The following is a 70,513-nucleotide window of genomic DNA, read 5'->3' as shown; positions in this document are numbered from 1 at the left end:
TCATTTTTTTTTCTACCTTTGCCCCTAATATATATATATATATCAAGTTCTTAATTGATATTGATTTCATGTTCGATTATTGAACAAAATTTGAATACACCTCAAGACTCAAAATTTACTTTTACTTCATTGTTTTGATTGAGCTGAAATCCCATCCACAATGATAATAGTAGTCAAATTTGACAATAATACCTTTAGTGCTTTTTTGCAACAAACATATATAGCATTACATTATCACTTTATTACTCCCTACAATCTACACTTCAAAAATTGAGGACAGTAATACTTTTCTCCTTACAAAAATTGGTCACATCAATCAATAACAAAATCTGTCAGCGTACCTGCTTAAGTCCTAAAATATTTTCAGTGCCATTGCGCGACTAACATAACATACACTACATCAACTCGAGATCTGAAAATTCACTGGCGGGTCCCGACACCCGCGCCGACAGCAAGCTTTAAAGCACTCAACAAAAATTAATACCATCTAACTATTTATATCATGGATGCAATGATAGATGAGGAATGATAACTTAGAGGAAAGTCAAATCCACAATAACCATAAACACAGATTTTGTCAAACTTGTTCATAATGCCATATGATTCTCCAGCACCTTTAACAAACATTCTTAAATCTATTTTCAAGTTTGGTTATGATTACAAAAAAATGCATCAATAAAATGCTCCTTCATTCTTGTAAGATAATCAAAGCATGCAGCATATGTCACTACCTATACATAAGATGAGAGACCATGTTCTGATCTACCTTCTACTAGCATGGCTCCTGCTTATACATTATCAACTCCAGGGATCCGATATCAGTGTTCGAGCTATTGACTCAGGCAATCTTCACCCCCTATCCCCCCCTCCCCCTTCTTGGTTTTAGCATTCAATGCATCGCATACAACTACATGAAAAAGGCTTTACTTGTAGCTTCTAAATTCTAATGCATTTGTGTTTTTTTTTTCTATAGTGCCAGCAGTTCACTTCAAGTTCAGCACACCTAGAAGCCTAATGCCAAGGGCACGTGTTAGAAATGCATTACCTACCTGGGTAACCTCTATGTAATCTCTTTCTATCGTAGCTAGTATAACAAAATCCATTCACTAAACAACTACTTGCTACTGTAAAATCATGAAAAAACAGGTTGAAATGAAGAAGATTCATAAATCCCCATCCAGCCCCAACCCAGTCAAAAATCGCCGGTCACCATCTAAACACTAAGGTGATACAAAACAGAGTGGAAGTCAGATGTCTCTATGTAGGTTTTTGTGCTTGTACAAAAATGAATTTTACTTTGAAGGTTCATGTGAGAAAGCAAGTATTGATGTATTCGTATATGCTTCTATTATGTATTAAACGTTCTACACGAGTTTGTTCTGGTTCTCTCACCTAGTAAAGGGTAGTTTTGTTTGTGATGGTATGTTCGGTTTTCTTCAGTCAGAAGGTAATCCTATCTCGATTCAATATTCTACAATATAATGCTTCTAGTCATTGCAGCTACCCAAAATGCAAGTTAGACTATCCAATGTTTGCAGAAATAAACACTCATCTTTCACACATGAAAGGAAATGCGGGATTGTTTCGAACCTTGACTGTGACTGTAAGTAAATATGTCAACAAGTGGCTCCTCAGGTGACTGAAACAATTTTAAACAAAGAACTGCTGACAAATCTTCATGAGTGAGGAAATCAATTATTAGAAGAAAAATCATGCTACAGAGGTTCAGATCAGATAAGAGGAAGCGATGAAGGTGTAACTATTAGCACTGCAAGACCAGATCCCTATCACAAAACCTTCCAGGAATGAGGCTTGACATGCTTAACAGCTAGCTCAACATGCCACAAGATAAAAATATCAGGTTAGTAGTTACTCAGTTTAATCAAATTTTCTCAACCAAGCAATTACCATTCGAAAAATATGGGCCTTTTGGAGCAAGGATGTGGAGTATTTCATGATTTTGCAATATATCTTGAATGGGCCAGCATAAAAAATGCCACTATATTAAAAATAATACAATTCCTTTAAATATATAAGACTCACCATTAACTAAAATAATTCAATGTAAAATCTTCTTATACAGCATGCTTCCGCTTAGATCTCTTGCTTCGTCTTGGTTGAGAAATATTAGGAACTTGTTTGCTTGCACTTAAAGAATATGCTTCTTCGAGAGACTCATCACCCTGTTGCAATCTTGAAATTAGTCATTGCTTTTGAAAATTAACAGGGTAAAATTAATAATTTGCTTTAATTCACCAGCTGTAGTTGGCACAATTTCAAACGGTAACATACTAGGATCATCAGTCCTGTTTTAAAGTTAACAACAGTCATCTGCAGTAAAACTCAGTTATGCATATAAGAAGTCATGTCTGTTAGCTAATGTCCCCTCATGTTACCAATTAAGCCTTCCCCATGTTAATAGCATACCATGTTTGCACTCACGCACCACATGAACTGTTTGATTTCATTACATGGTTCAAACAATATTGGATCTTGCAGCAGTCGAACCCACCTACAGATACCATAAAATCAAAACTTAGTGCATGTAATCATGCTGCCATAACATGCAGAGGCAGATTAATTTCATCTCTGCCTAAAGATGACTAGCTTTTAATGTCATTATTTGCTTCTTTTTCACTGTCCTAAATGACTATTTTAGAAGATCCTTACTTGACAGTTAAAAGTAGTACTATCATCACAAATGACTTCATAGAATTCAACTTGCAAGGGAAACTAAAACCTAGCAAAGGGTACACCTGAGAATTGGTACACCTCAAAAACAACAAACTATACCACTTAATGCTAAGCTGAGTTTTTAACAGCAAGTTTGGGTGTACCACTACTTAGACTAAGGGGGAAAAATACCTAGTGCTCAAGTAACCAATTTCATCTAGAAGGCTAGAACAAGCAACATGTTTATACTACATTCAACAGGGAAGACAAAGAACAGAGATTCATGCATATTTTGCAGCATAGTATGCAAACAAATGAAGATAAAAGTTATATGTGGAGATATTAGGGTGGGTGCTCAAAATTAAGATCCAGAAGGAATCAAATGCTCTGAAGCTGGGTCAATTATTCTCACGTATGCAAGTTCAGTTATGTATTTTATGCTAATATATGCAAATTCCAATCGGATATCTACATCCAACCTTAAAAGCATTATTAACAGCAGAAAATAGACAAAAATGAAGTTTGGAAGTTCTAGTCCCGCTGGCACATACAGCATCATAAATTAATGATAGCACAAGAATATGAAGTGCTCCATTCATGCTTCAGAATTATGACCATTTAAAAACCACTGCATGTATATATATTAGTAACACAACCAGAAACTAAACTAGAAGCAAAGTGCAATTTGCTAAATCTATAGGTTTCAATAAAATTGCTAAAAGAGACCAACCAGTAAATCGGTAATCCTGACAGAACGGATAATGAAAAGTAACCAATCAAGTGTGTTCTTTTGGGCTGGATCATCTGTCTGTCAAAAAAAAAAATTGAAAGATTCAAACTACTTAACAAACTAATATGCAAAATAGGAATGAAATGGAAGTAATGAGACGAGTTCTTCTGACCTGGGGCGGGTTCATCAGCTCTGCTGAAACATATTGACCGACAACAAGAAGCACAGGTAAAACAAGGTATGACGCAGTGTCATGCCAACCTAATGGCGGTGGCTACTCTGCACGACCATTGCTCCTCATATTAGATAACAAAATTAGATATATGAATCAAAGACAACATGGTCTCCATGCCTGGTTAACAGAAGCTACATCTGAAATCTCTAATTTGCTGTTCTTAATTTAATTTCAGCTACATTTTTTCAATCCTTCTCATCAAAGGTGAAGATGCTACAAAGTATGAGGGTAATTATAAAGGTTAAACCAAAACTATCAATCTTCAAAAAATAGCAGTCGCCCCTCTCACAACTGCTAATAAATATATCAATGCCAAAGAGGCTAAAATAAGTAATAACAGAAAGTCTCTTTAACAACTCCGTACAATCTTGAAAAAAGAAGGAAAGTTGTCACAGACAAGTAAAAGATACAAGAAAAAGGCCAGGTAATCTTAAAACATTGGGATATACAAAAATAACAAAGAGATTTATTAACCTTATAAGTTTAGGGGGTAAGTTTATTACCACAAATGAATTAAGCCAAGAAATTCCAGACCCGCTTTGTCGAGCAGCAATTGTAGTTGGTCCACCCAAAGAAGGGATCCAAAAGAAACCTTCTGTCAACAGAACCTTTGAGTAAAAATTGCATCAATCAGTGATGAAAGTTATTTAACATGTGAAAGAGTTTCCCAACATCATCCAGAAATCAGAATGCAATGCAAAGTCAACCACTTTATTACTTCATTAGTCACAGTTGAAAGAGCTTGATACAGGCCTATCCAGACTGGAACAGTGGCAAAGTAGGGAAGCAACCTGCAGAGAAGAAGACTTGAGATACTGATGAGCATTGTCCCGTTAAGGTAACAACTATAAGACCTAACATTTCAGTATAAAAGAAGAGAGGCAAAAGGCCTGAAGTGAAAGAATGGCACAAGAAACCTTTGCGGCATAAGGTCATTTTTCATTCTATTTTATAAAATAATTCTAACATTTAAGTTCAAGTAAATTGATTTGAACCTGAAAATGACCCAAAAATTTTAAAACTCTATTTTACCCGACCAAATAGGCCCAACCCTCCGAATTGACAGGTCTACATAAAATCTATGGAACGTCTCAGAGACTTCAACCCAAGATGCTTGGATGTGCTTCCCAGAAGCTCTGCTCAATTATACTACAATGTTCTGTAATTATTTTAGCTTCCCTTTTCTTAACAGAAGAAGCATCATTCTCTAAGATTGAGGTGTTCTCTGTCTGCACAAAAGCCAAATAACTCAGTATGACGTATGCAGTAAGCATTTGGAATAACGCTCCAAATGGGGGAGAAGCAACCTTAACCTGGAAAACGGAAGAACCCAGCCGGAACATGACTGGCAACGTATTGTAGTCGATACCAAACTCTTTAAGCAACAATTGGTTTTTCTCGCGTGCTTGAGTGCCCTGCAATTGCAGAACAGATGTGGCTGAGATACCAAGGACATGACATTATTCACCATACCCTACAATAATTTTATGTATGACAAACAGCATTGTAACTGTAGGATAACACAAACATAAATATATGAACAGTCTTGCAGCAAACAAAATGCAATAGAGACTGTCAATAAATTGAAGAATAATCTTTAGCAAAATAAGACGGAATTTAAATAAGTGGAAAGCTACTATGCAAGATTGTCAAACAAGTGAGCTAGAACTGAATGACATATTGTGACCAGAAAGAGACCTTCAGGTAATTTTGAGCTTCGCTTTTGCTTTTTCCCAACTTTATACAGAATTTCAGACAAAAGAATTAGCAATACTGTAAGGTTTTGTTTTAAGAGGTATAATGTCTCAAGCTAACAGCTTCCTGTTGTTGATCGATATCTCAAAATGCTATTGAAAAACAGTCACATATCAACAATTATTTTTTAACGTATTTATTTATTTTGGTTTAAATATTTTTTTAACCAAGAAATCAATATCTCATTCTAAGGATTCTTATGGTTTCAAGCTCCTCCAACTCCACCCTAGACGCTGACAGCGATCTCATAGCTCCTAACAACAATTTAGGATCTATTTCGCATAGGGATCAGATGGTAAAAATGGGAGTGCCAAAGTGTCGTAACCAGGCTTTGGGGCGGACACCCATCTCGCAACGCTTGCGAGTAATGACCACTCATCATATCCCGTTTGCTGCCTGAAGGATCATGCTTTTCTCCCTGGGGGGCGCTTCTATTTTATACTAGATGTCAACTATCTGCTTTCCGTCTCTAGGCAATGTGGGTTTACACAAACTTTATAAAGTAAGAAGACTTTCTCATATTTACTACGACAATATTCATTTTTAAAACAAACAATAGAGGATATAACTCAAAAATCTTTATCAGCCGATTAGAAATTAGACTCTGAGTTCATATAATACCAATTTAATTAAAAATGACAAATTCCACCTATCATACCATTCGATTTCAATTATCATTTTTTTAAACTTCTAATAGGAATGAGAGTCGCCTTTTAAAAATTTATAAAATAAATCAATAAAATCAATAAAATCACATGTAACACATCTAATTTGAAACTAATATATATTCCACTTACATTAGTAGTGCAAAATTAAAAAAAATTCACATTTTTTTACCCTAAAATAAATGATATTTTTAAATTGAAGTCATTTTTTACCCTTCATTTATTTTTTATCTAAGGGTCAAGAAAAAATGTAAAATCCTTTAATTTTACACCGTAATTTATTTTCATATATATAACATTTTTTAATTTCTTGATAGCCTAAAAACAAAAAATATAAACCATTTAAGTTATTAATACTTGTTAGATTGTGGTATGGAATTCAATGATCGTTAAGTAAAGTCTCGCGTTTGAAACTTGTGAATGAAAAACCATCATTATAAAAACTTTACCTCACTTGATTTAATTTTAATGTAAGTATAAAATACCGATATTTCTTTTTTAAAAAAAACCTTTAAAAGTCCAACAAAATGATGCCTGTATTAGAAAAAGCTACAGTAGTGGTAGCATTGAGCTCAAGAAGTGTGACAGATAAATAAGAGGATAATGCGCTTTAGCATACTTAAACTCACCTCCTCCTGCATTGACAATAATATCCATACCAATCGAACTAACACTTAACCAACACTCTTACCTTTTTATTTATACACTTCAATTCAACTATAACATTCTATTTCATATTATATGATATGATATAATAGTTTCGTTAATTTATTTATTTAAATTGATTTTTTTAAACTCCAAATTTACATTCTATTTCATATTGTATGATATGATAAAATAGCTTCATTAATTTGTTTATTTTTTTAAAGAGAAAGGTTATATAAAAAGATGGATTTTTGCATATCATGTACTAACATTTGTTAGATCAAGTTATACGTAACTCGATATTAAAAGTAAAATTTCAAATTTAAATATTATGGATGAAAAAATATTGAAAGAATTAATTTTGATTTAAGGAAACAATCCCTTAGACTATGAATTTAATTGTATCACATATTAATATAACTTGATTCTACACTAGTAATAATCACTACTAAACCATTGTATAGTTCTTTTATTTCTATATTTTTGTATAAAAAAAATCACTAAACCATTTTAAACAGAACTATTAGGATCTAAATCAGAATAGTTTGACTTGACTTGGGCTAGTTGAATTTATACTATTTTGTGTCTTGAAGCATCATCCGGTTAATCTGTTATCAATGTCTATCAACTACGTTTTAAAGTCATAAAGCTGCAAAGTCATACGTTTTTAATCCAAATTAATCCGATCAGCTTGTAATGTACTTATATACCTTTGAGAGTAAGATTAACATATTTTTGTCTCTTGTTTAATATATTCAGCCTATGGTTATAGCTGGACAGCCCGATGTCCCTATGATGTCGAGAAGGAGAAGAAGGGTTATATTGCATATATAAGCTCCTTCATTTTATTACTTTTTTTGGGTTGAAAAAGTTGGTTTTTGAATAAAAATGGCAGCTTGCAGGATTAGTAGCATACCTGCTGTTGGCTTTGGCAGTTAAAAACAAGGGTTTTAAGGCCAAAGCCAGCTTTTTTATGCATGGAAACTAATCAGGTGAGCATCTTTGATGTGCTATAAAACATTATTTTACATTTGTTTAGTATATAAATTGTTCATTTTTTTTTCTTTCTCATGAAATTTAATATCTATCTATGTATTTTGTTTGTAGCATTTGGTGTTAGTAAAATGCTTGATCAAGGCCTAAGCTGAGTAATGCCACTGTAAAAAGCCTGCATTTTATGTTGGGTCAAGGTCGAATTTCACTTCACTCTAGCTTTTTGCAATTGACTATGCTTATGACAATCATCCATCACCTACAAATGGAAAGTTCAACATATTTTTTAGAAACCAAGAATTTGGGTTAAAAAAACATATTATTCAAAGGTCAATTGTTGCAGATTCCTCTTACATGCCTTGTCAGGCAAACCACTGTCGACTACAAGACAAAGTAACAGTTTACCTAATATGTATGTGACAATAATATTTGTTGTTTACATTCAGATGCCTTGCTAATTGGGTTCAAGAAGATATCAGCCTCATTAATATTACTGGTATTTTGTGGGAGATCTCCTGGGCCAAAATAATAATAAAAAGTCAACCAATGAATTGAATACAATAATATTTTCTTATACTATCTACAGAAAACTTTTCTTATGGCATCTAAGAGCAGCAAACTGTTGAAATACTACATAAAACATATATTCAAAGGTCAAAATTTGCAGATTTCTCTCCCATGCCTGGTAAGGCAAGTCACTGTTCTTGTCTCAGTTAACTATCATACCCCTGCAGCAAGACAAAATAATATCATTATCGTACCCTGCAAGAAGATACCAGCTTCATTTATATTACTGGTATTTTGTGGTACATCTCCAGGACCAAAATAGTAGCCTATTTGTTGTGATTAAATATCCCAGATTCATAAGCAAACAAAGCATTTCTTTATTTTTAATCTCCCTATGCCTTCAAACCTTTGTATTCTGCATTCAAACGCCTATATATTAACCTTTTTACGAGAGTAATCCTTCAACTCCAAGCCTACATCACAGCAGCAATGGACTCTTCTAAGCTTCTCATTGCCCTTTTCGTTTTCCAGGTTTTTTTCCCTTACCATATGTCAATCCAAGCAGCTCCCGAGAACTCGGACCTTTTCCGAGAATACATAGGAGCTGAATTCAACAACGTGAAATTCACTGATGTTCCCATTGATTCAAACGTTGAATTCCACTTCATTCTTTCATTTGCCATAGACTATGACAGCACCTCAGGTTCTCCTTCTCCAACAAATGGGAAGTTCAATGTCTTTTGGGACTCTGATAACCTCAGTCCTTCCCAAGTTTCTTCCATCAAGAGCACCCATTCAAATGTTAAAGTAGCTTTGAGCTTAGGAGGGGACAGTGTGGGAGATAGCTATGCTTACTTCGACCCTTCCTCTGTAGATTCTTGGGTTTCTAACGCAGTTTCTTCACTCACAGATATCATCCAAGAGTACCACTTGGATGGGATTGATATTGACTATGAGCACTTCAATGCTAATCCTGACACTTTCGCTGAGTGCATTGGGAAACTTGTAAAAACCCTCAAGAATAATGGCGTGATCTCTTTCGCTTCCATAGCTCCATTTGACGATGATGATGTTCAAAGTCATTACAAGGCCTTGTGGCAAAGCTATGGTGACCTCATAGACTATGTCAACTTCCAGTTTTATGCCTACGATCAAGGAACAACAGTCTCTCAGTTCATCAATTACTTCAACACCCAAAGCTCTAACTATAATGGTGGTAAGGTTTTAGCCAGCTTTATAAGCGACGGCAGCGGTGGCTTGACACCGGAAAACGGCTTCTTTACTGCCTGCAGTAGGCTGAAGAGTGAGAACAAACTCCATGGGATATTTGTTTGGTCTGCAGATGATTCTAAGAGAAATGGTTTCCGCTATGAGAAGCAATCACAAGCTCTACTCGCAATTTCCCACTAGTATTTCTCTGTTATCTAACGCACTGAATATGAGTTAAACATTCACATTAGGGGGTGTATTATATGTGTAATAGCTTTCTGTTGTATGAATATATATGGGATATTTGTTGTGCGACCCTTTTTCGCCTTCTATCGGTAACTCGGGCTTAATCCAATTGATCCATGCAATCACTCTGAAATTAAGAGGCGACATCCAGCATGTCTTGAGTTCAAATCCCGGTATTTACAACCTCTACCCATATTAGAGCTGCAGCCTTCTTTGTATTAAAAAGGAATGTTGGATGTATATTAATGAAGCTGAATGTGAATGTCAATATTGTGATATACACAATGGTGGAGAAAAAGACTATCAACTACTGTAGAGCTACTTAAGCTTGCATGACCATATATTATCCCATACCATATATATTGTAGTACATAGTTTATATATTCTAGGCTTGTAATCCCTCGTTTATATTATAATTCAGCTGTTTGTGGTACAAAGTTTGATTTTGTCATTTCTCCACTTCTAGTCATTACAATTATATAATTACATAAGCAACTAATAAAATTTAATATTATCCCATACCATTGTAGTTTAGAATTTTAGCTGGTTTTCCCGAGATATCCCAATCTTGACAGTTACAACTGGAAAAGAAGCAATCTATCTGCTTTCTTGTTGTTTATATAAAATCCGTGAGCTGAAACCATTCCCATTTCTCCAAACTCACATCCAAGAACCCTTTTGCTGCTTTCTTCTCCCTCTGAAATCCGGACGTTATAATAAAACGATGGGTGTTTCTTGGACACGGCTCAAATCATTTCTGAAAGTACTTGTTTCTTGGATTCCAATGGCCACAAACCCCGTCAGATATCGATTGAATACTCGTAATCGTTTCTTCTTATGCCGCACTTGCAGAAACCACCTCCTCACCTTGGACAACGTCATCATTACTGTAATAACTCTCTCTCTTTCTCTCTTATGAATATATAAAGGTTTTTCTTTTACTACTGGAACTTCAGTTCTTGGTTTTGTTATTCATAGGATTGCTTGTTCTTGATTCTTGTGTTGTTCAAGCAAAGAATGATTGGGACTTAAAAGCTTTTTATCTTGAAAACCTTATAAAGTTTCAAAATGTTCATGTGAGAATCATTGTATGAGTAGATATATAGACCTATACGTACATTATATATATTATCATTATAAGTTGTCATCTTACTTTAAACAAACTTTTCAGATAGAAGGGGTGGTGAATAGATTTCTCTGCCACAATGCGTAAGATACTTGTCTCATTACATTACATTACATTGTGTAATAGAGTAGAATAAATATTATAGATTAATCATTGCGGTTGCTTGATATTTGTAGTGTCAATGTGAAGAGCGATCCTATATCGACTCGTAGGTTCCTCTTTAATTTTCCAGCGGTGAATGTCCGTTGCAATGGATGCAACAGGCACATTGGCGAGCAATTTGTAGCTTCTTTTCTATGTCTCTCTTTTTGTTTTTCCGATGATTTTGTTTCTGATTATGCTGTCCTTTAATAAGATTTACTTATTTATTTGTCTTGCTGTTTCCAGTTTACGTTTGATGGTGATAGGCCTCTCCATCGTGTAATGGAAAGAAGTTATGTACTTCATGTGTAAGTATATATATATATATATTTGCTTTGAAATATAGAATAATATTCCGAAATTAGAATGTAAATGGCAGTGGTTGCATGCAGGGACCGGTTACTGTATTGGGATGGAACCCAGGTGATTAATGCACCACTCCTCGGAGAAAGGCGACTGAATTACCCAACTCTAAGTTCACTAAGGATGCAAACTTTTCTACGGCGTCTGGTTTTATTTTTCATTTCAGGATGTATTGTTGGTTTTGTACTTCATGTGGTTCGTTGAATACTCATCAAAAAATTAGACCGGTATTATAATTGCTGTCGGCTTAGGTAGTACTTTTCATGGATTTTGTTGCCAAAGCCAACATTTTGTGTAGGAAAACTGATTCAAGTGAGCATCTTTGATGTGCTTTAAAAACATTGTTTTACATTTGTTTAGTATATAAATTGCTCATTTTTTTCTGGTTTATTTTGTCTTTCTTTCTCATAAAACTTAATATCTATGTATGTATTTTATTGTAGCATTTGGTGTTATAAATATGTATGATGAGGGCCTAGGCTGATTAATGCCACTGCGAAAAAACCCTGCATGCACTTGATGTCGTTAACAAAATCATGAAAACTACCTAAGCTGACAACAATTAAAATACCAGTCTAATATTTTGATGAGTATTCAGCGAACCAAATAAAGTACAAAACCAACAATGCATCCTGAAATGAAAAACAAAACCAGATACAGTAGAAAAGTTTGCATCCTTAGAGAACTGAAGGATTGGCTCGACTATTAGTTAAAGAAGTTAGTTAGGAAGAATTCAGTTAAGTTGTTGTCAATGTAAACTGTTTACGTTCTGATAATGCATCAGCTGGAAATTAGTTAGGATCAAGTTGTTAGACTAAATTCTTGGCTGATGCATTATCCAAACTCTTGTATAAATAAGTGAGCTCGGTCCTATTGGGATTATTAGAGTTCTAATCAATAAAGGAAGTAAATCCTGTTTTTTTTAGTTGAGTTTTCTTTGTGGTAGATTTAAACATGGTACCAGTGCCAGCTCTTTTTTTGGCTGAGTAGAGAGGTTTTCTTTGTTTCTTGGTGATGATCATCTTTCTTGGTTCAATCTTTCAAAGATCAGTTTTAATGGTTCCTGAAGTAGATTCTGGTCATGGTGGACATTCTTCCTCTAATGCAGGTTGTTGACACCATTTTTTGGATGAAAAACGGGGTCGACTTGGGTTTTGAAAATGAAAAAGGGAGTCGCCACCAATCCTTTTTGAGGTGTGATTGGGTCACTTGGGAAAAAGGTTGTTTTTAATAAATAATTTGATTTTATTAAAACAACGGTTTTGGTCTACAAAATTTAGAAAATGGGTTCGGGAGTCGGTTACGTACGAGGAAGGATTAGCACCCTCGTAACGCCCAGAAATTGGTACCTAGTTGATTATCTAATGTCTTGATGTCGAAAATTAAGAACTTGAAAGAACTAAAAATACGATCCTTGTATTAAAATGAAAATTTTTGGAAAAAGGAATATATTTCACGTTAATCGAGAAAGAGAATCATATCCAGTAAGTTAGCATACAATATCTCAAATTCTCGATACGCGAATGAAAAATGCTTATTTAAAAGATATTTTAGCCATCTCGGATTTAAAAATGAGATCACGACCAGTAAGTTAGGACGTGATTTTTTAATCCCGAGGTCGTCTAAAATTTGAGTTTAGAAAGATTCGTACATTTAGATTTATCGAGAGAATCGAAACCCAGTAAGTTAGGGCACGATTTTCTCGAATCCAAACACGAAATGCCATTTTAAAGAATAAATTTTGTTATATCGAGTAAAAATAAAGCACAAAATTATAGTGAAAGCAAATTACATTATTTATGCATGGCAAAACCATAATGAATATGAAAGTATAAAAATGATATGAACAACGATAACAACATACAAACAATAAAATATATAAACGAACAAGATTAAATCCTTCATTCAAAATACTAAATGAAAATGAAATAAATAAATAGTGAATACAAAGTGAAATCATAGTAAACGTAAAGAGATGTATATATGTGGACATAAATTAAAATATGTGTATATGTGTGTATATTTACAAAGGTTAAAATTTGTACATATATATTGTAGGAAAGGTATACATAAACATTACAAAACATAAGAATATGTGTATGTAGATGAAAATATATACATATATGGAAAATAAAATAAGATAAAATAAAATAACATAATATATAAACAATATACATATTTTAATGTATAAAAAAACATAGATATACATGTATACGAAATTTAGTATTTATATTAAATAAGTTAGAAAAAAATATATATACCTATATGTATATAAAAATAATTATATAATAATAATATGGTAAAACAAATATATCTAAAATTTTCATAAGTGAAAATAAATAAAACCCAACAACAATAACAAAATATTAATGAATGTAAAAATAGTAATAGTAAGGATAATAATAATAATAATAATAATAATAATAATACTAAACAACATTAATATAATATAATAATGAGGAATAAATGGTTATATAAAAAACAAGTATAATAACTATATTCATTAATAAAATAACGAAAATAACAACAAAAGACCAATTTGAATTCTAGAACAAAGATTTGGGGTAACATCAACAAGAAAATAAAAAGGAAGGACCAAACTGGGATAAAAATAAAATTTAATGGCTTGAGCAGTAATAAAATGTGCAAATAAGGACCAAAATGGAAAGACGCGAGAGGACAAAGGACCTAATGGGAAATAAACCCAATTTCAGGCCACGCGTCCCCTCCCCAGGTGTCCAACGAGTTGAGGACCAAAATAAAAACCGAGACAAATCTGCGATCCAAATTAAAAAATGAAGAAAAGTCGTAAAAGGACTAAATCGAATCCAACTGAAAATACGGAAGGGCTTGAAGCGCAAATAACCCACCCGCACAAAAACACGCGGACCCCGGGTTGCGGGTCGGGTCGACGCGCGGGTGAGAGGCCTTAAAGCAAAACGGCGCCGTTTCGTTTAGGGTATTTAAACCCAATTTTCTTTAAAAAATTCATTTCTAGGGTTACTTTAAAGAAAACTGCAGAAGAAAGAGAGAAAGGAATCATTCTTCTCTCAACTCCCCCCCCATCGTCGGCCAAATGGGCCACCGTCGACCCCGCCGTGAGTGGTGGTCAGAAGCCCAAACGTCGGGTTTTTAAACCCTGCTTCAAGGACCAACTGAAGACTAAGTCTTCATGGCCTCGGGGTCGCGAGAGAAAAATCAAATCGCTGCCTTCCCCGCCCAATTTCGGTGACCCGAAGTCGGACTCCGACGAAGACACTTGCGAGGCGATTCAGGTAAGGTTCTTTCTCCCTTTTTTATTTCGTTTTTGTTGAGATAGATTCGTATATATATAAAAAACAAGCAAACATAAAAACAAAAAAAGAGAATAAAAGTCTGAATCCACCTTTAAATGTTTTCTCTGCCTTTTTTCATTAACTGTTGTGTTGTGAAAATGTTACAAAAGAAAAGGAAAAGACCCGATTTCAGTGATGAAGCCCCCCGCCGTTACATTTTCTTTGTGTCTTTATATAGCCGATTATAATACATTTTTATCTATTTCTATTATTTTGCACTGTTTTTGCCTCTGCTCTGCGTGCTGTCCTTGCAGGTATTGATAGGAGCAACTGGTGGCGTCGGTGGCAGAAGCTAGGGCGGCGGTAGACGTTAGGAGCCCCAGGGACGTGCGGCGCCTTAGCTAGGGTTCAGAAAGCTGAAACCCTAGTTTGACTTTTGTTGGGCCTTGCTGTAATGGGCTGTTTGGATTTGGGCTTGTAATGGGGCTGTTTGGGTAGATTTAGTTTGGGTTTAATTAATTTCTGCTTGTTGGGCCCGGGCATAAATTAGGCTGTACAGCTGCCCCTCTTTGTTTGTTATCGTGTAACGATAACAGAGCGAAGACTAAGAAAGACTAATTTTGCCCGGTCTCGCCGAGTCTTGACTTCTTAGTGCTTCTATTCAAGTGGCTTCACTCCAGTCCACTGTGCCTTATTGCTTCAATCCATTCTACTGTACTTCAGGAAGATCTGATTTGTAGCTTTAATCTTCTTCGGCAAGGGAACGAAATTTATGTTTTTAGTCTGTTCCACTGCAACATCAGGGGATAAGACCTGACACGATCTCCTCTACTGTAACTTCAAAGAGATAAGATCCTTTATATTAATCCACTCCACTGTAACTTCAGAGAGATAGGATTACTAGCTTCAATCTACTCCGCTGTAATCTCAGAGAGATAAGATCTCTGGCTTCAATCTGCTCCACTGTAACCTCAGGGAGATAAGATCTGAAATTCTTCGGTCTACCCCACTGTAACCTCAGGGTGATAAGACCTGATGCGATCTACTCTGCTGTAACTTCAGAGAGATAAGATCCTTTATTTTAATCCGCTCCACTGTAATCTCAGGGAGATAGGATTACTAGCTTCAATCTACTCCGCTGTAATATCAGAGAGATAAGATCTCTGGCTTCAACCTGCTCCACTGTAACCTCAGGGAGATAAGATCTGAAATTCCTTGGTCTGTTCCACTGTAATCTCAGGGAGATAAGACCTGTATAATAAACCTAATTATGCCTAACGATTAGGATGACATGATCAAAATGAAACAAATGCTCCTAACTAGACATATGTGAATGGTGTTTGCATGAATGCAGAATTTTATTTTTCCGAGAATGATCTCGCTTAGGTTGTTATTACTCGAAGTTTACTAGGGCTTTGTGACTGACGTGCTACAACGCCTTCTCGCTTGACTGATTTTTTTTTGAAGAAACATTTAACCAGACTGTCCCCATTGTAAACCTCAAAGTTCTATCCACTGGGACGCCAAAATTCGTACCATCATTCTCTCACAGTAATCTAAGGGTAGAAATATGTGGCTTTTCCTCTGTCCTCTTTTATCACAATTCGGGGATATAGGATCTGAACCGTTCTGGTTTCCTACACCATTCCCAAGGTGTTGTACCAAAGTCTTATGCGCAAGTGAAGGCTCTCTTCTCCGAGGTAACCTCTTCCTATTGCCTGATGATCATTGCTTGCTTGTTCATTTAAGCTTTATAATTAACACGACAGCTTGTCATTTTGTTCAATCAATGTTTAGACAACAAAATCTGAAAGGATAGTCTTTAACTTAGACTCTTCCTTCTTAGATATTTCACCCTTTAAACTTGGTATTTTCTAAACAATAGTCATGTTTCAGGTCCCTATATTATTTAGAAATTTTCCAGAGTAATGTGCAAAACTTCTTTCCTGAAAGTTTTATTAGTTCGTTAATCACTATTCCTATGCAACATGTTTGCAAAAAGATCATAACAATGGATAAGAATAAAGCTAGTTCTGATCATAACTCAAATAAAACATCAAAGATGGCGAAAGAAAAGGTAACAAAGAAGTGGATTGAGAATGTGCGTTTTCACAAAAAGAAAGGAAGAAAAAAAAGAGAATGTATTTTCAAGAATACACATAAGAACTAGGTGCCCCAGTTATCGCAGCTTGAGTTTCTCTGTACAAACTTTCCGAAGACCCTTCTAAGTTTGACATGTGTTCAGGAGATCTGCAATACTCTGTCAATGTTCCAAGACGTTGCATATCATTTCTTATTGGTTCAAGTAAAGCAAGATCATCATATGCCCCCGATCAAAATTTGATCCGCTCAAATCCTGATGTTCCAATCCTGCCCAATACTTGAGTCGCCTTTTCCGGGCTTTCGACTCAAGCCCTCTTTGGTCTCAAAGTGCCCTTTACGGGTTTTCACCTTAGCCTCTCCAAAGTCTCCTTTTTTTTTTTTTTTAGGAAGCAAAGCGCCCTTCACGGGTTTTCACTTTGGTTCCCCTTTCTTTCAAGCGAAGTATTTTTTGACGGAGTCTGCGTTTACAGGATTTGGTAAACTTTTCCATCCATCTCGCATAGGATCAAAGCTCCACCGGAAAAGGCCTTCTTTACAACATAAGGGCCTTCCCAATTTGGCATCCATTTTCCTCTAAAATCTTTTTGCATAGGAAGAATCTTTTTTAGTACCAAGTCCCCTTCACGAAATTCTCGGGGGCGAACCTTTTTATTATAGGCTCGCATCATTCGTTTCTGGTACATTTGCCCATGGTGAATAGCTCTTAGCCTCTTTTCCTCTATTAGGTTCAACTGATCGTACTGAGATTGGATCCAATCAGCTTTATCCAACTGTAGCTCAGATAACACCCGTAGAGAAGAGATTTCAACTTCAATGGGTAATACTGCCTCCATTCCATAAACTAGAGAAAAAGGCGTTGCCCCAGTAGAAGTTCTAACAGATGTTCGATAGGCAAGGAGAGCAAATGATAATTTCTCATGCCAATCCTTGTAGGTTTCAGTCATTTTCCCCACAATCCTTTTAATGTTTTTATTGGCCGCCTCCACTGCACCATTCATTTTTGGACGATACGGCGATGAGTTATGATGCTTAATTTTAAATTTGCTACAAACCTCAGCTATTGTGCTATTATTCAAGTTCATCGCATTGTCGGATATGATCCTCTCAGGCATTCCATATCGACAAATGATCTCCTTTTTCAAGAATTTGCTGACTACTGCTTTCGTGACATTTGCATATGAAGCAGCTTCCACCCACTTGGTAAAGTAATCAATTACTACGAAGATGAAGCGATGCCCATTAGAAGCCTTTGGTGATATTGGCCCAATAACATCCATACCCCACATGGAAAACGGCCAAGGAGAGGTCATGACGTGAAGAGGTGAAGGAGGCGCGTGTATTTTGTCTCCGTAAATTTGGCATTTGTGGCACTTTCTGGCATGGTCAATACAATCTCCTTCCATGGTGGGCCAATAGTACCCAAATCTCATGATCTGTCTGGCCATCGTGAAACCACTGGCGTGCGTCCCACAAATACCCTCATGGACTTCTTCCAAAATTTTCTTGGCTTCCACAGCATCCACACATCTTAACAGTACTTGATCCTTCCTTCTTTTATATAACACTTCTCCATCTAAGACATATTCAATGGCTATCTTTCTCAGAGTTCTCTTGTCATTCTCTGTCGCTTGATCAGGGTATTCCCGATTCTTCACATATTGTAGGATACTCTGATACCAAGGACAATCATCTTTTCCCTCCTCCTCAATATTGCAGCAATTAGCCGGGGTCTCAGAGATACTCATCTGAACAGGCCTCATTGCCTCAAGTCTATTCACCTGAATCATCGAAGCTAGAGTAGCTAATGCATCAGCCATTTGGTTTTCCTCCGTGGGAGGTAATAGAAGGTGATATCGTCAAACTCCTCAGCCAATTCGAGAACTAGTTTTCTATAACCGATTAGCTTAGGATCTCTAGTCTCCCACTCCCCTTTGAGTTGGTATATCACCAATGCTGAATCCCCGTATACTCTCAGCACTTTGATGTTCCGTTCAATGGCTGCACGAATGCCCATAATACATGCTTCATATTCTGCCATGTTATTTGTACAATCGAAGTCCAACTTGCTAGCAACATGATAATGATCTCCACTTGGGGATACCAATACTGCCCCAACTCCATTACCCGTAGCATTTGAAGCTCCATCAAAATTTAACTTCCATACGTGGTCCATTTGAGGATTTTCTTCAGTATTCGCCACATACATCAAGTCCTCGTTTGGAAAATCGAAGTTCAAAGATTCATAGTCCTCCAAGGCTCTACTAGCTAGGAAATCGGCTATTGCACTTCCCTTTATGGCCTTCTGACTGACATATACTATATCAAATTCTGAGAGCAAGATCTGCCATCTAGCCATTCTCCCGTTCAAAGCAGTCGATTCCATCATATACTTTAAAGGATCTAACTTTGAAATCAGCCAAGTCGTGTGATACAACATATACTGCCTTAGTCTTCGGGTTGCCCAGATTAGAGCACAACACAACTTCTCAATTGATGAGTACCTCATTTCGCAATCGGTAAATTTCTTACTGAGGTAGTATATTGCCCTTTCTTTCTTTCCCGTCTCATCATGTTGGCCCAATACGCATCCCATGGAATTCTCCAACACTGTTAGATACAATATCAATGGCCTATCTGGACTTGGAGGTGATAAGACTGGGGTATTAGCCAAGTACTGCTTTATCTTATCGAAAGCCCTTGACACTCTTCATCCCATTCACCCGGATTATGTTTCTTTAAGAGCCGGAATACTGGATCACATTTCTCTGTCAGTTGTGAGATGAACCGAGCAATGTAATTCAGCCTCCCTAGGAAACCTCGAACCTCCTTCTGAGTGCGCGGGGGAGGTAAATCTCGTATTACCTTTACTTTGTCTGGGTCAACCTCGATCCCCTTTTTGCTAACTATGAAGCCTAATAACTTCCCTGATCTGGCTCCAAACGTGCATTTGGCCGGGTTAAGCTTGAGCTGAAATTTCTTTAATCTTAAAAATAACCTTTTCAAGACCTGAACATGCTCTTCTTCCGTTCTAGACTTCGCGATCATATCGTCAACATAGACTTCGATCTCCTTGTGCATCATGTCGTGAAACAAAGTCACCATAGCTCTTTGATATGTTGCTCATGCATTCTTCAATCCGAAGGGCATTACCTTGTAACAGAATGTTCCCCATAAGGTAATGAATGTGGTTTTCCTCATGTCTCCAGGATGCATCTTTATTTGATTGTATCCAGAGAAACCATCCATGAAAGAAAACAATGAATAGCCCGCCGTGTTATCTACCAAAGTATCAATGTGAGGCAGTGGAAAGTTGTCCTTTGGACTAGCCTTGTTCAAATCCCTATAATCCACACACATTCGTACCTTTCCATCTTTTTGGGAACAGGGACGATGTTGGCTACCCAATCCGAATACTTGACCTCTTGTAAGAATCCAGCGTCGAATTGTCTTTTGACTTCTTCTCTTATTTTCAACACAATGTCAGGTCTCATTCTCCTGAGCTTCTGTTGAACGGGTTTACAATCCTCCTTTATGGACAGATGATACACCACAATGTTAGTACTTAGCCCAGGCATATCTTGGTACGACCACGCAAAAACATCCTTGAACTCTCGGAGCAAACTAATGAGGTCTTGCCTTGTCTTTGCGGTGATTTCAGTTCCAATTTTCACCTCATTTCCATCCTCTAGGCTCACTATTTCTAATGATTCCCTATGAGGTAGGATATGCTTATCCTCTTGTTCCACCATTCTTAACAAGTCCGGAGATGCATCATAATCTTCGTCATTTTCAAAGTCGCGGGATCCCTCTAAACACACTTCTTGCTCAAAAATAGGCTCCGCGTTTGAGGCAGCGTCACTCATGTCATTGATATCTGAAGACCTATGAGGGCACATCAAAGAATATACCAAGAATATATAATTTATGAATATGTTTGTGCAAAAGAATTACAAATGAAAGAATTATTTGTAAGACAATCAACCAAATGAAAAATGTAAAGGAAAAAAAGTGACTGATCGAGATGAACGTAGACACGTATTTCATTAAAATAATGATACTTAGGCCCAATGCCTATTTCACAAAAATTTCATATCGTTTCTAGGCCAACAAACAACAGGAATGTTTTGAGCATTACTCTGAATAATCCCTAAAGACTACAGGGATTTCTTCAGCAGTCCAATTGTTTAGCTCGCTTCCAGGCTCATAAGGGCAGATCTCCAACAAGGCCCTCCTTTCCGTTGCTTCTATGGCGTTGGTATAAACGTTTTCCAACATTTCTCCCATGCCGCTACCGGACACTCCGCATTCAGAATGAATAAATCCTCCCGACACAAAAGATGTAGATATGTGGGGAAAGGTTAAAGGCTCACACTTAGCTTCATGTCCATTCAAACGCGCCCTTCTTCTCTCTTGTCTCTTCTCTACTTCTTTCTTCTTCTGCTTCATGTCTGGCTTGTACCCTAAACCAAATCTATCAAACTTTTCCTTCGGTATTGGTGCCTCAATCCTTCCCTGAAGATATTTTCCCAATCCTTTTCCGGGCAAGGCTCCTCTTCCTACCATCAATCGCAATCCCATCTCAGTGGTCCTGGATATTTTCGGTACTGGAATTCTATTTCCCTCCGCAATAAACATTGCGTTCACAAATTCTAACGACCGAAAAGAACATTCTAGTGCCTCATCGTTGATGTCCACATAAGGTGCATCGCTGGTCATCATTGCAATAATATCCTCCTCTGCATCTATTGTTACCAACCGATCCTCCGATACCAACTTCACCTTCTGATGTAATGATGAAGGTACTGCCCCTGCTGAGTGTATCCACGGTCTCCCCAATAGACAGTTGTAGAGGGTTTAATATCCATTACCAAGAAATCTACCTCATAAGTGACTGGGCCAATCCTTAATGGTACCTCAATTCTCACCATAACCTCCTTTTTTGTTCCATCAAATGCCCTTACTATGCTCTGGCATGCTTTCATGTGCGAACTGTCTATTGGTAATCGACTAAGAGTGGACAAAGGCAATACATTTAGTGCAGATCCATTATCAACCAAGGCCCCCGGGAGTGTGTACCCTTTGCATCGGACAGTAACATGCAGGGCTTTAGTAGAACCTCTTCCTCCGGATGGTATTTCATCATCATTGAAGAAGATAAAATTGTCAGCACCAATATTGTTGATCAACCGATCCAGCTTGTTTACCGAAATATCGTCAGCCACATATGTTTCGTTTAGCACCTTTAAAAGTGCATTCCGATGTACTTCTGAGTTTAAGAGTAAAGCTAGTACAGAAATGCGGGCTGGCTGTTTGTGCAGTTGCTCCACAACACTGTATTCACTGTGTTTCAAAAACTTCAAAAACTCATTTGCCTCCTCTTCTTTTATTGGTTCATTTACCAATGGCTCAACTTCTACTGCTTTCCCTTTCCTCTGTTCTTTCTTCCAATTCTCTTCCCTGGACGACTCTGCTTGAGCGTCATATCTTTTTCCATTGCGCGTGTAAGAACCTATTTCCTGATTCCTTTCTGCTTCTTTTCCCAAAATGGTCACATTACACCCGTAATTCCACGGCACCATTTTGTTATCCCTATAAGAGAAATTTGATGGTTTCTGGATTATAATTTTCGGTGTTACCTGAGCCCTAACCTCATTACCCTTAGGGCGTGAGATAATGACCACAGGATGATTTATTTTTGGAGCCTTTGTTCCCAACTCTGTCGCGCATATGCTCCTCATTTCTTTCGCATCTTCATAAAACCTCATCTCCTTGTTATCCATCATGCTTTGAACCAAAGCCTTGAATCCTTCACATTCTTGGATTTCATGCCCTGTTTTATGGTGAAACTCACAATAATTTCCATCTCATGCCCTTCCTCAGAATCTGAAATAACCAACCCTCTTTTCGCCATTTCTTTCCAGACCCGTTTCAATGGAGTTTTTACTTCAGCAATATCAGTCTTGACTTCTTCTCCCGTACCTTTGCTAACCATATTCACCCCCTTATCTGTGTGATTAGGTAACGGATTCTTGCGTTAGGTGAGTCGTCAAGTTTGACAACACCTAAATTGATAAGTCCTTCTACTACCTTCTTGAAGGCAGTACAATTTTCTATCGAGTGCCCAGAAATTCCCGCATGATAATCACATTGCGCGTTCGTATCATACCATTTTGGATACGGGGGTTGTAGAGGACTCAAGTAGCGAGGAGCAACAACATGTGCATCGAACAAAGTCTGATACAACTCCTTGTATGACATCGGGATTGGCGTGAATTGGGGCTTTTCAGTAGTTTGCCTAGCTTCCGACTCTTGTCTTGATGATCCCTGTTGATTAGCAACCACTTTCTTTGGTTGGTTCACGGTAATTGACCTACCATAAGTATTCACATTATTTACTTCATTTTCTCTTTTCCTCGGGGGTGCCCTCCTATTATTTTCTCCTCCATCTATTTTTCCACTTTTAATGGCATGCTCAATCATTTCACCATTCATGATTATATCCGAGAAATTTTTTGAAGCGCTTCCCAACATGTGAGTGATGAACGGGGCTTTCAAAGTATTAATAAAAAGCGTCGTCATCTCTTTTTCCAAAAGCGGTGGTTGCACCTGAACCGCCACCTCTCGCCACCTCTGCGCATATTGTCTGAAGCTTTCGTTCGATTTCTTCTCTAAATTTTGCAGAGTTATCCTGTCAGGCATCATTTCTGAGACATGATTGTATTGTCTCAGGAAAGCCTGTGCTAAATCCCTCCAAGTAGCAATTTTAGCTCGGCTCAGCTGATTGTACCACTTTGACGCCGCTCCCGTAAGACTTTCCTGAAAGCAATGTATTAATAATTGATCATTATTAATATGCCCCGTCATTCTTCTACAAAACATAGTAATATGAGATCCTGGGCAACTAGTCCCGTTGTATTTCTCGAATTCCGGCATCTTAAATTTGTAAGGGAGCACCAAGTCCGGAACCAAGCTCAGATCCTTTGCATCTATTCCATAGCTTTCGATGCTTTCTATTGCCCTAAACTTCTCTTCTATCCATTTCCATTTCTCCTCAAATTGTTTTGGAAATTCCTCATTCGCCTTGTCCTTTTCAACCATCTCGTCAAGATCTGGGACAGCAATATTATTCGGGCTATTACCGGGATTAAAGCCCGCTCCGGGTTGAAAATTCATTGGGATTGAAGCATCGCCTTGGAACTGCTAGGGCCTAACCGACACAGAGGGTCTCCACGGATGCAGCTCAGTCTGTACCTGCGCATGCGGAGGCGTGAAACCTGGGGGATAAAGTGGTTCACCATTGTTTTCTTCTTCACTAACAATCACATGACCTTTGCCCTTATCTACTCCCTTCAATAATTGCGTTATCTTAGCCACCAGATCATTTTGGGACTCCTCCATCTTTTGCACCATGTCACGCTGAATCTTTTCTATTTGCTCCTTCATTTGCGCCTGCAACTGGTCTTGCATTTCTTTTTGAAGTCGCTCTAGCTTCTCCAACCTTTGGTCCATAATTTTTGCCTTAGCTCGGGTGCCGTAACTTTGTTGGTTTTCCAGGTTAACTGAAATGATTTTATTCGATTAGGTTTTTAATGGTCATTAATGCATATGATGTGATGCAATGCATGAAAAGAATGCAAAGAAAAAGAGGCACTGATTCTAATTCAACTTCATTAGAAAACTTTACTAGATAAAGAGTTTCTTTACATAAAATAGACTACATATATGGCTTTGCCCTCACACTCAAAGCCTTAACCTTTCTAAGAAGCCAAGCTAATTCTCGGCCCCTGTCTGACTCTGACTCATACTTCAAACTTAATAGATCAGCCTGAACCGCTAGAGTCTGCAGATGATCAGCTACTTCGCGCACTTGAGCCACCGCCTCTCCCATAATATAATCTCTTTCTCTAATCTGCTCTTGAGACCGACGGAATTGTCTTTGCCACTGCTCATTATTTTCTTCCAGAAGCTCTATCCGGACTCCTCCATCTTTTGCACCATGTCACGCTGAATCTTTTCTATTTGCTCCTTCATTTGCGCCTGCAACTGGTCTTGCATTTCTTTTTGAAGTCGCTCTAGCTTCTCCAACCTTTGGTCCATAATTTTTGTCTTAGCTCGGGTGCCGTAACTTTGTTGGTTTTCCAGGTTAACTGAAATGATTTTATTCGATTAGGTTTTTTAATGGTCATTAATGCATATGATGTGATGCAATGCATGAAAAGAATGCAAAGAAAAAGAGGCACTGATTCTAATTCAACTTCATTAGAAAACTTTACTAGATAAAGAGTTTCTTTACATAAAATAGACTACATATATGGCTTTGCCCTCACACTCAAAGCCTTAACCTTTCTAAGAAGCCAAGCTAATTCTCGGCCCCTGTCCGACTCTGACTCATACTTCAAACTTAATAGATCAGCCTGAACCGCTAGAGTCTGCAGATGATCAGCTACTTCGCGCACTTGAGCCACCGCCTCTCCCATAATATAATCTCTTTCTCTAATCTGCTCTTGAGACCGATGGAATTGTCTTTGCCACTGCTCATTATTTTCTTCCAGAAGCTCTATCCGGATTTCACTATTTTGCAATGCATTCTCTAGCCCTCCTATTTGTCCTTTTAATTCTTCAATTTTGTCTAAGCTCGCCCTTAATTCAACCGTAGCATTACGATTACTGTACTGGTGAAGCGATCTTTCTAGTTCAGTTATCCGGACCTTCAACTCCGTCTTCTCGTCTTGGCAGACTAGTAGACTCTTTCCCAAGGCGACTTCTCGAGCCCGAGTATCCTGAAATTTCTTTTCCCATTGATTAGCTTTCGTCTTTTCCTCCTGAATTTCTTGTCGCCATTGTTTTGGCGTTTTACCCAAGCCAGCAGCTCTTACCGACCTACGCAACTTCTTGTAATCTGTCTTCAGGCTGTCCAAATCTTCTTCTGCTTTGTTCTTTCCTTTTCTCAATTTATCGGCCTCTAATATTTGAATGTCCACATCCAGTCCTAACTGCATTTTTTCTTCCTCTAGTTGTTCTATCTTCTTCCCCAATTCTAAACTCCTTTTTTCAAATTCTTGTTTGATGATTTCTATCTCAGAAGGCAAAACTTGTAAGTGTTTCTCTAAAGATTGAGCAGTTTCTGAATTTGACGCCGGGATGTTGTCGTTGATCCGTTGATCACGCCACCGACTATACTCGGGGGTAATTGTCGGACCCACGGCTAAGATCTTCATTCGACGAGTCTGGTTCCAGGCACTAGATATTTCTCGAACCTTCTTCTTGTAATTGTCCTCCCTATAGGAAAAATCATAATAAGCCAACCCCTGCGTTGCTGGTATGAATTGTCGTGATCTGTACTGTCTTGATACGAGTAGAGGAGCATATCCGATAGCTCCCCATATCCCGAGCAGCGGAACCCAGTCAAAATCTCCACATCAGTACAATATCTCATCAGGAATTAACCAAGGAGCCCTCCATTCAATATCTTCATCCTGGAGATTCTGGAGTATCTCTATCCATTTTCCTTCTGAAATATCATCCTGTCTTGGCGTGGCCACCAATTCTCCTAGAGGGGAGTAGCTATCAGAGAATACTCGATAAGAGACATTTTCGACTTTCCAGAAGTGGCTATGGAACCATGCCAATAAGAGCTGCGCGCATCCAATAAACCTTCCCTCCCCTGCTTTTCGACACGCATTCAAGGATCTAAAAGTTTCAGCGAGTATTGCCGGAACCGGTGTAACCCCTTTACTAAGCCGATCAAACAAATCAGATACAGCCTCGTCTATGTGTCCTAAAGCTTTAGGGAAAACCACTAGTCCATAGATACCTAAAGCGAAGACATCGACCCTTTTCTTTAAGTCAGGATGTACAAGCACCAAATCTCGCAAACTTTTCCAAGGAACACATTTACTGTCGCCCTTCTGTTGGATCCGGGCAGCGACCCACTGCTCGCTCATCCCAGTGATGTTCATTAATTTCTTTAACAACGGAGGGACACAAGCAGCTCTGGAATAAGCCTTGTCGACTTGAATCTTTGGGCACCAAAGCAAGGTCGTATACTCCTGCACAGTAGGCGTCAAATCTACTTTCCCAAAAGTGAAACAACTGTAGGCAGGATTCCAAAACTAAGCAAGGGCTCGGAATAAATACTTGTCTACTTTGACACTAAGCAGATAAGGTAGGTCACCGTAGTTACAATAGAACAGCTGTTTGGCCTCGACATCCCATTGATCCCAGACTTCTTTCATTTCTCGAAGGTCATTCTGGATTACACTGATACGGGTAAAATCCCACAATTCTGACACGTACCCTTCGGTAAGACTATCGCCTTTCTCTCGTTGTGTCGTTTCAGCCCATATTCGCACAGCCGCATTATCCTCTACTTTATCAACAAACCCCTTTTCCATGATAAGCTTTCTACCAAGAAACTGAACGTAAATCGACACCTCTTTTAGAATGAAAATGCCATGCAATCACAAACAAAGTAAATTAGCATTAAACACAGAATAAGATTTAAAATAAGCGACAATAAATACAACATTCATTTAGGTAAGCACTAAAAATTTGGAGTAGCTCTGCCTAGGTCAGTTATTATGGCTCATTACATGTGGTTTGGTTCTAAAGTAGGGTACCTGAACCAACAGATTCCTCGATCCTCACCCATTATAGGCTCATACGGACCGAGTTCGATTCAGGGGGACACATTTCCCTATGGCCATGCGGAGATGAAAATCTCACGAAGACATAGGTACGGATATATCCCGAAAGCGATTCACTATCCCATACGGAGGTGAAAACCTCACGAAGGCGTAGCTTCTCACTCCTACTTAAAGGTGTGACCAACGGTCATGCAATGTAATGCGGAAAGATACCAAAATTTAAACAAACAGAGCAAATATAAACCCCAATGGTGATGATTATGATAAAGACAGATAAAATGCGATGAAAGGATCGTAATTTTAAACCGAATTTTCAATTTTTGACAAAATACAAAAAGTAATCACCACGTGGCTTGACCCTCTTATCGGTGTCCCCAGTGGAGTCGCCAAGCTGTTGACACCATTTTTTGGATGAAAAACGGGGTCGACTTGGGTTTTGAAAATGAAAAAGGGAGTCGCCACCAATCCTTTTTGAGGTGTGATTGGGTCACCTGGGAAAAAGGTTGTTTTTAATAAATAATTTGATTTTATTAAAACAACGGTTTTGGTCTACGAAATTTAGAAAATGGGTTCGGGAGTCGGTTACGTACGAGGAAGGATTAGCACCCTCGTAACGCCCAGAAATTGGTACCTAGTTGATTATCTAATGTCTTGATGTCGAAAATTGAGAACTTGAAAGAACTAAAAATACGATCCTTGTATTAAAATGAAAATTTTTGGAAAAAGGAATATATTTCACGTTAATCGAGAAAGAGAATCATATCCAGTAAGTTAGCATACAATATCTCAAATTCTCGATACGCGAATAAAAATGCTTATTTAAAAGATATTTTAGCCATCTCGGATTTAAAAATGAGATCACGACCAGTAAGTTAGGACGTGATTTTTTAATCCCGAGGTCGTCTAAAATTTGAGTTTAGAAAGATTCGTACATTTAGATTTATCGAGAGAATCGAAACCCAGTAAGTTAGGGCACGATTTTCTCGAATCCAAACACGAAATGCCATTTTAAAGAATAAATTTTGTTATATCGAGTAAAAATAAAGCACAAAATTATAGTGAAAGCAAATTACATTATTTATGCATGGCAAAACCATAATGAATATGAAAGTATAAAAATGATATGAACAACGATAACAACATACAAACAATAAAATATATAAACGAACAAGATTAAATCCTTCATTCAAAATACTAAATGAAAATGAAATAAATAAATAGTGAATACAAAGTGAAATCATAGTAAACGTAAAGAGATGTATATATGTGGACATAAATTAAAATATGTGTATATGTGTGTATATTTACAAAGGTTAAAATTTGTACATATATATTGTAGGAAAGGTATACATAAACATTACAAAACATAAGAATATGTGTATGTAGATGAAAATATATACATATATGGAAAATAAAATAAGATAAAATAAAATAACATAATATATAAACAATATACATATTTTAATGTATAAAAAAACATAGATATACATGTATACGAAATTTAGTATTTATATTAAATAAGTTAGAAAAAAATATATATACCTATATGTATATAAAAATAATTATATAATAATAATATGGTAAAACAAATATATCTAAAATTTTCATAAGTGAAAATAAATAAAACCCAACAACAATAACAAAATATTAATGAATGTAAAAATAGTAATAGTAAGGATAATAGTAATAATAATAGTAATAATAATAATAATAATAATACTAAACAACATTAATATAATATAATAATGAGGAATAAATGGTTATATAAAAAAACAAGTATAATAACTATATTCATTAATAAAATAACGAAAATAACAACAAAAGACCAATTTGAATTCTAGAACAAAGATTTGGGGTAACATCAACAAGAAAATAAAGAGGAAGGACCAAACTGGGATAAAAATAAAATTTAATGGCTTGAGCAGTAATAAAATGCGCAAATAAGGACCAAAATGGAAAGACGCGAGAGGACAAAGGACCTAATGGGAAATAAACCCAATTTCAGGCCACGCGTCCCCTCCCCAGGTGTCCAACGAGTTGAGGACCAAAATAAAAACCGAGACAAATCTGCGATCCAAATTAAAAAATGAAGAAAAGTCGTAAAAGGACTAAATCGAATCCAACTGAAAATACGGAAGGGCTTGAAGCGCAAATAACCCACCCGCACAAAAACACGCGGACCCCGGGTTGCGGGTCGGGTCGACGCGCGGGTGAGAGGCCTTAAGGCAAAACGGCGCCGTTTCGTTTAGGGTATTTAAACCCAATTTTCTTTAAAAAATTCATTTCTAGGGTTACTTTAAAGAAAACTGCAGAAGAAAGAGAGAAAGAAATCATTCTTCTCTCAACTCCCCCCCATCGTCGGCCAAATGGACCACCGTCGACCCCGCCGTGAGTGGTGGTCAGAAGCCCAAACGTCGGGTTTTTAAACCCTGCTTCAAGGACCAACTGAAGACTAAGTCTTCATGGCCTCGGGGTCGCGAGAGAAAAATCAAATCGCTGCCTTCCCCGCCCAATTTCGGTGACCCGAAGTCGGACTCCGGCGAAGACACTTGCGAGGCGATTCAGGTAAGGTTCTTTCTCCTTTTTATTTCGTTTTTGTTGAGATAGATTCGTATATATATAAAAAACAAGCAAACATAAAAACAAAAAAAGAGAATAAAAAGTCTGAATCCACCTTTAAATGTTTTCTCTGCCTTTTTTCATTAACTGTTGTGTTGTGAAAATGTTACAAAAGAAAAGGAAAAGACCCGATTTCAGTGATGAAGCCCCCCCCCCCCGCCGTTACATTTTCTTTGTGTCTTTATATAGCCGATTATAATACATTTTTATCTATTTCTATTATTTTGCACTGTTTTTGCCTCTGCTCTGCGTGCTGTCCTTGCAGGTAATTGATGGGAGCAGCTGGTGGCGTCGGTGGCAGAAGCTAGGGCGGCGGTAGACGTTAAGAGCCCCCAGGGACGTGCGGCGCCTTAGCTAGGGTTTCAGAAAAGCTGAAACCCTAGTTTGACTTTTGTTGGGCCTTGCTGTAATGGGCTTGTTTGGATTTGAGCTTGTAATGGGGCTGTTTGGGTAGATTTAGTTTGGGTTTAATTAATTTCTGCTTGTTGGGCCCGGGCATAAATTAGGCTGTACACAGGTGATCAACTTCACACTCCTAATTCAGATCCAGTGGCAAGTTCATGTTGATTTGTCAAAAGAATTCAGCAATTTCCCAAACATGACACGGTTAAGCTCACTGAGAATAATTTTCTCTTGTGGAAACATCAAATTAGGCAGCAATATGTGTTATAATCCTCGTCATATTTCTCAATTTGTGACTGATGCAGATGGGAATCTGGTTGACAATCCAGATTTTTTTCCATATAAACAGCAAGATAAGCTTCTGGCCTCCTGGTTACTTTCTACTATATGTGATGGATTCTACTGTACTTAATAAATGCCAAAACTAGTTATGATGTAGTTATGACCATCGAAAGAAAGTTTGCAACTCATTCCAGTATTAAACTTTCAAGTCTGAGACACATGCTGTATTCTCAAAAGAAGGGGCAGCTGTCTATCAAAGAATATTTGTTCAAGATCAAACACATGTGTGATGTTCTGGCTGCAGCTGGAACTGGCATTTCTGATCAAGAACAGGTTAGTATTGTTCTTGTTGGACTTCTAATTGAATATGAATCTGTTCGAGTTGTAGCCTCTGCAACTAATGTCTCTCTTGAGTTACTTATTGAGATGTCGAGTGATTGTGAGTCCAGAAAAAATGAATTTGTTAGTAATCTTCCTATGAAAGCTAATGTAGCTCAGCAGCAAAAGAGTGATGAATCAGATCAGTGCAAGAGTTCAGACAAAATGAATTTGCAAAGACATACATTTTTAATCCAAATTAATCTGACCAGCTTGTAATGTACTTATATACCTTTGAATAATATTAACATATTTTTGCCTATTGTTTGGTATTTTCAGCCTATGGTTAGAGCTGGACAGCCCGATCTCCCTATGAAGTCGAGAAGGAGAAGAAGGTTTATATTGCATATATAAGTTCCTTCATTTTATTACTTTTTTTGGGTTGAAAAAGTTGGTTTTTGAATAAAAATGGCGGCTTGCAGGATTATAGTAGTATACCTGCTGATGGCTTTGGCAGTTAAAGACAAGGATTTTAAGGCCAACGCCAACATTTTTATGCAGCGAAACTAATCAGGTGATCATCTTTGATGTGCTGTAAAACATTTTTTTTATTATCATTTAACATTAAAATAAATTTATTTTATATATTATTAATAAATATAAATATGGTTTTAATATATTTTTTAAAATTTTTATTATATATAATGTGTTTGATGGTCAATTTCTATTTTCATGTGTGCAAGGGACACTAATGAGAAAGAGATGGCGAGAGAGAGGAAAGAAGATGCAGAGTTGATGACACGAGGCCTGCCATCGTATATGCAACATTCTTCGTTTACAGTTACAACAATACTAGATAGGTGAAGCAATCTTCACGTAAGTGCAGTTATGAAGGAACTCCATGGTGTTTGCTGTAACCATGACAACAGACTTGACATTACAGCTCAAAATGATGGTTTATGCCTATGAATGCCATGCTTCTTCTTGCACTATCAAAATCCTTTTGTAAAATTCTCCTCTTATGAACAGCAAATATCAACTAATGAAATGATGTACATTGTACAATGATCCTTACATTGTTTAATGATCTCATGTTCATATTGTGTAATGATCCTTTACATCTTTATAACTGAAAAAGGCTTGGAGCATTTCTACAAGGAAAAGCAAGTGTTGCTGGGTTTTTTTTTTTTTTTTCTTTTCATTTTAGCTTCTGTTGTTGGTTTAAGGGCCGAATGGTCATCAAAATACTGTAAATGTGAGGTTGGCTCTGTTAGGTTTTGCATGATATTGTGCAGTTAAAACAAGGATTTTACAGCCAGGCAACATTTTGTGCAGGGAAACTGTTCAAGTATCTTTGATGTGCTTTAAAACACATATAGTCTTACATTTGTTTAGTATAATTGCTCTTTTTTTTTTGTGGTTTATTTTGTCTTTCTCATAAAACTTAGTATTTACGTATATATTTTATTGTAGCATCTGGTGTGAGAAATATGTATGATGAGGGCCTTGGCAGATTAAATGTCCCTGTGAAAAACCCTGCATGCATTTGATGTTGTTAACATTGGAGGTCTTTGATATATGTCTATAAACTCAAGTACCGTCGAATTTCACTTGACTCCAGCATGTGTGGAGTTTAAATCCTGGTATTTATAAACTCTTCCCATGCCGGAGCTGCAGCCTCCTTTGTACCAAAAAAGAAAATTTGACGGATATTAATGAAGCTCTATATATGATATAAACAATGGTGGAGAAAAAGTCTACTTATTTGTTTAATTTTTCCTACGTTTTGGGAACTAAATACTTCTATTTAAGAAAACACACCATTTTTAAACAAGAACCAAAACTTCAATCGAAATTTTAATTGCATAAATTCCAATTATTACAATACAATCAAATACTTTAAAATCTTAATATAATCATATCATGAACAACATGGGCCATTCCCATAATATATTTTGTCCACAATGCCTAATGCTCAAACTCTGCACAAATAAATTTCGAGAGTGGGGAATTTGCAAGACGTGGTTATCCTTTAAACAAGATTCCAGTTTTGAGTTTTGTATCTGGGAAAACAAAGCCAGCAAAACTTTTAAGATCATCGCGCATCTCACCTAAGATCATTTTGCCTTAGATTTAAAATAATAAAGTGATAACATATGGGTATATCAAGTGAGTTCTTGAAGAGGCGATGAATTCGATGGAATAGGAACACCTTATCAGTTGCTTGAAGAGGCGTAGACACACGGCTATTTACCAAGAAAATATCAACTTGGTAGAATTTGAACCTGTAACCTACGGCATATAGGACACCCCTCAACAACAATGAAATTTGAAGACAGTGATACCTTTTTCTCGCAACAAAATTAGCGACACGAATCAAAAACAAAATCTGTTAGCTTATCTGCTTAAGTCTTAAAAAAATTTCAGTGCCTCTGCAACTGTCATACATACAGCAACTCGAGATCTAAATATTCATTGGTGGGTCCCGACACCCACGCCGACAGCAAGATTCAAAGCACTGAACAAAAAATTAATATCATCTAATTATTTATATCATGGATGGATGCAATGATAGATGAGAAATGATAACTGAGAGGAAAGTCAAATCCACAATAACAAGAAACACAGATTTTGTCAAACTTGTTCATAATGCCATATGATTCTCCAGCACCTTTAACAAACATTCTTAAATATATTTTCAAGTTTGGTTATGATTAAAGAAAAACGCATCAATAAAATGCTCCTCCATTCTTGTAAGATAATCAAAGCATGCAGCATATGTCACCACCTATGCATAAGATGAGAGACCGAGTTCTGATCTACCTTCTACTAGCATGGCTCCTGCTTATACATTATCAACTCCAGGGATCCGAAATCAGTTATCAAGCTATTGACTCAGGCAATCTTCACCCCCTACCCCCCCCCTTTTCTCGGTTTTAGCTTTCAATGCGTTGCATACAACTACATGAAAAAGGCTTTACATATAGTTTCTAAATTCTAATGCATTTATGTTTTTTTTCTATAGTGCCAACAGTTCACTTAAAGTTCAGCAGACCTAGAAGCCTAATGCCGAGGTCACGTGTTAGAAATGCATTGCCTACCTGGGTAAGCACTATGTAGTCTCCTTCTATAGTAGCTGGTATAACAAAATCCATTCACTAAACAACTACTTGCTACTGTAAAATGGTGAAAAACAGGTTGAAATGAAGAAGATTCATAAATCCCCATCTGGACCCAACCCAGTCGAAAATCGCTGGTCACCATCTAAACACTAAGGTGACACAAAGCAGAATGGAAGTAAGATGTCTCTATGTAGGTTTTTGTGCTTGTACAAAAATGAATTTTACTTTGTAAGGTTCATGTGAGAAAGCAAGTATCAATGTACTACTATATGCTTCTATCATGTATTAAAAGTTCTAGATGAGTTAGTCCTGGTTCTCTCACCTAGTAAAGAGTAGTTTTGTGTGCAATGGTATGTTCAGTTTTCATCAGACAGAAGGTAATCCTACCTCGATACAATATTCTACAATATAATGCTACTATCCATTGCAGCTACCACAAATGCATGCTAGACTATCCCATTTCTGAAGAAAGAAACACTCATCTTTCATATGTGAAAGGAAATGTAGGCTTGATTCGAACCTTGAATGTGACTGCAAGTAAATATGTCAACAAATGGCTCCTCAGGTGGCTGGAACAATTTTTAAACAAAGAACTGCTGACAAATCTTTATGAGTGAGGAAATCAATTATTAAAAAAAAAAAACCATGCTACAGAGGTACAGATCAGATAAGAGGAAGCAATGACAGTGTAACTATTAGCACGACAAAATCCCCATCACAAAAGTTTCCAGGGATGAGGCTTGAAATGTTTAACATGCCACAAGATAAAAATGTCAGGTTAGTACTTAGTTTAATCAAAATTTCTCAAACCAATCAACGACCATACGAAAAATAGGGGCCTCTTGGAGCATGGATGTGGAGTATTTCATGATTTTCAACATATCTTGAATGAGCCAGCATCAAAATTGCCACTATATTAAAAATAATACAATTCCTTTAAATATACGAGACTCACCGTAAACTAAAATAATTCAGTGTACAATCATCTTATACAGCACGCTTCCGCTTAGATCTCTTGCTTCGTCTTGGCTGAGAAATATTAGGAACTTGATTGCTTGCACTCGAAGAATATGCTTCTTCGAGAGCCTCGTCACCCTGTTGCAGACTTGAAATTAGACATTATCTTTTGAAAATAAACGGGGTAAGATTCATATTTGCATTAATCCACCAGCTGTAGTTGGCACAATTTCGAACGGTAAAATATTAGGAAAGCATCCAACCAACACATCAAAATACCAGCCTTCTACCTAAACGCCTAAAAAGAGGTTTTATGATTATTGACATAGAAAGGCCAAACCTACCATACCTGTATAGATTGTTACAACAGAAATATGTAATGCAATTTAACATATATTCTTCAAGTACAGAAAAAGAGAATCACCAGTGCTGTTTTAAAGTTAACTACAGTTATCTGCAATAAAACTCATTATGCATATAAGACAATTCAAGTCTGGTTGTAGCTAATGTCCCCTCATGTTACCAATTAATCCTCCCTACGTTAATAGCATACCATGCTTGCACTCACGCACAAAAGGAACTGTTTGATTTTATTACATAGTTCAGTCAATATTGGATCTTGCAGCAGTGGAACCCACCTACAGATACCACAAAATCGAAACTTTGTGTATGTAATCATGCTGCCATAACATGCAGAGGCAGATTAATTTCATCTCTGCCATAACTAGCTTTCAATGTCATTATTTGCTTCTTGTTCACTGTCCTAAATGACTATTTTAGAAGATCCATACATGACAGTTAAAAGTAGTATTATCATCACAAATGACTTCATAGAATTCAACTTGCAAGGGAAGCTAAAACCTTGCAAATGGTCCCACAATTATTCTGTTAGACAACTGTCAATCTAAACATGTCATCATTATTTTCTGGAAAGTGAAAGTTATAATATTACCTTGCCCTTTGTCTCTTCATCTGATTCCCCATCAGAATCAGATGCTAAATCTAGACTCTGAAACTCTTCTGCTGGCAGAGCCTTGCTTACTTTCTTCTTCTTCTCTTCTTCTTTTAACTGCCTGAACCTGTAAATTTCCATTTATTTTTCAGCATGCTAAAATTGAAGCAAAAACAGAACCATGTACATAATTTAAAAAGCCAGGCACTAACCTATCCCCAGCCCGTGCTGGCTGAGCAGCTGACCGTTTTGCACGTCCTGCAGTAATAATTCCACTTGCACTCTCATCAACAACAGGTTTTGCACCACCTAATTTGCGAAGCCACACTTGTTGTGCAGTGCTAAGGACGTTGTTCGTGAACCTGAAAATGGGTACACCACAGAAATGACAATCTATACAGCTTAATAGGAAGCTAAATTTTTAACATTAAGTTTGGGTGTACCACTACTTAGAATAAGGAAAAATGCACAGTGCTCAAGCAACCAATTTCATTTAGAAGGCTAGAATGAGCAACATGTTTATACTACATTCAACAGGAAATGACAAACAAGAACAGAGATTCACACATATTATGCGCATAGTATGAAAACAAATGAAGATAAAAGTTATATGTGGAGATACTGGGGTGGGTGCTCAAATTAAATCCAGAGGGAATGAAATGCTCTGAAGCTGGGACAATTATTCTCATTTATGCAAGTTCAGTTACATATTTTATGCTAATATATACAAATTCCAATTGGATATTTACACCCAACCTCAAGAGCATTATTAACAGCAGAAAATAGAAGAAAATGAAGTTTGCAAGTTCTAGTCCCGCTGGCACATAATACATCATAAGTTAATGATAGCACAAGAATATGAAGTGCTCCATTCATGCTTTTGAATCATGGCCACATAAAAACCACTGCATGCAGTATATATTGGTAACACGATTAAAAAACAAACTAGAAGCAAAGTGCATATTACTAAGGCTATTGGTTTCAATAAAATTGCCAAAAGAGACCAACCAGTAAATAGATAATCCTGACGGAACAGATAATGAAAAGTAACCAATCATAAGCGGAAGAAACTTGAAAACAAGAAGTGTGTTCTTTTGGGCTGGATCATCTGTCTGTCAAAAGAATATTTGAAAGATTCAAACTTCTTAACAAATTAATATGCAAAATAAGAATGAAACGGAAGTAGTGAGACAAGTTCTTCTTACCTGGGGTGGCTTCATCAGCTCCATTGAAACATATTGACTAACAACAAGAAGCACAGGTAAAACAAGGTATGCAGCAGTGTCATGCCAACCCAATGGTGGATGGCCATCCTGCACGACCATTGTCCTTCATATGTTAGATAACAGAATTAGATATATGAACCAAAGACAGAACATGGTCTCTGTGCCTGGTTAACAGAAGCTACATCTGAAATCTCTAATTTGCTATTTGTAATTTAACTTCAGCTGTAAATTGCGGTTAAGCCATATCTTTACACAAATTTAGCAGCTATTTTAAATTTATAGTTAAATTTTTTTAATCCTTGGCAATCAAAGGTGAAGGTGCTACAAAGTATGAAGGCAGTTAAAAAGGTAAAACCAATACAATTAATCTTCAAAAACTAGCGGTCTCCCCTCTCACAACTGCTAATAAATATATCAATGCCAAAGAGGCTCAAATCACTAACAACAGTCAGTCTCTTTAATAACTCTGTACAACTAGAAAAGAAAAAAGAAAAGGAAAGTTGTCACGGACAAGCATAAGATACAACAAAAAAGGCCATGTAATCTAAAATGTTGCAATATGCAAAAATAACAAAGAGAATCGTTAACCTTATAAGTTTAGAGGGTAAGTTTATTACCACAAATGGAATAAGCCAAGAAATTCCAGACCCGCTTTGTCGAGCAGCAATTGTAGTTGGCCCACCCAAAGATGGGATCCAAAAGAAACCTTCTGTGAACAGCCCCTTTGAGTAAAAATTCGCAGCAATCAGTAATGAAACTTATTTAACATGTGAAAGAGTTTTCCAACATCGCTCAGAAATCAGAATGCAATGCTACGTCTAACTCTTTATTACCTCATTTGCCACATTTGAGAGAGCTTGATACAGGCCTATCCAGACTGGAATAGTGGCTAAAGTAGGGAAGCAACCTGCAGAGAAGAAGATTTAAGATACAGATGAGCATTGCCCCACGAATTTAACAACTACAAGACCTGGCATCTCTGTGAAAAGAAGAGAGGAAAAAAGGCCTGAAGAAAAGAATGGCACGAGAAAGCTTTGCGGCATAGATTCATTATTCATTCTATATTTTAATATAATTCTAATATTTAAGTTCAAGTCCACTGCCATACAACCATCACAAACTCTGTATCACCAGCTTTTAATATAAGCTAGATACCAACGAAGCAAAAACCCATCATTCAAAAGAACCTAAATTTAATTAAACATGAAAAATAACCATACAATCTAAAATAATTAATCAAAAGGATACCTGCCATAGGATTAACATCATACCAACGAAGCAAAAACCCATCATTCAAAAGAAACAAAATTTAATTAAACCTGAAAAATAAACATGCAATCTGAAGTAATTAATCAAAAGGATACCTGCCAAAGGATTAACCCCAGCCTGCCTATACAAGCGAGATGTTTCAAGTTGTATTCTCTCCTAAAATAGCAGCAAAAGAAAACCAATAAACCAAAACGAACCATTCCAAAAAAAAAAAAAAAAAGAGTAAATACTCAAATTCAGACTTCAGTATTACCTGATTGCCTGCATATCTTTGTTGGATAGCTTTTATTTTCGGCTGAAGATTTTGCATAGCTAGCGTTGATTCCACCTAGAAACCATCGTCAAGAACTAATTGTTAATAATCGAGTAAAAAGTAGTCAAAGTTTTAAGCACTTTCTTTTCCTAGACAAGTTAAACCAAAGGCAAACCTGCTGCTTTGTCAAAGGAAATGTAGCAACTTTAACTAAAACCGTAAGTAATATAATCGCAAATCCATACGCGTAAGGCACGTGTAACGTGGATAATCCATCTTTCAACACCTAAAAAAACATAAATAAACGAAATTTAGTTAGACAATTAATCAGTAACCAGTTCTTGGTTGATCTCTCGAATATGTGTTTATAAAGAGAGAGAAAAATGTTACCTTGAGAACGAATTCCATTCCTTCAGAGATGAAGCCGAACCAGCCACCGTTTTTCTGCACGGCAGCATCAGTAGACCCGGCGGTGGTGGCGGCTGGATCGGCCGCAACAGCAGCGTCGGCGAGAGTGTATAGGAGGCTCTCGGCTTTCGTAAAAAGTGCTTGGAATTCAACGGAGGAGCCGAGTGAAGTAATCGGAGGGATTTCGTTAAAGCTTAGACGGACTCTGGGAGAAACAAGTCTACGGTTAGGGAGCGTGTACAGACCACCATGACGAGAGAATTTTGATGATGATGGCAGCGAAGTGCCGATGAACGGCTGTGATGAAATCAGAGTTCTCGCCATGGATTTTGCTTGATGAAGGAATTTTTGAGAACCAAAAGAAAAAGGGAAGAATTTTCTTCAGAGAGTCATGAGTGGGGGAGAAATGGAGTTGAGGTTCTGGCAGAGTGTATTTTTTGAATTATCTTTATTTTTATGGTTACGTTTAACTGAAATGAACCACCAAAATATCTATTTTGGATTTCATCCTTCTATTTTGTAAAAACTAAAAAATTAATCCTTTTTTGCTTTAATTTAATTTATCAAAATTTCTTGAGAAGTTAATTTAATTAACTAATATTCTTAAACCTCACCCTTAAATCGCTAAAATGAAATTCAGTTGTTCAACAGTTTATTAGTAAAAATAATAATTTAATAATTTATTTATAAAAAATTAACCGTTAACTTTCCAGTTTTGAAGAAAATCAGAATTAGACACAAAATATCTAAGAAACGCATTTCTTTCGGTGGATTTTCCAGCCAGTAAGATTAATCCATGTCATAACGCCCCGTAACATTGAGACTAAAAAAACGCATGCAAATTATTTATTTATTTTAAAAAAAGATTAAAACACATCAGTTATTCCTACACAAATTCAGCCAAATCACTTAAATAATGGTGTAAATATAAATATATAATTAATGGAGGTAATGATATATACTTAATAAATTTAAATTGTATTAAAAAATTAATATAAAGTTTTGGTTGGATGGTAGATTTAAAATTTGACCAATATTTTAAAAGACATTTTTATAATTTTCTAACAAAATTGATGTCCAATTAACTTGTGATAGTAACTTAATTAAGAGCCTAAACCATATTCCATATGTTATATGTGAGTTTTTTTTTTCTTTTTGGGGGAGAGAATAGAATTGCTAGTTATAGCTTACAGCATAATACTATTACTCAAAGGTTGTTGGCATTTGAGTTTTTTTTTTTAGATTATTATGTTCACTGTATTTGAGTTTTAGCATACACATATGCCAGGTATGAGTTTGCTTTTAGATAATTTTGAATTCAAGTCTTATTGAATATGAGCTTTGTCTAAATTTATCTCGGTGTAGGTTTAAATATATTTCGAGTTTTCATTATGTTTCTTTTTAGTTGATTCTATTTTTATTTAATCAAATATGTATTGTTTGTGATCTTTTTTATAAAAAAAAAAATCTAATTAATCTTATCATAATGATATTAGTATCACTATTACAGTGAAATTTGGAGGTTAATTTTTTTATTTTAATTGAATTGAATTTTTATATTATTATTTTATTAAATTATAAGAGGAGGATAAAACTCTAATAATAACGCAACTAGCACTACTTGAACCCAAATCACACCTAGAGCAGTGAATATCCTAACCATCAAGCTAACACACAAGATTATTTATTAAGTGACGTGGAATCTCAAACTGAGTTTAAAATTATTTTCCTTAAAACGGAGTTTTATGATATTTATAATAATAAACTCTTAATGGAATTATTACATGTTGGAGTCGATTTAAGTCCTTTCTTGGCTTTCTACTAAACAAATTTTTTTATTATCTTCAAATCTCGAATTGTTTTGAGTGTGAGCTCAAATAAAATGAATCGAATGCACAGAATAAAAACTTTTTTTAACTTTTAGTGAGAAAGTTAATTTTCTCTATGGGAATTAAATTTTTTTTAAATTTTATGGCATTTATAATAATAAACTTTCGAATATAAAACAAAACGATTTAGAGTTCATTTTAAATAAATGAGGTAGATCTTCGATCTATATAATACTTGAATCTCATTGAAAAATACATCACAAATCAACTGATGTTCTAGGATTGAAAAATAACAACTTGGTGAACTCAACCCATTCATTTATGCATCATATTGATTTCTAGCCAAGATTGAGATTGTTCTTTAATTAGGGTTTGATCGAATGCTTTTCTTCTTAAAACTGAAAAAATTCAATTAATGATAAATTATTAGTGGTTGCCTAAGCGTCGTATTTACATGCCAACATTCTAAAAATCCAAAAATTATGAACAAATCATGTAAAATTCGTAATAATTAAAGGATAAATAATCAATATGACATTATTGAAGCACATAGCCAGCATATGGTATTGGAATAAACTTAATTACTAGTGTACTATTAATTGAATTGCATTAATGACACATGACTGTTAACATAATAGTATCTTTATAAATAATTAAATTAAAAATTAAAATTAAAATTAAATCCTATCTGATTTAAGAATTTATCCAAAGCAAAATGAAATATTACTAGTCTGCTATTCTTATATTCAACATGTTCATAATTTCCCATTCATACATAGTTTAGTAAAACAATCATAATTTGATTTTTCAAATTCAAAATGAAATATTTTAAAATGCGTAAATCTTTGCTCTATAAGAAGAATCCATGAATTTGTCATCATTGACATAAGGGAGATAGTAAATGCATTCCTTGAAAGAACCTGAAAGATTTAATTCTAGCACACCCGAATACGAGGAAGAGGGTTAATGTCTTTGCCTTAGGTATTTACGGTTTAGTTATCTTTCCTAAAGCCTTGGGACATGTTGATGAAGCAATCGCTGATCTTTTTGACCGTCTTGATAAGAGGGTTACATCGGTTCCAGTAATTTTGGCAGAAACTTTCATATCTCTGAATGAATGCCGAAGAACAGGTGAGGGTAGATTTATTGGATGCACGCAGCTCCTTCTAGCATGGTTTCACAGTCACTTTTGGAAGGTGGATAAGGTTTCCTATTGGGTTTTTTCTGAAAATTATTCGCCCTTGAAAGAAATAGTGGTATTACTGATGCAGGATGATATTTCAGAGGAAAACGGATGGCAATTCTTCAGAATCTTCAAGAGGAGGATATTGAATGGAGAGCTCATTGGATGCTGCCAGATGAGATCTTATATAGGTGTGGAGATTTTGACTGGGTCCCTTTGCTTAGGATTTGGGGAGCCATTGGCTATGCACCGTTGTTGGTACTGAGACAGTATAGGTCAAGGCAGTTTGTACCTACAACCCAAGGATTAGCTCAATGTGAATTCTCATATAAATGTGATGGTTACAAGAAGAAGATATGAGAAATGACTAATGCTTGGAGGCAGACTCGCCGAATGAAGAGGTTAGCAGTAGGTCCATCAACGACTCCTGAATATATCGAGTGGCTAAACAGAAGGATCAATGACAATGTACCTGTGCCAAGTTAGGGAGACAATCAACTAGTAGAAAAGCATGTACGAGTTGTCCCTTTCGAGCTAGAAATTATAAGACAGAATTTTGAAAGAAGAAATTCAGAGCTCGAAAAGAAGATAGAGCAAATGGAAGAGGAGAAGATGAATTTAAAGTTGGACATAGATGTTCAGAAGCTGGAAACCGAAGGCCTGAGAAAAGGAAAGCGCAAAGCCGAGGAAGATTTGAATAGCTTGAAGACGGATTATAAGAGACTCCGTCTGTCAGTGAGAACTGCTGGGTTGGGAAAAACCTCAGAGCAGTGGCGTCAAGAGGTTCAAGAAGAAAATACCAAGGTTGGTAGGTGGGAAAAGAGATTTCAGGAGGCTCAGACGTAAAATAAGTCCCTTGAGAGGAGTTTATCAGAAAGCCAAAATGAAATGGATAAACTAAAAGCTAGGGTGGCCGAACTGGAGAAAACTGTTCATCAATATCGAAATCGCAATGTTGTGATGGAGTTGCAAGCAAGCTTGAGCAAGATCGAGCAAATGAAGAGAACAGTAGAAGGATTAGAGATGGCATTACAGAACTGTGAAGCTAGGATTGAACATCTGGAAGTAAGTGAAGATCTTCAAAGTGAACAGCTTCACTATCTCCAGGATCAAGTTGCAAAAATGGATCACATTATGGGAGAAGTTGTGGTTCAGATTCAAAGGGTAGCTGAGCATCTGCAGACTTTGGCAATACAAGCTGCAATACTAAGTGTGAAGTACGAATCGGAATCAGATCAGGGGCAGAAGTTGGCATCGTTACTTAGGGAGATTAAAGTTCTAAGTGTTAGGGCAAAGCCTTATTTATAGCCAGTTTATGTAAAAAAAATTCTCTAGTAAAGTTTTCTAAGTGGAATTAAATCATAATTAACGCATTTCTTGCATTCATCTCATGCATCGCATCATATGCATTAAAAACCTTTAATTGATCCTAATTAACTAAAATCATTACTCAGTTAACTTGGAAACCAACCAACCAACCCAACACCGATACGACACTCGAGCAAAGATAAAAGATATGGATTAGAGATTGGAAAAGCTCGAACAGTATCAGAAGGAGATGCAAGACCGACTTCAGCTACAGGTGTAGGAGCGGTTAGACAAGATGCAACAGGATATGTCTGAGAAGATGCGGGAATCTCAAGAGGATATGATGGCAAAGCTAACCAAACTGTTGACCGGAGGAGGTGATAAGGGAAAGGGTCCCATGGCTGATGGCGAAGAGGGTAACGAGGATGAATCACTCTATCCTCCAGGCTTTACTCTTCTACATGCGCGAGCTCAAGCTGAATATCCACACAAACCTGCTGTCACAATCAGGCCTCAACAGTCCCAGGCTGGTGCTTCAAACTTTCAAGTTGGATTAGGCTCTAACCCAAGAAACCACCCTACTAACTTTGCCATTCCCGACTTTGATGAAGTGACTGAGAAGGAAAGAATAAATGAGGAGTTACTGAAACAGTTAGAGGAAAGGTGCAAGTGGCTCGAGGAAAAGTTCAAGGCAATGGAGGTCAATGAAAATTATCGAGGCATTGACGCTAAAGAGCTGAGTTTAGTTCCAGATCTAGTACTCCCTCATAAGTTTAAGATGCCTGAGTTCGAAAAGTACAATGGGACAAGCTGCCCAGAAGCTCATATCACCATGTTCTGCAGGCGAATGGCGGGATATGTTAACAATGACCAGCTCTTGATACATTGTTTCCAGGATAGCCTTGCAGGGGCAGCATCTAAGTGGTACAATCAACTAAGTCATACTACAATTGGTTCATGGAGGGATTTGGCACAGGCGTTCATGAAACAGTATAGTCATGTAACAGACATGGCTCCTGATAGAATCACCCTTCAAAACATGGAGAAAAAGCCGAGTGAAAGCTTTAGGCAGTACGCACAGAGATGGAGGGAGGTCGCAGTCCAAGTTCAGCCACCGCTCCTGGAAAAGGAAATGACCATGTTGTTCATTAACACCCTAAAGGCACCTTTCATCACACATATGTTAGGAAGTGCCACAAAAAGCCTTCCTGATATAGTCATGAATGGCGAGATGATTGAGAATGCCATAAGAAGTGGGAAGATCGATGCTGGAGAGAGCAACAGAAGGTTGGCCTCGAAGAAAAAGGAGAACGGGGTGAACAACGCGAGTATGTACAACAAAGGTTATTCGAGGTCAATAACAGTGAACGAGCCAAGAAAAGTGGCCGCCAATCAGCAAAGCTCGTCAAGACAGGAGGCTGGTGCGAGGGAAAGCACTGAGAGCCCCAAATTCACGCCAATTCCGATGTCATACAGGGAACTATATCAGAACTTGTTCGATGCACATGTAGTTTCCCCTTTCTATTTAAAGCCCTTGCAACCGCTGTATCCCAAATGGTACGATGCGAATGCACAGTGCGATTATCATGCGGGAATAATAGGGCATTCCATAGAAAACTGTACGGCCTTTAAGAAGTTGGTTGAAAGGCTCATTGGTGTGGGTCTCGTTAAATTTGATGACTCGACCAAGGCAGAAAACCCATTGCCAAATCACACTAATAGTATGGTAAATATGTTGAGCAGAAGCCTAAAAATTAAGGCAGACATCGCGGATGTAAAAAATTCTTTGAGCTGGGTCTGGAAGGAGATGGTGAAAAGTGGGCTGATCGTTTCAGAAGGAGATCATGAACAGAGGAGGAACTACTGTGAGTTCCATCATGAAATGGGGCATGAAATCCAGGAGTGTGCGGAGTTTAGAGCCATGGTTCAATGTATGATGGACAATAAGGAGATGGAATTCTGTGAAGGAGTTCAGGAGGAGAGTCATGTGTGCGCGTCAGAGTCGACATCAGAAATTCAAAAGGCTAACTATCCTGTGGTCATCATCTCGCGGCCTAAGAATAGTGAGGCTGGTGCACGAGTAACACCAAAGGTTATCATTCAAAAATCGGCCGTGTTTACTTATAAGGACAACAATAAGGTTCCTTGGAATTACGATTGTAATGTGACAATTTTAGGGAAGGAGGATGTAATCAGTAAGAAGGATCAGGATGAGGGTTCCTGTACTCATAGTGGAAAACGCTATGATCAGATGAAAACTTGAGTAGAGCCAACAAAAGATGAAGCGTCAACTGAAAAGAAGGGGAACGTGGTCGAACTTAGATTATTGGTTAATGAGCCAGTAAAAGAGGAAAAAGCTAGGGAGTTTCTGAAATTTCTAAAGCATAGCGAGTACAACATTGTGGAACAGTTGCACAAACAACCAGCTCGCATATCCGTGTTAGCTTTACTTCTGAGCTCGGAGGGGCATCAAAATGCACTATTGAAAGTACTAAACGAAACTTATGTGGCCGATGATATTTCTGCCAACAAACTGGATCGACTGGTTGGTAATATAAGCGCCGATAACTTCATCTTTTTCAATGATGACGAAATACCACCTGGAGGAATGGGTTCTACTAGAGCTTTGCACATCACTACTAGGTGCAAAGGATACACATTACCGGGAGTTCTGGTAGACAATGGATCAGCATTGAATGTACTACCCTTATCTACGCTAGATGTGCTCATGGGTCGGGCCAGGCCGGGTTCGGGTCGGGCCCAGAAAAAAAATTCGGCTCGCTTAATGGGCCTGATATGTAGCCCAGGCCCAGCCCGTAGAAAAAATATAAAGCCCGGGCCCGGCCTGGCCCGACCCGAATTTTTTTTTTTGCTTAAAAGTTAAAACTAATTGTTATTAAAGTTATATCAAATATCAAATTATACTTTTTTTGTATATAATGAAAAAAAATTAAAATAATAGCTTTCATCATGTTATCTATAAACTTTATGTTAGAATTGATGTAGTATTACAGTAAGTCAGTAATACACTCTTAAGTTTAAAAAATTACCAACTAATTGAATTTAAATGTTATTTAATTGTATATAATTACACATTTGTGACATTTAGGAAACAATCAATTCTTAAAAAAAGAGAATAAAAATAAAAATGATTATACAAGTAATAAGGACTAGGCACTAGCAGCATATTATCATTGGGCAATAAGCACTGCTATTGTTTTTAAGTTAGAAGCTGCAAAAAAACTGTCAGATAATACCAAAACTGTCAAAAAATGTCACAAATATTCTATGCATATTGCATAATAACATAATTAATTTAAATATTCTGTTATTGCTTTTAAGTTTTAAGCTGCAAAAAACTGTCAAATTTAATTAATTTAAATTAATAACATAATTAATTTAAATATTATCTATGCATAATATCATTGCTTTTAAATCATATTAAATCAATTTGAGTTTTATCATTTACTAAATCTCTAATTTTGTTTCAAACTATCTTTGAGATAAGAAAACATAAGTTAAACCCCACAAGTACACATACCTCCAAAGTCCAAAATGACTTTGAAAAATTAAGCAACAAACCATAATATTCATATATTAATCCATCAACATATTTAATTTCATAACAAAATATAAATTGTCCATCAACATATTTAGAAGGAAAGTATCTTAAAAAGCTACCGAAGAAACATCATCATCCTCATCGTCGTCATCGTCGTCATCGTCCTTTTTGCAACCAATTTCTAACATGAAATAAGAATAAATAATTAGATAATCAAATTGATGAAAAAATAATATAAAATTCGAACAATAAAACGAGAATAATAATTACCTGCTGAAAATCCTTTAGCTCGCATCCAATCATCCAAGCAAACAACGGCTTGAACCGTTTTTGGCTTAAGTGAACTCCTCAAAGGTGTGATAACTTTCTTACCCATGCTAAAAGCCGACTCGGAAGCTACAGTCGATATTGGAATTGCCAAAAGATAACGAGCCAATAATGAAAGCTCATTGTATCGAACTGAACTTTTGCTCCAATAATCTAAAACATCTATTTGACTATTCAACTCAAGCTCCGGTTCTTCCAAATAAATGTCCAACTGTGACTTCTCACTCCTAGTGCTAGATTCATTTAAATACCGTTTATAATCATCACTTTCATCAAAATATCCCCCAAAATCAGCACTATTATCATTGTGTTCATCCAAACCAGAATCAACAGGATTTTTATCCAAAACATTAGAACTCCCAGCCAAAGAGGAAGACGTGGATTTGGATTTCTTAACATACTCATCAAACAAGAGTCTAAGATTGCTAAGAATGGTCTCAACAAAATCTGAAGCATGAATACCATAGATTGTATTAAAGCAATACTGCGCATAATTCAACTTGTAACGAGGATCTAAAGTTGCAGCACATGACAATATCAACGAATACTCAGCCCAATACTTATTAAATTTCTCTTGCATTTGCTTAACCATTGGAGTTAAAAACGAATAAGGACCTTTAACTGTATCAAGCAAGACCTTGTGAACCTTCCAAACTCCTCTAAAATAAAGATTAGCCGTTGGATAATTAGAACCAGAAAAAAAACAAGTCACATCATAAAAGACTTTCAAAAATTTGCAAAGAATAGCAACATTACTCCACTCCTCATTAGAAACTGCAAACATTTGATAATCTTTATCCCGTTGGCCCCAATAATCTAGCACATCTTTATAGTAAAAAGAAGATTCAAGCATCAAATAAGTAGAATTCCATCTCACACACACATCTTGACGCAACTTTTTGGTCGCATTCAAATGAAAACTTTTGTCGGCCACATCACAAAATCTTTTCCTACGAATTCCCGACTTTCTTATGTACCTAATTCCATTTCGAATCTTACAAACAACATCATCAGCAAGTTCTAAACTAGCTGTAACTATAAGATTCAATATATGTGCACAACATCTAACTTGAAAAAAAGCACCATCACACAAAATAGCTCGGTTTGCACGGAAACGATTTTTAAAACAAGAAACCATAACATCATTATAAGAAGCATTATCCAAAGTGATGCTAAAAATTTTCTTATCTATACCCCATTGAGATAAACATAAAACAAGTTCACCTGCTATGTTCAAACCATCATACGGAGGAAATAAAGCTCTAAACCTTATGATTCTCTTTTGTAGCTTCCAATCTTTGTCAACCCAATGAGCAGTAATGCAAATATATTCATCATTAGTATGCTCTAAGTTCCAATTATCGGAAGTTAGACAAATTAAACCAGGTGCTTTAGGCAACTCTTCTTTAACATGATCTCTCTCTTTTGCATAATACATTAGGACATCTCTAGCAACTGTATGTCTACTTATATTCTTAAAATTAGGACTAGCGATTCTCATCATGTATCTAAAGTCCGGTTCTTCAACTGTCCTAAATGAATGCTTGCCACACACAAGAAAAGTAGAAATAGCTTTACGACACTCATCAGCATCAAACTTGTAGTTTTTTATAGATGGAACACCTTCGGGTGATGGTTGAGTGGCTATAGTGTATTGAGTGATGTCCTTATTAACTTTTTTCAAACAACTATTTAGATGACGTCTTAAATGAGATGTTCCACTAGAAGATTTAGCAGAGAAGATAGTCTTACAGTGATTACATTGTGCCTTCAATTCATTTTTGTTCTCGCATTCAAGCTTTGTCATTTCATCCCACACCTTTGAAGTGGTAGACTTTTGACGTTTGAGAGAACTTTCATACTCATTAAACCCATCATCCACAGGTATAGGAGTGTTTGAACTAGCCATAGTCATAAAACTCAAGTCCTGCAATCCAAAAATAATCTTATTTATAACTCAGTTATTGAATATATAATTATATATATACATGTATTAAAATTAAATAATCTTAAATTTAATCAATGCCATGCACCTTCAAAATGGCACTACATTTGTGGGCAAATTACGATTTACGACATCTAATCATAAAAATATTGGATTTTAAATTTCATTTTGGGCAATTAATGACATAGTTTTCTAGTATTTTATTAAAAACGGTAAGTAATTATTTTAAATTTAAATATTTTTAATGTTTGACAAATGACAAGTAACACTATAATACATTAGGACATCAACATTTAATGTGTTACAAATTAAATGTATATTTATAACAGTATATTAAAATTTAAAAGTTAAAACATTATATTAAAACAATATAATTATAACAGTATATTAAAACAATATATTAAAAAAGTATATTTATAATAGTATATTAAAACAATATATTATAAATTTTAAAACAGTATATTAAAATAGTATATTACATTAAAAATTATTGTTTTAATCAAAAAATTAACAATATTAATTATTTAGTTAATAACATTATAAAAATATAAGCACCATTTTATGTTAAAAAATAAAGTATAGAAACTAAAATTTAATGTGTTACAAATTAAATGTATATTTATAACAGTATACTAAAAGTTAAAAGTTAAAACATTATATTAAAACAATATAATTATAATAGTATATTAAAACAATATATTAAAAAAGTATATTTATAATAGTATATTAAAACAGTATATTAAAACAGTATATTACAAATTTTATAACAGTATATTACATTAAAAATTATTGTTTTAATAAAAAAATTAACAATATTAATTATTTAGTTAATAACATTATAAAAATATAAGCACCAATTTATGTTAAAAAATAAAGTATGGAAACTAAAATTTAATCATTTTGTTAAAAGGATATAAAGATTAAAGTTTAGTTGTAACTTGTAAGCATAATAGAGGGATAAAATGATATTCAACCATTTTCATATAAAAATAAATACATATTACATAATAGTATAATACCGAACTCATATATTGCACGAAATAATAAACTAGTTATTTAACTATGCTAGCCTTGTGATACAAGAACAAACTTGTCACATGTCTTTAAGTAATACTAAAAGAACACATAAAATTCAAATGAAAAGTCGCTAAGGTTGACTGTTTTGAAGGAAAGGGTGTGAGATAGTGATAGTAGCAACCTGCCTGGGCTTGCTATTTTTTCTGCCTCACTAAAAAACTTGTTTCTGCAATAAAATAAAGCAAACACCAAAAAAAAAGAGAGATTAAATGAAGAAACAAAGCAAACACAACTACTATATCAAACTAATGAAAACAAATTACAGACCCACTACAGCATGTATAAATTACAGACCCTCAACTTCTTAGACATGGTCAAACTAATACGACTACTGTATCAAACTAATGAAAACAAATTACAGACCCACTACAGCATGTATAAATTACAGACCCTTAATTTCGGACCTCTACCTAATAGTCCACAAGCTCAAAAATAATTGAGTTGCACTCTTTGCTATATTTATTTCCACACTGAAATAGACTTGCGGTTTTTTGACAATAGTAAGAATGAAGGAATATATTTGGTGGAAAGGCTACCATCTTATATCATTGGTCCCAAAATAATGGAAAACATGGGGAAATGTAAGAATTAGAGCAGAAATGCATGCATAGGCAATAGGTTGGTACTTGGTACTTGGTAGTAGGGAATAGGGATGACAAATTAGTTTTAAAAAAATAAAAAAAATTAGTATAACCAGTAATAGGTTCGGGACATATGCATTTGCTGGTATTAGACATGATCAAACTAATGAAAACAAATTACAGACCCACTACAGCATGTATAACTATAAATTACAGACGCACTACAACATGTATAAATAACCCACTTTATCAAACTAATGAAAACAACCGTAAAAGAAAGGGAGAAGACCATTAACAGCAAAAATATGGCAACATTAACAGAACACCATTAACAGCAAAAATAAAAAACACAACCATTAACAGCATTAACAGCAAAATCAAAATCAGAACACCATTAACAGCAAAAATCAAAATCACAACCAACATCAAAAAGCAAAAAAGGGAGAAGATGTTTGATAATCTTAGGAAACCGTTAATAGGAAATAGGGTTAATTTGCTAACAGATAACTCACCTTTGAAGACGTTGAAGGCTAGATTCGATGGAAGCACCGTTAGAGCGGAGGTGGAGTCGTGGAGGACCGGTCACCGGAGGTGGAATGGTGGGTCGGGCGAGGTGGGTTTCTGATTTGGGGAAAAAAAAGGGAAGGGAATGTGTTAGGGATTTGTCTCTGAAGATAAAAAAGGGAAGCGAAGGACTGTCGGGGAAATGGGGAGGGGAATTGGGAAAGTTATTCTAATAATAATAAAAAATTATTTAGATCAGGGCCAGGCCGGGCCGGGTTGGGCCCGGGCCAAAAAAATTTTACCCGAGGCCTGGCCCATTTTTTAAACGGGACTATTTTTTTACTCGAGCCCATCTTTCGGGCCTATTTTTCTACCCAAACCCTCCCAAATTTCGGGCGGGCCGCCCGGCCCATGAGCACCTCTAATCTATGCTCAATAGGCTACCTGTGGATAGTTCGCATATGAAGTCGTGCCAGAATGTAGTGCGAGCATTTGACGACATCGAGAGGAGGGTCATGGGACGAATTGACATACCCTTGTTAATTGGCCCAACTATCTATGAGGTTGACTTCCTGGTTATGGACATTAAGACTTCTTATAACTGTCTATTAGGAAGGCCATGGATTCATTCAGCAGGAGCGGTACCGTCATCGTTACATCAAAAATTGAAGCTGGTGTCAGAAAGCCGGCTAGTGACGATAAATGCTGAAGAAGATATCATTGCATCTGTAGTCAACGATCCACCGTATTTGAAAGCGAGTGATGATGCAGCTGAATGCTCCTTTTGGTCTTTAGAGTTCGTAAATACTACATTCATCTCCCAGGGAAACGCGATCCCAATGTCGAGAATATCAAAGACCACAAAGATGGGTCTTCAGTTGACAGTTGGAAATGGAGCTTCGCCAAGAAAAGGATTGGGGAGATATCTTCAGGGTCGAGTTGAAGCCCCAGTGTTGAAGAAAAAGAATGACCGTTTTGGCTTAGGATACAAGCTAGATGCTAAGAAAATGAAGATAGAGCAAGAGAAGAGGCGGGAGAGAAGAAGGGCTCGTTTGACAGGTGATGAAGTCAACTGGGAGCCTATGATCTTTCCTCACATCTCTAAAACTTTTGTATCAGGAGGATTTGTTTATCAAGGAATGCCAGAAGTTGGAAGTATTAATACAGAGTTGGGAAATATTAATGCCGTGTGTGAAGAAGCATCAAAGGGAGGAACTTTGTTGGATATCCGCCCTTACGAACCAGGAAGTGTGCTAAACAATTGGACTGCAGAAGACATACTTGTAGTTTTTAGGACTTCCTCAGAGTAATGTCCAGAACACCCTTATTGCTTTAGCCTAGAAGCGATAAGGATTCCTTTGTGAAATAGGCTCATGTCCAAATATCATTATTTTAATAAAGTTCATCTTTGCAATCATTCTTAGAGTAAACTTTTCTTTCTTTCCATATGAGTAGCTGTTTTGAATTTTTCTTTGAAACTTACTCTTGCATCTCATTCATGACCAAATTGCACAAGTAGTTATTCCTGAATTCATATTGTTTTTATACCTATAACAGATCCCTCGATATCAATGATACGAATGTCACTCTTACAAATTCAGAATCTCCTTTTGAACGAAACATGTGTTTAGAGGGGTCACAGGATTTTGAAGATGACGAAGACGGTGGTTTGTTTCCTGATTTGTTGAAGATGGTAGAACGGGCTGAGAAACAAATCCTACCTCACAAGGAGTCAATAGAAATTGTGAGCTTGGAGGAAGGAAAAGAGGTGAAGATCGGATCTGATATCTCTGCAAAGATAAGACAATACCTCATCAGACTACTCCAGGAATTCAAAGATGTCTGTCGAAACCATTTTTTTGAAAACAAAAATTCAGTTGTCGACTTTAAAAACAAAAATTGGAGTCGCCACCGATCCGTGATTTAGGTGTGATCAGCCCACCTTAAAAATAATTTTGGTCTGCGAAATTTGAGAAAACAGGTTCGGGAGTCAGTTACGCACGAGGAAGGATTAGCACCCTCGTAATGCCCAAAATCGGTACCAAATTGATTGTTTTGTGTCTCGAAAATTTGAAAAGATTTTAAAAGAAAACTTTTAACTCTAATGAATTAAAATATTAAAGCATTCTTATTTCAAAGAATTAAAACATCACACCCAGTGAGTTAGGGCACAATATTTTTAAATCCTCAAAAATTAAGTTTGCCTTTTGATTTTAGAACTCACATAGTTAAATCTAAGAATATCTGGTTATTTAGGTCAAATGAAGAAAATCGAAACCCAGTAAGTTAGGGCACGATTTCTCAAAATTCTAAATACCGAATATTACCTTTCGTTAGAAATTCTTATTTTGAGATAACAAAATGTCATGACCAGTAAGTTAGGACCCGACATTTTTGGATTCCCGAGAATAAGCTTTTATTTGAAAATTATGAATTTATTGCAAAATAAATACTTGGCTTTCTAAATTCATCGAAAAAAAATGATCACAATCCAATAAGTTAGGACACGATCTTTCTCGAGAACCATGAATGTCAAATATTTTGAAAATTTATAAAATATGAGGATTTAAATGCTTTGACAAAGTCAAAATATTTTTTTTTCTTTAAAAGCATGATAAAATGTGAATGCATAACATGAAATCATTACTTTAATTTAAATTATACCTATATATGTATTGCAAAGTGTTAATGCATATATATGTATACAAAAATTATAAAAAGAACATAATCATAAAATATATAAAGTTTACATAAAAATAAAAATGTAAGCATAATATATTAATAATTATGAAAATATGGGCATATACGTATATGTAAAAATATATGAAAAATATATTTATGAAAGTTTTGAATAGTATATGAATATTTATATGTATATTATAAAAAATGTATATTTATATGGATTATAAAATATTGAAAACGTGTAAATATTCTAAAACGTAAATATATGTACACATATATACGTACATAAAACTAAAGAAAAAAAATATAAGATATGTATATACATTTAAAAGACATCTAAATATATATATATGCGCAAATATATATGTATTAAAATGGTAATAATAAACATAATAATAATAAATACTAATAATAATACAGTAATAATAACCATTTAACAGTATTAATAAAAAACTTAAAATAACAAATTAAGGATTGAATTGAAAATAAATAGAATTTAAAGGTTGAATTCGAAACTTGAAAACGTGAAAAGGAGCACATTAGAACGCGCGTAACAGGAGGAGGACCTAGAAAGAAATTTACCCAAACTTCTTAAACACTGCATTTAAACGGGATTAAAATAAAACAATTTGAAGATTTCATGGGAAAAAAAACATGATTTTGAAATGATGGAAAAATAAAAGGATTAAAAACAAAATAACCCATAAATAAAATCCCATTTTATTTGCAGCCAATAAAACCCATTTCAAACCTTAAAACAAAACTCTCCTCTGCCATTTTCAATCACGCCGTTGTCTCCCTTCTGCCCTTTCAGATCTGTTCCCAACTGGCCACAGCGACGACAACAACGGCGCCTCAACGGCGCGCTTATCACCGGTAAGAACTTCCCTCTTTTCTTTTATTTTTTTGTTTTAAGAAACAAAAGAAAAAAAAAACAAAATAAAAATAAAAGCAGTAAAAAGAACAGAAGAAACAAAGCCAAAATCTATCACCTTCCAACACTGTTTTCTCTCTTGTATTTTCCTTTTAATAATTTTTTTTCATACAAAAATTTGCTAAAAACCCCTCTCTACCGATTTTTTACTTTGCTTTATATCCCCCCAAAATAAAAAATTGTTTACAATCTACAATATTTTCGGTTTCCTCTCTTGCTTGCTGCTCGTGGTTGTGGTCTGTTGCAGGTACGTGCGTGTGTGGGGGTTGTTGCGATGTGGGAGCAGCGACGTGGGGGTAATGGTGGCGCCAGTTTGCTGCCAACCGCCAAGGGTTTCTGCTGCTTGTTTTTTGGTGTTTTGGGCTAGTGGGTTAGGGTTTGCAATGGGCTTCATTTATGGTTTTAGGCTAATGTAGATGGTTTATTTATTTTGGGTTAATTAGGTTTAGTAATGGGCTATTAGTTTTTTAGTCAGGCCAAAATTGGCCTATTACAATGTCTTTGCATGGTCATACCAAGATATGCCTGGGTTAAGTACTGACATTGTAGTCCATCGCCTTCCTATAAGAGAAGATTGCAAGCTAGTGCAGCAAAAGCTCTGAAGGATGAGGCTTGATATCGTGTTGAAGATAAAAGAGGAGGTCCAGAAGCAGTTTGATGTCAGATTTTTGTAAGAAGTCAAGTATTTTGAGTGGGTGACCAACATCGTACCAGTTCCAAAGAAAGATGGGAAAGTACGAATGTGTGTGGATTACCAGGATTTGAATAGGCTAGCCCAAAAGATAAATTCTCATTACCCCACATCGACACATTGGTAGATAATACGGCAGGCTATTCATTATTTTCCTTCATGGATGGTTTTTCGGGGTACAATCAGATAAAGATGCATCCTAAGGAAATGGAAAGACTACGTTCATTACGTTATGGGGGACATTTTGTTATAAAGTGATGCCGTTTGGATTAAAGAATGCGGGAGCGACATACCAAAGAGCCATGGTAGCCTTGTTCCATGATATGATGCACAGGGAGATCGAGGTTTATGTTGACGATATGATCGCGAAATCTAGAACGGAGGAGGAACATGTGCAGGTCTTGAGAAAATTATTCTTAAGATTGAGAAAGTTCCAGTTCAAGCTTAATCCAGCGAAGTGCACTTTTGGGGACAGGTCAGGAAAATTGCTAGGCTTCGTAGTCAGTGAAAAAGGGAATCGAGATTGACCCCGACAAAGTGAAGGTAATACGAGATTTACCTCCACCTCCACTCAGAAAGAAGTTCGAGGTTTCTTAGGAAGACTAAATTACATTGCTAGGTTCATTTCACAATTAACCGAGAAATGTGACCCAATATTTCGTCTTCTGAAGAAACATAATCTTGGTACTTGGGATGAAGAATGCGAAGAAGCCTTTAACAAGGTGAAACAGTATTTGTCTAGTACTCCAGTGCTGTCACCACCTAGCCCGGATAGGCCGCTGATATTGTATCTGATAGTGTTTGATAATTCCATGGGGTGTGTACTAGGTCAATATGATGAAACGGGAAGGAAGGAAAGGACGATATATTACCTCAGTAAGAAATTTACTAACTGCGAAATAAGGTATTCGCCTATTGAGAAGTTGTGTTGTGCCTTGATTTGGACAACTCGGAGATTAAGGCAGTACATGTTATACCACACGACTTGGCTAATTTCAAAGTTGGACCCGTTAAAGTATATGATAGAGTCAACTGCTTTGAATGGGACGATGACCCGGTGGCAGATCTTACTGTTTGAATTTGATATAGTCTATATGAGTCAAAAAGCAGTAAAAGGGAGCACAATAGCTGACTTTCTGGCTAGCAGGGCTTCGGAAGATTACGAACCGTTAAGTTTTGATTTTCTGAATGAAGACTTGTTGTATGTAGTTGCTACTGAAGAAAATCCCCAAGAAGGTCACAGTTGGAAGCTAAAATTTGATGGAGCCTCTAACGCTGTAGGCAATGGAATTGGGGCAGTGTTAGTATCCCCAAATGGTGATCATTATCCTTTCACATGCAAATTGGATTTTGATTGTACAAACAACATGGTAGAATACGAAGCGTGCATCATGGCTATTCGTGCAGCTATAGAGCGAAGAATCAAAGTGTTAGAGGTCATGGAGATTCGGCATTGATGATATACCAGCTTAAAGGTGAATGGGAAACGAGAGATCTCAAATTAGTCAGTTATCGAAAGTTGGTCCTTGAACTGATTAAAGAGTTTGAGGACATTACTTTTTGCTATCTCCCGCGAGACGAAAACCAGATGGCCGACACACTGGCTACTCTAGCCACAATGATCAAGGTGAACAGACAAGAGGACATGAAGCCTATCCAAATGAGTATCTATGAAGACCCGGCTCATTTTTACAATATCGAAGAAGGAGAAATCAATGATAACCCTTGGTATCAAGATATACTACGATATGTAAAAAATCGTGAGTATATTGGCCAGGCAACGGAGAATGAAAAGAGAACTCTGAGAAGGCTAGCCATTGATTACGTCTTAGATGGAGAGATCTTATACAAGAGGGGAAAAGATCAGGTACTGTTAAGATGTGGGGACGCCGTGGAAGCAAAGAAAATCTTGGAGGAAGTCCATGAGGGCATCTGTGGAACGCATGCCAGTGGGTTCACAATGGCTAGACAGATTATGAGATTCGGGTATTACTGGTCCACCATGGAAGGGGATTGCATCAATTATTCCAAATAGTGCCATAAATGTCAAATTTATGGTGATAAAATGTATGCACCTCCTTCGCCTCTTCATGTCATGACTTCTCCATGGCCTTTCTCCATGTGGGGTATGGATGTCATCGGGCCAATATCGCCGAAGGCTTCAAATAGGCATCGTTTCATATTTGTGGTTATTGACTACTTCACCAAATGGGTAGAAGCTGCTTCGTATGCTAACGTTACAAAGTCATCAGTCAGTAAGTTCTTAAAAAGAGAGATCATATGTCGATATGAAATGCCTGAAAGAATCATATCCGATAATGCGTTGAACTTGAACAATAGCTCAATAGCAGAAGTCTGCAGTCAATTCAAGATCAGACATCACAATTCATCGCCGTATCGCCCAAAAATGAATGGTGCAGTGGAAGCGGCCAATAAAAATATAAAGAAGATTGTGGGGAAAATGTCTGAGACTTACAGGGACTGGCATGAGAAATTATCGTTTGCTCTCCTTACTTATCGAACGTCAATCAAGACCTCCACCAGGGCAACGCCTTTCTCTTTGGTCTACGGTATGGAGGTAGTTTTGCCCATCGAAGTTAAAATCCCTTCTCTCCGAGTGTTGGCTGAGCTAAAGCTGGATGAAGCAGAATGGGTCCAATCTCGATACGATCAGTTGAACTTAATAGAGGAAAAAGGCTAAAGGCTATTCAGCATGGTCAAATATACCAGAAAAGAATGATGCGAGCCTACAACAAAAAGGTCCGTCCCAGAGAATTTCATGAGGGGGACCTGGTGCTGAGAAAAATTCTTCCTCTACAAAAAGATTTTAGGGGGAAGTGGATGCCAAATTGGGAAGGTCCTTACGTTGTAATAAAGGCCTTTTCTGAAGGAGCCCGGATCCTAGCTGAAATGGATGGAAAAAACTTACCTAATCTAGTAAATTCAGAATCGGTCAAGAGATACTTCACTTAGGGAGGTGAAGGAACCAAGGTGAAAACCCGCAAAGGGCGCTTTGATATTAAAAAAAAAAGAGAAAAAAAAAGAAAATAGAGAGGCTAGGGTGAAAACCTGCAAAAGGCACCTTAAGACCAAAAGAGATTTGAGTTGAAAACCCGACAAGGGCGGCTCAAATTTTGATTGAAGTACGTGGAGATCTTGTTGTACCTAAATCGGCAAAAAGGAATGTACGTCATCTTGGGGCATCAACAAAGTACTGAGAACCTCCTAGACACGTGTTGAATTCAGAAGGGTTTTCAGAAAGGTGTATAGGGAAATTCAAGCAAAGATATCTGGGGCACTTGTTCATAGTATTTGTATTGAATTTGTTGTTTCTAAAACACTTCATTCCTTTTCAATATAAGTGTTTCCAGTCAATTCCTCTTTTAAACCTATTTTTTTTATCCATCGTTATGATATTTTCGCAAGCATGTTGCATTAGAATAACAATTAATGGACTAATAAAACTTTGACAAGGAAAGTTTTTTCATATTACTCTAGAAATTTCTAAATAATACAGGAACCTGAAGCAGGACTATTGTTTAGACTTCACCGGGTTAAAATGTTGGAGATATCTAGGAGTAAAAAGCCAAGATTAAATTTTTCAAGTTTTGTCGAAGCGTTGTTGTCACAAAGGAAGCCTTAATGAGCAATAATGACTTTAACATTCAATATCCATTTTTCATGACATAACATTCAAATGTCATTCATACACGCCTAGTTAGGAGCATTTGATTCATTTGATCATGACATCCTAATCATTAGGCATAATTAGGTTCATAAAGTGAATTATACAGGCCATGTTCCCCAGAGAACAGATCGGCGAAATCATAAAGCCTTATCTCCCTGAGCAACAACGGAGCAGGTTGAAAAGGAAACAGATCTTATCTTCCTGTACTGGCAACGAAGTTGATCAAATATAGCAGATCTTATCTTCATTATTGGCATGAAGTAGATCGAAGATGACAGATCTTGTCTTCATGTACTGACATGAAGTGGATCAGAACCAATAGATCTTGTCTTCATGTATTGGCGTGAAGTAGATCGAAGAAAGCAGATCTTGTCTTTATGTATTGGCGTGAAGTAGATCGAAGAAAGTAGATCTTGTCTTCCCATACTGGTGGCGAAGTAGATTGAAGAAAGTAGATCTTGTCTTCCTGTACTGGCAGCGAAGTTGATCAAATATAGCAGATCTTATCTTCATGTATTGGCATGAAGTAGATCAAAGATGACAGATCTTGTCTTCATGTACTGACATGAAGTGGATCAGAACCAACAGATCTTGTCTTCATGTATTGGCGTGAAGTAGATCGAAGAAAGCAGATCTTATCTTCATGTACTGGCTTGAAGTAGATCAAAGATACCAGATCTTGTCTTCCCATACTGGTGGTGAAGTAGATCGAAAAAAGCAGATCTTGTCTTCATGTACTGGCGTGAAGTAGATCAAAGATACCAGATCTTGTCTTCCCATACTGGTGGCGAAGTAGATCGAAGAAAGCATATCTTATCTTCATGTACTGGCGTGAAGTAGATCAAAGATACCAGATCTTGTCTTCCCATACTGATGGCGAAGTAGATCGGAGAAAGCAGATCTTGTCTTCATGTATTGGTGTGAAGTAGATCTTGTCTTCCTGTATTGGCAGTGAAGTAGATCGAAGATACAAGTCTTATCTCCCTGAAGTTGCAGTGGAGTAGACAGAAGTAACCAATCCTATCTCCTTGAAATTGCAATGGAGTGGATTAAAACCGCAGATCTCATCTCTCTAAAGCTGCAATAGAGCAGACCGCATCAGATTTATCTATAAGTCTTATTTCCCTGAAGTTGCAGTGGAACAGATTAAAGATAGCAAATTTTGTTCTTTTGAGAAGCTACAATATATGAATCCTATCTCCCCGACATCACAGTGGAGAAGATTGAAGCACCAATTCCTATACCTTTGAAGAAGCAGTAGGAAGGAACGAGGCTACTTGAAGAAGAAAAGCACTGAAGAAGTTGAGGCTTAGTAAGACCGGACACAATTGGGCCTTGTAGTCTTTGCTCTGTTCCCGTTACATGACAACGAGCAAAGAGGGGCAGCTGTAATAGGCCCAACTGGCCCAGGCCAGTACAAAATAAAGCACAGCCCAAATCTTTAAAATACAAGCCTAATTAAAATAGCCCAACACAGCAAAACTAAAAACCAAAAACAAAACCCTAGCCGCATGTTTACCTAGCAGCCTCCCCGCCTCCAGTAATGCTTCCAGTCGCCGCACGTCTCGGGGCCGATCCTCTACGTGCACTCCACGAACGCCTGCAAACATGGACTCAAGGAGTCCATCAGCAAAAATATAGTGGAAAAGAAGTTAGTTTTGGGCTATATAAAGCCATATTTTTACTTTGTAAAAGAGGGGGGGAAAATCAATAAGAGAACAGAACAAAATATCAATTTTTCTAAGGTGATTTTTTGGTTTTCTTGGCAGTGTCCCTCGTATTTTATTTACATATATTTCTTTTTTATTTTATTTTCTTTTTTCTTTTATTTCGTTTTAAATAACAAAGAAAGGAGAAAAGGGAAACTTACCTTTCGCCAAAGTCGCCGGATCGTTGCCATCTCCGTCACCGTCGGAGCATCGGTACAGGCGAACGGCGGCGCTAGGGGCAAGGGCTGAAAACCCTAGCAGAGGGCCTTTGGTTTTTTTTTTCCTTTTATTCTGTTACAAATGGCTTTAGAAAAAAAACTGTTTTAAATAGAATCACTGAAACGACGCCGTTTTACCCTGGCATGACCCGCGCGGTGACCCGATCCGGAGGGGAGGATCCGCGTGTTCGGGCTAAAGGGTAATTTGCGCAATTGGTCCCTCCCTTTTGCATTGCGTTGCAATTAAACCTGCTTTGTTTTTTTTTCAAAATTGGGCCACATATTTAATTTTTGTTTCAATTTGACCCATCACTGCGCAGCATTTTGGAAGGTGGGGATAATTTCCCTTTTGGTCCTCCACTGTTATGTGCGCGTTCAAGTTAGTCCTGCTTTTTTTAAAATTCATTCAAAATCTGCCCCATTTTTTTCGTTTCAGTTTAATTTAGTCCATTTCAAGCTATTTTATTATTATTTCCTTTTTTTTCTTTTCATATTATTATCATTATACCATCTATTTATTTATTATCAATATTATCTCTATTATTCCTAAGCACGCATTTTTTATATGTACATATATGCATTTTTGTGTAGTGTATGTATTTGTATATATTTCATACCGTTTCTTTTGTATTTTGTATTTTTACTTCTTTTACTTCTATATACGTATATATATACTATTATGTTTTAGTTTCTTTACTTTTATAAATATGCATATACGTTTTTTAATATTATTTTTCACTTTTTAAAAAAAACATATATGTATACATATGTATTTTAAAATACATGTGTTTCCCATATTTTACAATTCAAAATACACATTTTTCATAAATATACATTATTTTATATATATCCTATTATTTATATACTTATTATACATATATATAAGTGTTTTAATATACATATACATATTTTCATGATTTTCCAACACATATATACTTAAGCATTTTATTTTGTAAATTTATACACATATTCATACTTTTTGTTTATTTTCACGATTTTCAAATTCATATGTGCATTTTTTATTAGTCTTTGATTGATATATTCCATTCCATTTTTTATATGTATCATTGTATATTTTACTTGTACATATATATTTTGTAAATACATATACACATGTAATTCATTTTTGAAGTATTTGTTTTGATATTATACATCCACTTTTTAACATGCCCTTTAGAAAATATATTTTGGTTTTGACAATACATCAAAGTTATTTTCTTAATTCAAAGGTTTTTTAAATGAAAGTAATATTCAAAGTTTGAGATTTTAAAGGGAAATTGAGCTCTAACGTATTGGGTTATGATTTTCTTTTGTCCTAACGTATTGGGTGTGGCATGTTATTTTCTCAAAATGAAGATTTTCACATAAAATAAAGTGATATTCAAAGTTCGGGGATTATAAAGAATTGTACCCTAACGTATTGGGACTCGATTTCTTTACATGACTTGAGCAATTGATTATCCTTTTTCAAATTCCATCGTTTGAGTTGATTTTTTTAATTTTTTTTAAAACATTCGACACTAAGACATTAAATAATCAATTTGGTACCGATTTTGGGCGTTACGAGGGTGTTAACCCTTCCTCGTGCGTAACTGACTCCCGAACTCGTTTTTTCAAAATTCGTAGACCAAAATAATTTTTAAGGTGAGCCGATCACACCTTAATAAAGGATCAGTGGTGACTCCAGTTTTATTTTTAAAGTCGACAACTAAATTTTTGTTTTAAAAAAGGTGATTTCGACAATGACAATTAATATAATAGTATTTTTATAAATAATCAAATTAAAAATTAAAATTAAATCCTATCTGATTTAAGAATTTATCCAAAGCAAAATGAAATATTACTAGTCTGCTATTCTTATATTCAACATGTTCATAATTTCCCATTCATACATAGTTTAGTAAAACAATCATAATTTGATTTTTCAAATTCAAAATGAAATATTTTAAAAATGCGTTGAAAAGCTAATCGATAAATCTTTGCTCTATAAGAAGAATCCATGAATTGGTCATAATTGACATAATTATTGTTGGTAAAGTTATTGACATAATTTTCTAAATAATCTTAAACATTCGACTAACATATAAATTTATTATTGGCTGATCATGAATGATTGAAATTTCATATGGTCTTGATAGTATGATTAAATAACAGTAACAGTAAAAAAACACACACACACACATCCTCACTTTAGTAGTATAGCAACTAATAATGTTATTTAAGTGTGAGAGTTTGGTCAGATCAAGTAAAAAGAAAATTCCAAATTAGTTGAGTTGACGAGTCTTGTTTTATCATCCTAACTTGATTTGAAGAAAAAAATAAGTTGAGTAAAATGAAATTTGAGTTGAGTTGAGTCGAACAAATTTGTTTGAGAACTTATTTTTAAATATGCATGTCAATTTTTTCTGGGCATAATATGCATGCCAAATTAAAATTGTGTTGACAATATGATTGAATTCCAAGCTAAAGCATGTAAATTTGAAATCATATATACTTGAAAATTATTTCCAAGCAAAATAAGAGAAGTTCAATATAATTTAATATGATAAATTTGATTTGGTAATTTAGTTGTTTAAGGCCTTGAATTTATCATTTGAAAAATAATATTTTTTTTATAAATTTTTAGAATTTTTTATAAAATTTTGAATTTTTTATAAAATTTTGAATTTTTAAATATTATTTTAATCTTTTTTTTAGAGGGACCAATTTGCTCATCTTAGAATTTGATAGGGATCCAATAGGTATTTTGTAATGGCCCAAATTCAAGGTTATCAAAATAGTGGTTTCGTAACCACAAATCCGATTTAAAGAGAAATTTATTTTAATATTTTTTCATGAATATTGGTATGATAGGAAAATAGTATGAAAATATAGATAGAAAAATTTTACCGATTTAGTGATTAGTTAGAAAAAGAAATTAGTGAAGAAATTGGGTAAAAATAAGGAATCGAGACCTCAATCTCGTAAAACCGAGTCAAAAATATTTTTATAAATATTTATGAAGTGTTAATAATATGGTATTAAAATTTTGTTAGAATATTTTAATGTTTGGGTAGTCAATTAAGTGAAAAGGACTAAATTGAAAAAAGTGTAAAAGTTACTAGAAGGATTAAATAGCCCAATTGTTAAATGAGGAGGGACATAAAAATAACCCCAAAAGGAGATATTTTGGGCGGCATAAGCTGTGAAAAATCAGGAGAATTAATGAAATAAGGGTAAAATGGAAAAATAACAAAATTTAATAACATAAAAATAGGACCAAATTGGAATATCTAGAATTCTCTTCACATTTTCTGCATTCTCATCAGCCAAAAACGTCCTAAGGGTTTATTCAAGGTGTTTTTTCATAATTTTTTCACCAAGTGAGTTAATCCTTGCCTTTTTCTTATAATTTTTGTGTTTCTAAGACTTTTACAACTAGGTCCTATTACTAAATTCATTAGTTTTTGATTTCATGGATGAAATTGAAAGTCACTATGGTTGAGTGCTGTAAGTTCATGATGAAATAGCATGAAAGTGAAGCTTTAATTTGTTTATGAGATGATTTTATTAGGTGATTTCAATAGAAATTGATTTGTAGGACCTAATTGTGAAAAAGTTTGGAATTAAAGTCTAATGCTAAAATTCTGATTTCCAACGGTTATAAAGTAGTTTAAAGTGATGGAATAATGTGTTAATTTAGGAAAAATCAGCTCAATTGAGAGGTTAATTGAGCAGTGATGAAATTATCATTTATTGAAAGTTTAGGGAAAATGGTAATTAACATCATACACTATAACAGTTTTGGACAGCAGCAGTAGTCCAATTTTGAAAAATCACCAAAAATTGTAGAAATCGAATTAGAGGATGAATAAAATATGAAATTAAATCTTATTGAGTCTAGTTTCTCATAGAATAAATGGTTTAATCAATGGGATTGTAAATCATGAGATATAATATATTTTGTGATACAAGGTCAGAATGAATTCGGGTTCCCCTATTCTGACTTTGGAAAATCATTAAAAATTTTACAAAAATGATTATGAGTTATAATTTATATGGTTAGAATCCTTAATGAGTCTATTTTCAGAAGAAACAAACAGAAACATCATCCAAATTCTGTACAATGAGATAATTAATTTTTAGTGAAGAGGGGTCGGAACTGTCAAACAATGAAACAGGAGAAACTTTAAAGAATAAACTGTACTTATTGGATACACCAAAAATTCTGAAAATTTTATGGTAAGAATATATGTGAGTCTAGTTTCAGGAAAAATTAACGGATCTTGATTTGGAGTTCCGTAGCTCAAGATATAAATAATTTAGTGACTGTGACTCAGTGAGACAGCTTTGAATGCACTATAAATAATAATGGAATTATAGAGAATCTTACACATGAACATGAAATGTATTAGATTAATGATTAAATTTATTTATTTATATCCAAAAAGTTCAAATACGAAGCTAGATCGAGGAAAAGAAAAAGTTCGGGATTAGTAGATTTTTTGTTTACGAACAAGTATCGAGGTAAGTTCGTGTAACTTGAATTATATTCATAAATGCTTGAAATGTTTGTTATTGATGTGAATATGATTTGGATGTTTATTGTATGATAGCTGATGAAGTATTGATATTCTTGATAAAAAGAGGAAATAAATCCCGGTTGAATGAAAGGAAAATTCGATGGATCTCTGAAAAGGAATTGACGGTAAAAGGATCTAGCCCGGACGGGTGATCCTATCCTGATATAGCCCTCCCGAAGAATATGTGGAAAATGGATTTAGCCGGACGGGTAATCCGAATTAGGGTCTGAATTTAGCCTGAACTGGTAATTCAGATCCAAGCTCATTAAAGTAATTGTCGTTGCAGGGGATTTAGCCTGGACTGGTAATCCCGACAATACTCTATGAGTTTTATTACAAGGATTTAGCCTGGACTGGTAATCCCGCTGTAAGAACGAGGTTCGCGGGAGTGTGCTCTCTGAAATGGAAATGTGCGCACATGAATATGAATTGACGGACCCGGAATTTGTACACTTAGGTGTACCCCTAAAAATCCATCGAAATTCCAAGTAGTTCAACGGGATAAATATGGAAAAATAACAAGGAAATGGAAATCATGGAATTGATGAGCTCATCAATCATGGTATATATATTATTGATACATGGAAATTATTGGACTAATTTGAATGTTGAGTTTGTGCATGATAGGGGAATAATGTATGGAATGGGTGTATGAATGTTTATTACATTGTATGGAAAATATTAGGTAAGTATAATTCTTGTTACATGAGCTTACTAAGCACAAAGTGCTTATCTTGTTTCTTTTTCCCCTGTTTTGTAGTGTTAAGAGCTCGGAGGTCGGATTTGATCGAAGAAGCATCCCACTATCAAGATCTCGGTACATAAAGAAACTTATTTTGGAAATCAATGGCATGTATAAGCTAGTAAAGTAGGTGTTAATGTGGGATGAATGTATGGTTAGCCATTGGTATGGCTAACAAATTTTGGTTTTGGCATGTGATGAGATTATCTTATGAATACAATAAATCTATCTTGAAAATATGTTGAAATGGATTGGTTGTGTTGGCTTGGTCTCGATTTAAAATTTGCAGGGAGGATTAGATATTTTTATAAAGGGGTTATATTGAGTTTTAGAAAAAAAAAATCAATAAAATCTGGTAATACCTCGTATCCTATTCCGGCGACGGATACGGGTAAGGGGTGTTACATATTTACTCTAACGTGTTTTGTGTTGTAAAATTTTAACTCGATTTAGACTCAAAAAAACCAAATTACATATTCAAGTTGATTTGAAAACCCAAATAACTTGATTTGATTAACTTAAAGTTCAATTTTTTTTAGTTTATTCAGATTGAATCGAGTTTTACTCCCTCCTAATATTATCAAGTTGGATCCAACAATAAGTTTATAAAACTAGAGGAAACAAATTGTATCAAATTAAAATAAATAATTAAATACTTAAAAATTAAATCTCAAAATTCAACACATTAGATAGATCAAAACGAGTAATACGGCGGGGTTTGGTGGATTTAACCGCTCCATAAAATCTCAAAATTTAACACAATAGATAGATGAAAACGAGTAATACGGCGGGGTTTGGTGGATTTAACCGCTCCATAAAATCTCAAAATTTAACACAATAGATAGATGAAAACGAGTATTGGGGTTTGGTGGATTTAATTGCTCCATTAAATCTCAAAATTTAACACAATAGATAGATCAAAATGAGTAATATAGATCCATTAAATCTCAATATTTAACACAATAGATGGACCAAAACGAGTAATATAAGGGTTTGGTTAATTTAATTGCTCCATTAAATCTCAAATTTTAACAAAATAGATAAATCAATCGAGTAATATGGATCCATTAAATCTCAATATTTAACACAATAAATATATCAAAATGATGGATTTAATCGCTCCATTAAAATTTGATTAGTTTGAATTGTTATTTGAAAATCGTAATTTTTAATCTTCAAGATATTTTTTTATTAATTTTGTCAATTAATTTGATCCAATTAAAATTTATATAATTTTCAATGCAATATAATTTTTACTTTTAAAAAATATATAATATAAAATAGAAAACAATTTAAAATGAAAAAAAGAAAAAAAATGCACTATCTAGAATTTAAATATCTTTTTTTTTAAAAATGGTTGCACAAAAGTAAAAAAAAATATTAACATTCGAAAGAAAAAAAATGATTAAAAATTGTAAAAGAAGAAAATGTGTTTATTTATAATTTAAAAAATTAATTATTTTAAGTAATTTCATTAAAGTTATTAAGTTAGAGAAGATAATATATATAAATGAGTGTATAATACTATTTTATTATATTTAAAATTTAATAATGTAGCACTATTTTATTAGTATCTAAAAACGATACTTCCTAACCTTTTATTCCCAAATTTTGATACTACACGTGCAACTCAATTAGTGGTGGGGGCACAGTTGGGCGCCAAGGCAGAAGATGTTTGTAACCATGTTTTACTTAATAAACCATTACCTTTAAAAGGGTAATTTATCAATAAAAGCTCTTTTTTTTCTAAATTTACTGAAATGGGCCAACTATTTAATTATTTACTGGAATGGTCCATTTTCCACGAAATTGCGTCCACGTCAGCGCGATGTCAGGGTACGCGCCAGGAAATCGCGTCCACATCAGCGTGACTTACTGACGTGGACGGAAATCGCACCTTAGAGGTCGCGATTTGCTGACGTGGCATGAACAGTTTATGTTTTTTAGCTTGAAAAACTTTGAAAGGCCATAACTTTTGGCTCGGTTGTCCGATTGAGACAATTTTTTTTGATTTCGAATAACTTTTCGAGATCTACGCGCTGAAAAATTGCTTAGAGATGAATAGGGACTAATTTGTAAAGTATAATTTGTTAGTTACGAGTATAGGGACTAAAGTGTAATTATTTCAAAATTAGCATGAAATTTTTGTATTTAAGAATATTTGAATGTTATGGAAGGATGAAATTGAATTTGAATTGAAAAATGAAGCTTAGATTTGAAAATATGACTATTTAGGTTTTAGGGACTAAATTGAATAAAATGGAAAATTTTAGGGAACTTCTCAAAAGTGGAATGAGCTGACTTATACCTATAACAGGATGATATAAGACAATTCTGTAAAAAAAGATCTGGTGTTTACTTCGAATAAATAAGGAAAATAATGATTTGAATGTTTCAAAATTCAATTTTAAACCGAAAAAATCAAAATTTAGGGGCAAAAAGGGATCTTTTTCGACGAAAACTACATCCACGTTAGCGCGTAGATCTCGAAAAGTTATTCGAAATCAAAAAAAAATTCGTCTCAATCGGACAACCGAGCGAAAAGTTATGGCCTTTCAAAGTTTTCCAAGCTTAAAAACATAAACTGTTCATCCACGTCAGCAAATCGCGTCCTCGTAGGAGCGATTTGTGTCCACGTAAGCAAATCGCGCTGACATGGACGCGATGTCCTGACACGTACCCTGACATCGTGCTGACGTGGACGCGATTTCACGGAAAATGGCCCATTCCGGTAAATAATCAAAAAATCGGCCCATTTCGGTAAATTTTGAAAAAAACGGCTTTTATTGGTAATTTGCCCCCTTTAAAAAACATTTATTGTTTTTGAGACGCTATAACTGTACCAATGTTAATAATTTTTGTTTGTTAAATGTTATTTATATTGTTTAATTTAAATTAATAAAAATTCTATTATATAAAAAATATTATTGATATAATCTTATTTATAAGAATAAATCTTAATTTTAATTGGTATATAATTGCAACACTTAATTTAGAATAATACATATTGTTAATAATTAATATATTTAGTTGTGTAGTTCAAATAAATAAAAACTCTATTATATAAAAAAATATTGATATGATTTTATCTATTATTCTCTATTATTTAAAAATATTTATTTAATATCAATTGAGTAATTAAATGAACAATAAAATATATTTTTGTTGATTCAAAAGTTGTTCCAAACTCTTACTTTTATATTTTAACTAGCTTCTAATGAAAAATGTATTGTATGTGATTTTACACATTTAATATTTAATTATTTTTTAAAATATTATATTTTTATTTACAGTAATTAACGTAAATTAATATTTTTTATTTGAATTATTAAATATAATTAAAATATGTTAATTTATCAATTCAAATATTATCATAAAAAATTTTCAAATAATAGCTAAAGCATTTTAACATATGCAACATACAATATAGTTTTACTTTATCTAATTAATGCAAAATAATATTATTCAAAATAATAACTAATTAACATAGTAATAATTAATTTAGAATTCATAACTCTATTTTACATTAATAAAGTTAGCACAATTTTTTTTACTAATAATTATAGTTTAAATTCTAATTATTTTTAAACGTGTAATTATTAAAACTTCTTTTAAATTATAATTATTTTTTATACAAAAATATAATTATTTTTAAATGTATAATTATCACATCTTCTATTTTATTTCAACTTTATTGACTAATAATTCTAAATTAAATATTATAAATTATTTTAAAATGTAAATTTACTAATAAGATGAAAAATAAAGGGCATTTATATATAAAAATTAAGGTAAAGTGCAAAGATAGTCACTTTTGTTTGCCTCGGATTACGTTTTAGTCACTTATATTT

The 70,513-nt window shown here is 35.4% G+C and overlaps 7 protein-coding genes, 1 long non-coding RNA gene and 1 other non-coding gene across 16 annotated transcripts; 6 read left to right on the top strand and 3 right to left on the bottom strand.

Moving 5' to 3' along the window:
• The first annotated feature begins 120 nt into the window (after positions 1–120).
• LOC107950259 (CLAVATA3/ESR (CLE)-related protein 46) lies at positions 121–1,502 on the top strand. The gene is made up of 3 exons (XM_016885068.2): positions 121–842; positions 974–1,053; positions 1,147–1,502. The coding sequence occupies exons 1-3, from the start codon at positions 713–715 to the stop codon at positions 1,222–1,224; spliced, it is 288 nt and encodes a 95-aa protein (XP_016740557.1). The 5' UTR covers positions 121–712; the 3' UTR covers positions 1,225–1,502.
• A 466-nt stretch (positions 1,503–1,968) lies between these two features.
• On the bottom strand, positions 1,969–5,812 carry LOC107950260 (uncharacterized). 4 transcript variants are annotated; one of them, XR_001697973.2, is made up of 9 exons: positions 5,337–5,811; positions 4,952–5,053; positions 4,671–4,867; positions 4,357–4,429; positions 4,142–4,246; positions 3,576–3,682; positions 3,404–3,481; positions 2,257–2,512; positions 1,969–2,183 (listed from the first exon to the last, which is right to left on the bottom strand). It is a non-coding gene; the product is annotated as an uncharacterized lncRNA (long non-coding RNA). The 4 variants fall into 4 exon arrangements; XR_001697972.2 differs by having other exon boundaries at positions 1,969–2,512; positions 4,946–5,053; XR_005911470.1 differs by having other exon boundaries at positions 1,969–2,512; positions 5,337–5,810.
• Positions 5,678–5,780, bottom strand: LOC121215832 (small nucleolar RNA Z279/snoR105/snoR108). The gene has a single exon (XR_005911803.1). It is a non-coding gene; the product is annotated as a small nucleolar RNA Z279/snoR105/snoR108 (small nucleolar RNA).
• Positions 5,813–8,600: 2,788 nt separating the features above from the next.
• On the top strand, positions 8,601–10,002 carry LOC107950874 (chitinase 2). The gene has a single exon (XM_016885799.2). The coding sequence runs from the start codon at positions 8,693–8,695 to the stop codon at positions 9,611–9,613; it is 921 nt and encodes a 306-aa protein (XP_016741288.1). The 5' UTR covers positions 8,601–8,692; the 3' UTR covers positions 9,614–10,002.
• Positions 10,003–10,192: 190 nt separating this feature from the next.
• LOC121215548 (uncharacterized) lies at positions 10,193–11,678 on the top strand. The gene is made up of 5 exons (XM_041090316.1): positions 10,193–10,547; positions 10,830–10,867; positions 10,961–11,066; positions 11,172–11,233; positions 11,318–11,678. Exons 1-5 carry the CDS (start codon positions 10,383–10,385, stop codon positions 11,490–11,492), a joined length of 546 nt encoding a protein of 181 aa, XP_040946250.1. The 5' UTR covers positions 10,193–10,382; the 3' UTR covers positions 11,493–11,678.
• A 21,150-nt stretch (positions 11,679–32,828) lies between these two features.
• Positions 32,829–39,579, bottom strand: LOC107950256 (inner membrane protein PPF-1, chloroplastic). 5 transcript variants are annotated; one of them, XR_005911469.1, is made up of 13 exons: positions 39,103–39,579; positions 38,888–38,998; positions 38,713–38,787; positions 38,555–38,615; positions 38,024–38,097; positions 37,808–37,912; positions 37,170–37,277; positions 36,973–37,076; positions 36,177–36,326; positions 35,965–36,091; positions 35,011–35,150; positions 34,576–34,624; positions 33,270–33,451 (listed from the first exon to the last, which is right to left on the bottom strand). XR_005911469.1 is itself a non-coding variant. In XM_041090313.1 (12 exons), exons 1-11 carry the CDS (start codon positions 39,442–39,444, stop codon positions 35,043–35,045), a joined length of 1,365 nt encoding a protein of 454 aa, XP_040946247.1. In that variant the 5' UTR covers positions 39,445–39,579; the 3' UTR covers positions 32,829–34,624; positions 35,011–35,042. The 5 variants fall into 5 exon arrangements, 4 of the variants coding, with proteins under 4 accessions (XP_040946247.1, XP_040946248.1, XP_040946249.1 ...); XM_041090313.1 differs by having other exon boundaries at positions 32,829–34,624; XM_041090314.1 differs by lacking the exons at positions 33,270–33,451; positions 34,576–34,624 and adding an exon at positions 32,829–33,225.
• On the top strand, positions 33,704–34,361 carry LOC107950257 (CLAVATA3/ESR (CLE)-related protein 46). Its single transcript, XM_016885067.2, has 3 exons — positions 33,704–33,832; positions 33,959–34,038; positions 34,131–34,361. The coding sequence occupies exons 1-3, from the start codon at positions 33,712–33,714 to the stop codon at positions 34,206–34,208; spliced, it is 279 nt and encodes a 92-aa protein (XP_016740556.2). The 5' UTR covers positions 33,704–33,711; the 3' UTR covers positions 34,209–34,361.
• A 4,156-nt stretch (positions 39,580–43,735) lies between the features above and the next one.
• LOC107949963 (uncharacterized) lies at positions 43,736–46,457 on the top strand. The gene is made up of 5 exons (XM_016884719.1): positions 43,736–44,197; positions 44,603–44,985; positions 45,184–45,656; positions 45,708–46,187; positions 46,447–46,457. The coding sequence occupies exons 1-5, from the start codon at positions 43,736–43,738 to the stop codon at positions 46,455–46,457; spliced, it is 1,809 nt and encodes a 602-aa protein (XP_016740208.1).
• A 10,335-nt stretch (positions 46,458–56,792) lies between these two features.
• Positions 56,793–58,444, top strand: LOC107949962 (uncharacterized). Its single transcript, XM_016884717.1, has 3 exons — positions 56,793–57,043; positions 57,151–57,610; positions 58,277–58,444. The coding sequence occupies exons 1-3, from the start codon at positions 56,793–56,795 to the stop codon at positions 58,442–58,444; spliced, it is 879 nt and encodes a 292-aa protein (XP_016740206.1).
• The last annotated feature ends 12,069 nt before the right edge of the window (positions 58,445–70,513 follow it).

Source organism: Gossypium hirsutum, chromosome D03 (genome assembly GCF_007990345.1).
Source record: "Gossypium hirsutum isolate 1008001.06 chromosome D03, Gossypium_hirsutum_v2.1, whole genome shotgun sequence".
Taxonomy (NCBI): Eukaryota; Viridiplantae; Streptophyta; class Magnoliopsida; order Malvales; family Malvaceae; genus Gossypium; species Gossypium hirsutum.
The sequence above is the reverse complement of the archived record's forward strand: the minus strand, read 5'-3'. Positions and strand labels throughout refer to the sequence as shown.

What these genes read in the sequence shown, in the direction of transcription:
- LOC107949962 (XM_016884717.1), top strand. Translation starts at nt 56,793, where the DNA reads ATGACCCGGTGGCAGATCTTACTGTTTGAATTTGATATAGTCTATATG. An exon ending in GGCAATGGAATTGGGGCAGT is followed by an intron (nt 57,044 to 57,150) that starts GTTAGTATCCCC and finishes CTATTCGTGCAG; the next exon opens with CTATAGAGCGAAGAATCAAA. An exon ending in ACAAGAGGGGAAAAGATCAG is followed by an intron (nt 57,611 to 58,276) that starts GTACTGTTAAGA and finishes ACGTCAATCAAG; the next exon opens with ACCTCCACCAGGGCAACGCC.
- LOC107950874 (XM_016885799.2), top strand. Translation starts at nt 8,693, where the DNA reads ATGGACTCTTCTAAGCTTCTCATTGCCCTTTTCGTTTTCCAGGTTTTT.
- LOC107950256 (XM_041090313.1), bottom strand. Translation starts at nt 39,444, where the DNA reads ATGGCGAGAACTCTGATTTCATCACAGCCGTTCATCGGCACTTCGCTG. An exon ending in CTTGGCTTATTCCATTTGTG is followed by an intron (nt 37,278 to 37,807) that starts GTAATAAACTTA and finishes ATGGTCGTGCAG; the next exon opens with GATGGCCATCCACCATTGGG. An exon ending in TCAGGATTATCTATTTACTG is followed by an intron (nt 36,327 to 36,972) that starts GTTGGTCTCTTT and finishes ACCCATTTTCAG; the next exon opens with GTTCACGAACAACGTCCTTA.
- LOC121215548 (XM_041090316.1), top strand. Translation starts at nt 10,383, where the DNA reads ATGGGTGTTTCTTGGACACGGCTCAAATCATTTCTGAAAGTACTTGTT. An exon ending in GGCACATTGGCGAGCAATTT is followed by an intron (nt 11,067 to 11,171) that starts GTAGCTTCTTTT and finishes TGCTGTTTCCAG; the next exon opens with TTTACGTTTGATGGTGATAG. An exon ending in AGAAGTTATGTACTTCATGT is followed by an intron (nt 11,234 to 11,317) that starts GTAAGTATATAT and finishes GGTTGCATGCAG; the next exon opens with GGACCGGTTACTGTATTGGG.
- LOC107949963 (XM_016884719.1), top strand. Translation starts at nt 43,736, where the DNA reads ATGCAACAGGATATGTCTGAGAAGATGCGGGAATCTCAAGAGGATATG. An exon ending in TTAAAGCCCTTGCAACCGCT is followed by an intron (nt 44,986 to 45,183) that starts GTATCCCAAATG and finishes TATGTTGAGCAG; the next exon opens with AAGCCTAAAAATTAAGGCAG. An exon ending in TAAGAAGGATCAGGATGAGG is followed by an intron (nt 45,657 to 45,707) that starts GTTCCTGTACTC and finishes AAACTTGAGTAG; the next exon opens with AGCCAACAAAAGATGAAGCG.
- LOC107950257 (XM_016885067.2), top strand. Translation starts at nt 33,712, where the DNA reads ATGTCACCACCTATGCATAAGATGAGAGACCGAGTTCTGATCTACCTT. An exon ending in TTATCAAGCTATTGACTCAG is followed by an intron (nt 33,833 to 33,958) that starts GCAATCTTCACC and finishes TTTTTTCTATAG; the next exon opens with TGCCAACAGTTCACTTAAAG. An exon ending in GAAATGCATTGCCTACCTGG is followed by an intron (nt 34,039 to 34,130) that starts GTAAGCACTATG and finishes GGTGAAAAACAG; the next exon opens with GTTGAAATGAAGAAGATTCA.
- LOC107950259 (XM_016885068.2), top strand. Translation starts at nt 713, where the DNA reads ATGCAGCATATGTCACTACCTATACATAAGATGAGAGACCATGTTCTG. An exon ending in TGTTCGAGCTATTGACTCAG is followed by an intron (nt 843 to 973) that starts GCAATCTTCACC and finishes TTTTTTCTATAG; the next exon opens with TGCCAGCAGTTCACTTCAAG. An exon ending in GAAATGCATTACCTACCTGG is followed by an intron (nt 1,054 to 1,146) that starts GTAACCTCTATG and finishes ATGAAAAAACAG; the next exon opens with GTTGAAATGAAGAAGATTCA.